Below are 69,604 nucleotides of genomic sequence, written 5' to 3' on the forward strand. Positions count from 1 at the left end.
GCTAAACAACTTAGAACAACAACACAGTCACATACCACCAACGTTCACGCTTCAATCTCTTGACAGACCTGAACATCTAAACACATGGCTCTCAAGCCTCACGCATTCAGAGTGTGACACATGCATTTTAACCTTTTCACACTCTCACCTGCCACACCTGGGATTTCTCACACATGAAAATTTTTTGTGTGACATCCACCAACTTACACCACTATATATGCAGTGGAATGTCTCAACATCATCGGGGCCTCCCTTTAAGCGTTTGTTTTCTTCTCTCTCTCTCTGCACATCAGTCCAATGTTTGTATGATAAATACGATCGAGGTAATGTATAGACAATGTTGCCCAAACAAGAACTTTACATGGCCAGGGGGGATGAGGGGGGCAAGATCACTGGTATATGCTAGTTTAATTCTGAGGTAAGAACCCTAATAAAACAGAGCTAAAAAAAATGTGGGATTAATGTTATGATGAAAATAACTCTTAAAATGTCAGATAGACATTAAAAGTATTATCTTTATTATTGCAACAAGGAATATGATCACTGAAAGCAATGATCATTTTTGTGACTTTTTTCAGTAGAAAGTTATTTTTGCTGAAAGACACAGGCCTGTGGTAGTTTTTGGTTGCTATCCTTGATGATGACTCAGTTACAACTAGGAATGGCCCCTTTTATATTCAACTAACTCAGGCTAAATTGCAATTTCCACAGACCGAGATGGTGGGTTTGTGCGTGGGTTGGGGTATTTGGGGGCCTCATATCAGGGTCTGCTTAGGGCCTCACATTGGCCAGGGGCGGCCCTGCATACGTGGCTTACACTGGACTCAACAGTTGAACAGAGGCCTAAAGGCCATTGAAATTCATTGTATAGCCTAGTCAATTTCGTCCCTATAGCAGCCTGTAGACCATATTTTTTAATGAAAATGTTTGGGCCTGTATTAATTTTGTACCCCGGGCATGCCCACAATGGGAGGAAAAAGAGTGAAAAAAAGCTGTTCAATTCAAAACAATTTAAATGGATACAACAAATCTGACAATAAAAAGAAAAACAATAATTGTGTTGGATGTACACATTTAAATTGTTAAATTTAATCAAAATAATTATTTAGTTAGATTTAGTTAATTGTAAATTAGCCTCCGGCGCTGCCATAACCTAGTGTGAGTACACACACACACACACACCCACACACACACACCCCAGCCAGCACAAATCTCACTCTGACCAGAGATCAAAACTTGAGAGCCCTGTCTTAATAAAGTTGTTAAAAGACATCTAAAATTCTGTTTTCCCTTTGCCATTATGAGGTACTGATGATGACAATATTATTGTTTTATTGTGACATCTCGCTGCCGCTTAACAAAATTGAAAAAGCAAAGGGGGGGTCTGAATACTTTCTGGATGCACTGTAGATTTGGAAATTATTTCCAGACCAGAAGGTGGCGACTGCGTGCCTTATCGTATGACAATCAGTCACAAAAACCTTACACAAAGAAGAAAACGAAGCGCCTGTCTAACGTAATTGCAGGTTGATTTTAGCGTAATATGGCTACTTTGCTACCTATTAGACCGCACTGCGATAGCAATCCAGCAACTCCCGGAGCACAATCTATAAAGGTAATATTCACCATCATATAAATTCACAAACACCATTTTACTGTGCACGGGTAGCTCCGATTCTCTGTGAGCACGGCTAACGGCTAGTTAGCTACCAAACGGCTATCTCCGTCTATGAAAGACATCAAGCAGCGACCCGAGCAGTCTTTGTTTTTGACGTGCGCTCAACGGTAGATGTGACTGGCCTTTTCTGATGTGTGCTCATTAACACTTAGCTTTTATTATTACGAACAAGGGAACGAACGTAAATTCAACTACCAATGTGCTGACATTGAAAAGTTAGCTTTACCTTTCCCTGCCACAAGTTTGCCAACCAACTCTGAATGCAAACCGCTGAGCTTGTGTTATTTATTTGTACGACCCTAACGTCATTTCGGACATTCCTCCTCACATTTGGTTAAAGCTTAAACCTATTTTTGTTTTTGTTTTTTTTTGTAGTTAGCCGAGTAGACTGATGTAAAGTGTTAAACTATTTCAGTCTCCTTTTAGATGTCATACAGTGCAACTTTTGTTTATTATTTCTGGCTATATGTGTTCACTTTAGTTTGTGGTTGTTGGGATTCTTGTTCTTGTGGCTCTAGGGGACTGTTGTTAGCGAGGAAATATTGACTTAAATCACACATTAAGATTATGCTGGGGCATTAAATAATGCCTTTGAATTTGTCCTCTTGGTGGGATAAATATTGGACCAGGTGTTGGATATTACAGAGCCCACTAAACAACAGCACAGTAGCTTATCCAGTTATAAGGAGGGCCTGATTAAATGAAAGGGGTTACTAGTATAATAGTCAGTTTTTGGTATCAGTCATCTTAAAGCCAACTTTTTAAATGCTATGTGGAATTTGCTAGAAAAGTTCAGTCAGACCCATACTCATCACTAAATGGATGCTGGATCCAAAGAAAATACCGTAGAGAGAGGAAAGACGGTCTGCACACCAGTAAGATCTCATTTCAAATATGTATTTTTTATGACCAACAAGAAAATTTTTTGAGCAAATATGCACTTCAGACTTGAAAAGACGTTTCAAATCAACATGCTTTACCTCAGAGTAGAAGTTAAGTTTCGAGTCAACATGTTCTTCCTCAGACTTAAAGTGACGTATTGAGTGAACATGCTCTTCATCAGACTTGAAGTGACGTATTGAGTGAACACGCTCTTCATCAGACTTGAAGTGACGTATCGAGTTAACATGCTCTTTATCAGACTTGAAGTTACATATCGAGTTAACATGCTCTTTATCAGACTTGAAGTGACGTATCGAGTCAACATGCTCTTCCTCAGACTTGAAGTGACGTATCGAGTCCTCAGACTTGTCAAATTTGAAATGGGAGCTTCCTATTCTGCAGACCTTCTTTCCTCTTCTGGTGGAATTTGCTGACATAAAATTCATCATCATGGAAAATAAAGTAAAATTGTATTTTTCTTTTGCTTTGCAGGAAGATGTTATTGAAGAAGTCTCCAACGATGGCAGCCAGCCTCCCAAGAGAAGGCGAATGGGTTCAGGGGACAGTTCTCGAAGCTGTGACACCTTCAGTCAAGAGCTTGGGTATCTTTGCTTTCTTTTTTCTAAAAAGCAGTTTTGATAACCCCTAAAGGCTAGAAAAGCCACAGAGGACACGTCTTTTATGTGTTTTTTTCCTTCCTCCTTCCAGCCCAACATATTTCCCGGCAGAGAACCTGACGGAGTACAAGTGGCCTCCAGATGACACAGGAGAGTACTACATGCTGCAGGAGCAAGTCAGCGAGTATCTTGGTGTCACGTCCTTCAAGAGGAAATACCCTGGTAAGACTGCAATACTATTATTACAGTAGATCATTAAAAGATTTAGAAGTGCTCTTTTTTCTGAGTAATCTGATGTGACAAATGAAGCTTTTCTTTGGCCAATATCATTGTTTCTTTTATTACTCTGTAGATATGGAGAGAAGAGACTTGTCCCATAAAGAGAAGCTTTACTTGCGTGAACAGAATGTCATAACTGAGACGCAGTGTACTCTGGGTAAGAGTCAAACATACAATAATGAATCTGTTTTAAAAATGCTGCACTACATCAAATTTTTTATTGGTCCTTACTTTGTTTTGAGTGTGTTTTTTTTTTGTTGAATGTACCCAGGTCTGACAGCTCTGCGGAGTGACGAGGTGATAGATCTGATGATAAAGGAGTATCCTGTCAAACACTCTGAATATTCAGTCATACTGCAGGAGAGAGAGCGACAGAGAATAGCCAAAGAGTATTCTGTAAGTGTACTTACAGAAGTAATATCCTTTAACTTGTGGTTATTTTTTATTTGTTTTTTAAACTCATGTATTTAATGGAAATCCATGACTTACTTAAGTGTTTTTCTGTTGTTTCATAGCAAATGAATCAGCAGAATCCTCAGAAGGTGGAGGCCAGTAAGGTTCCTGAGTACATAAAGAAAGCAGCTAAAAAAGCTGCGGAGTTCAACAGTAACTTCAACAGAGAACGTATGGAAGAAAGGAGAGCGTACTTTGACCTCCAGACACATGTAAGTCAAACCTGAGGAAACAGATGGCCTAATTAACTTTAGGAGTGTTATGATTCAGGTTAGAATGGAAAGTTAATCTAAATGAGCAGCAGTAAGAACAGGCCATTTATTTTGTTTCAGATTATCCAGGTACCTCAGGGCAGGTTCAAAGTGCTGGCTCCAGAGTTAACAAGGACAGGGCCCTACCCTGTGGCCCTCATACCTGGACAATTCCAAGACTACTACAAAAAGTACTTAATCTTTCTCTTACAATATGTTTTTCTTGTATTCATTAAATTACATGAAAATAATACATCTATAACAAAATATAATTGGGCTTTTTACCATCTGTTTTGTCATGCTGAGTTTTACTCCTGATGCATAATTGTGCCCTTCATGCCAGGTACTCCCCAAATGAGCTACGATACTTGCCATTGAACACCGCTCTGTTTGAGCCTCCACTGGATCCAGAGCTCCCAGCTCTGGACTCAGAGCCTGATTCTGATGATGCAGAGGATGGGAAGGAGGACAAAAAGAACAAAAACTCATCTGTAAGACAATGTCAAATCATTCAAGCATCCCAAAATAATTGTAGACCTTGACATTAAAATATGTTAAACTATTGTTTCTCTCCAGGACAGTTCTTCTGGCAACACATCAGACGTGGAGAGTCAGGAGGGAGGAAGTGGACCAGGTAGCAAGTCCAAGGCCAAAGACAGGACACCGGGAAAAGACAGCAGCCGCCATTCTGCCTCCCACAAATCCACTCCAGGGTACAAGGTAGAGGACAAAACCAACTGAACTCTTCTCCAACAACAGCAGCAGCACTTTTCTACCCCTCCTCCTCTTTCTACTACTACCACTCCCTTACTCCATCCATCCCGCCACCCCTCCCTAGCTTTCTTCACTTTGTTCTCCGGCTTCTACAGTTTGTCAGCTTTTTTAAGCTGGGACAAAACACGCTTAGAAATTTACACAGCGGGACTGTCTTCAGTTTTTGTTTTTATGATTTCCACGTGGCTTTTTCCCCCCTCTTCATACCAGACTGTGAGCAATAAGAACTTTTTAAAGGAACAGATCGGTTATTTCTTTTTCACAGCACTTTCACTTTTTGTGTTGTCAGTGAAGACAAATTTGAACTTGAAAAGATTTTTTGAAATTAATTTTGAATGTCTTCAATATACCTCTTGTCTGTCCTCACTTGTCAACAAAATGTATACCTGAGACAAGTAAGTGGATGTTTTTTGCTGCTAGTTTTCATTTTTGAAAGAGAAGTCTTCTTGTTATATTGATATAGAAAATATAAACCACAAAGAGTCTGTGGTTGCTTTAAAAAGTAGTAAACACTAAAGAGGTTTAACATTTATATCTGGAGTGTGGGTGCATTTAACCCTTATGTTTGAAGTCTGTTCTATCAAGATATTCTTTGTTTATACACCATGTTGATGTACTGTTAATCTGTTAAGAAGTATCAGACAGCTGTTTGACATGAGGCTGTAGTTTATGAGCAGAGGACTTGTTGACCTTGGTCACACTGTTGCTGAGCTGAGCTGAGAAGTGGTCTCAGTATGCGTATGCCTGAGTTTTGAGCTTCATAACATCTTCCTGTCTTAAGGACACAGCCATTGGCTTGTCTCTTGGAGCGATTTTAATGAGATGCCATCAATTTTTTGAACAAGTGTTGATGGAAGAAATTAAACCATATCTTCCCTTGTTTTCTCTTTGATTTCACCAACACTCAACATTTAAGCAAATATATCCCAACATGTTAAAATGTTGGTATATGAAAGCATGATGCTCCTGGATTAGTCCAGTTGAGTTCAGCTCAGCTTTGTGGTGTGGGCATGGTCCTTTTGAGAGTCTGTTAAAAATAGCTAACAGTTAAGTGTGGCTAAGTTTAACTCAATTAAGATACAAACCTTTTAAACATGTTTTTTTAATCAGACTATTCTGCAGAGATTGCATGCTGGTACAGTACTTTATATTAAGTATGTACCATAATACCTCTTTATAGCAACATTTTGCAATGAGAACAAAAGTACACAGAGAATTAAAAGCTTTTTAGCTTGTCTCCAAGTGTAATCCATCATTTTGTATCTGTTGTGCCACTCCCCCATTTAAGTTGACATATTTGTCCCTTTTATAGAAATTCCCAGTAGAGAAAAGTTTACTGATTTGTACCATGTCTCTCCATTAGTCACCACATGTGACAGCTGATTAACGTTACTCTGCTCTGGCCACCATGGAGAGTGTGTGCAGTGGTTCATGTTGACCTCATGATGAGTGATGTGCGATTTTATAAACAGCTCATGAATAAAAGATAATTATGAACAACAACATTGAAATTACATTGACTAATTGCGTATACTGAGGTACATTTTCATACTGTGATTCATGTTTCATGCTCCATACATGTTAAACCTGTGATCTACCATTAATCTACATGAGACTGTGTAGTGTTTTGTCCTCAGAAAGTTTCTTTCTTTTTCTTTTTTGTAAATTTCTCAAATGTATTTCCTTTGTTGGCTCTGATTACTGGTACACACCGCAAGTCAGGGACCGCTTCAGTTTCACCAAATAATATGCATTCGGACCAGGCAAGTAGGGAAATTTTAATGCTAACAGTCTAACATTTTTAGCAGACACATGAAAAACAAATCAGTTAATAGATAAGAAAAATTTTGATTCACTGGTTTTTAATCTGTGGAATCAGTGTATTGATAAGAGTGTGTCTGTGTTTAGCTCTGTGTGTTAACTTTACAACATGCTGGGAGCTTTATACTGAAGCTATCTGCTCATATGAAAGCAAACACGCCTGAAATGCCTATTCTGTGTAAATTTTTGCCTCATTTCCCATAATTAAGTATTTATCAGAAACATTTAAATGAAACTGATTCAAAATTAGTTTTATCAGGAGATGTTTGAACTGTGCACTGCAGACATTAAGCAGTGACTGGGAACATTTCATGTGGCATGCATTTTAAAAGTTGTATCTCTTCACAGTAGCTGCAAGGCTGCTACTTTAAAGATTTTCACATTGCCTTTATAATTAAAAATACTGATGAAATACATTTTGTTTCTTTAAGTCCAGTATAGTTGCATCCAACTCCTCTTTTTTTCCTTATTTCCATCTTCTGCTGCTGTGTTATTAGATTAGTCCCCTTCTCTGTCTCTAGTCTGCAGTTTTCACTGTCACCAAACCATGTCCTGACTTTGTAACCATAGTTTTGTACCCATGGCTGTTAAGCTTAGCCTGACCTGCTTTCATCTCTTCAGGGGGCATTTTAATGAAGGATGTCACAAAGTTTATGCTTTTAAGTAACTGGATGGTTTATGAATTCAACAGCAATCGGTGACAATCCCACCAACATACAAGAAAAACTGCATTTTCTTGCAAAGTAAAGATTTTAATGCCAGGGATTCTTTAAAGGGATACTTTAACATTTTTGGCAAATCTGCCCATTGCCATAATCCCTATAGTCTTAGTAATAGGTTCGTTACCGTTAGTTGTCCGTGCAAGCTGTTTTTAGATCGACGCTGTTGAGTTCGGAGCTGCTGTACCAACTCAATGGAGACAGACGGTATTTTTGGCTTTTCCCCATCAAACTCATCAAATACACAATCCAACAACTCCAAAATGCTCTTGTGGACAAGTCATGACCTGTACATTCACCACACTATGAAATAACCATGGAACATTACGAGACGGAGATGTTTTAAAGTTAAATGCAAAGCCGGAACTACACTCCATACATGACTGCTGCACCGTATCACTCCGCCCAGTGGTTCACTCAAGAAATAGTTCTGAGTATTTGCTTCATGTGTCGTAATGTAACATAATTATACATTATTATTTCATAGTGTGGTGAATGTGCAGGTCACAACTTGTCCATGAGAGCATTTTGGAGTTGTTGGATTGTGTATTTGATGAGTTTGATGAGGGAAAGCCAAAAATACCGTCTGTCTCCATTGAGTTGGCACAGCAGCTCCGAACCCAGCAGCGCCAATCTAAAAACAGGTTGCACGGACAACTTAAGGTAACGAACCTATTACTAAGACTATAGGGATTATGGCAATGGGCAAATTTGCCAAAATGTTAAAGTATCCCTTTAAGGACTGCTCTAAGCCATCTCTTCTTATGTGCATCTTTTCTATGCTCAATACCTCTGTTTTATTTCTTAAGTGTTTAAAGGCCTCTGCAGTTCAAATTTAAGTCGGCACAGTCTTCTCTGTTTTAAAATTTGCCTTGCTTTATAGATGTTTGTGTTTAATGTCTGGTGACATCCTGATTTAAATGTCCCTAACCCTTCTGATCCTTCTGCTCTTGTTCTGTACTCTCTGTGTTCAACTTCAAGATGTCTGAAATGGAACAACTCTTTAGATGTCCTTATCCAGATAAAATAGCATTTACCTCTTGTATGATAAGCGCCACAAGGTTCCTATGATTTTTTTACAAGATCCTTCTATCATTGAATTAAGTGTGCCACCCATAAACACAGTAAACATCAACAGATTCATTTACTTGTTTGTAATTTGTGTACTGCTGTAGTTTAAAGTGAAGACTTCTTCAAGACTTCCAAGTACTCGGAAGCCCAGTAGTCTGGGTGTCTCCATGCCATACAAGCCCCTGATCAGCCCATAGGAACACACAAGCTAGTAGGTTCAGCATCATAAAGAATTAAACTTAGTTGCACATCATCTTTGTCTAAAGTGTGTTAATCAAACAAACTGGCCTTTTTCCAAGCATATTTTGTTTTTGTTCTCCAGTCATTAAACTTGTGTTGACCTACTTGATTGTCCATGACTACAGGAAAATTGTGGTTTTATAGCATTATTCTGCCCTTGCAGCCTAAGGTCATTCCCAATGCTATATGTGGCATTTGCCAGAAGGGTAAAGAGGCCAACAAGAAGGGCAAGCCGGAGGCTCTCATTCACTGCTCCCAGTGCGATAACAGCGGTAAGTTTATACTGTTTACATTTAAAGGACTCTTCGCTGTTTTTGGTTAAGCGCACAATTAAACAGATCTTTACTTCAGGTTGATTAAAAAAGCCTTCTCAGAATAGATTTTTACTAATGTGAACAGTGACCAAAGATCTCTTTCAAGATAAACATCATAATGCATTATATTAAGATCTGATTGAGTTTTTAATTGTAATTAATGAGTCATTGTTAAAGTAAATAAATACATGTTCAGTTTTCCGTTGTATCAACTGTAGCCCATTCTGTGAAAATCAGTTTATACTTAAAACAGTTTGTACTGTAGGTTTAAAAGCCGTGTTTTAACATTGGTGAACCACGTTTTTTCTCAAGAGATTTTAGAAGCTCTTTTAAGAATAAGTTATAAATTGTTTGTGCAGTTCTTTCTGAGAAGGTTGTATAATGTTTATAAACCACACAGTTATAGCAATATGGGGAAAAAAGTAAAAAAAAAAAAAAAAGTCCCGTAATCGTAAATTCATGTTAAAAAAAAAAAAAAAACGATATTTCTCAGATAGTCTGCTAAGTGTCTCATTCACTTGTATGGTTCTGAAAATGTGTCTTTCTGTCTAAAAACATCAGGCCACCCATCCTGCCTGGACATGAGCGAGGAGCTGGTCCGTGTGATCCAGACATATCGCTGGCAGTGTATGGAGTGCAAGACGTGCACCGTGTGCCAACAGCCCCACCATGAGGACGAGATGATGTTCTGCGACAAATGTGACCGAGGGTACCACACATTCTGCGTGGGCATGGACTCCATACCTACTGGTGAGTAGAAGGAAACAATTGAAGAGCACACTGGATAGTTATCACAAATACAAAAGCAAACATGGCTGTTTTGAACAGCATCTCACTCTGTGAATAGACAGCAACATTATACAAAACGAAGCAAGACTTTTACACCCAACTATTTTGTTTTCAGTCATTCAGTTATATTGAATATGTGGTTGTTCTTTTTAAAATCTTAAATCCTCATTTACTGTCTATGAAAAGTAGACAGACAAATCCACTCCCTTGGATGTTTTACCATTTTACTGATTTAAAAAAAAATCAATCATGGTCAATATGATTTAGCTTTTGTGGAAAAACAAAATACTGAAAAACTCTTTAATGTCAGTGAAAACAGATTTCTCCAAAGTAATGACAATTGAATAAAATATGTAATGTAAAACAAGTGATAACATAAATGTTAACCCCTTTTAAGTGGCTGACCTAATTCAATAGAGGTCCACCTAGTTGGTGCTAGTAGTGTCACAGTTAGTGAAATGGGGATCACTTTAGTGCAGTGAATGTGTCTCAAGCGATTGTAGTATAAAGACACAGACAGATAAAGACAGTATTCCTGGCTACCATTACACCATGAAGACAAAAGAACACTCCAAGCAACTCAGAGAAAAGGTTATTGAAATGTATAAGTCAGGGAATGGATAAGAAAAAACAAATCCAAGGCCCTGAACATCCCGTAGGGTTCAGTTAAATTTGGAAATTGAAGGAATATGGCACATGTGTAAATCTGCCTAGGTCAGGCCGTCCTCATAAACTGAGTGACCGAGCAAGAAGGAGACTAGTGAGAGAGTCCACCAAGACACCTATGACTACTCTGAAGGAGTTACAAGCTTCAGCAGCTGATTGAACAGCAGCTAATTGACTTTACTTTGTAGAAATATCTTTTAACTTTGACACTAAAGAGGGTTTTTTTTTTGTCATTTTTTCGTTAAAAAAAAATAATTTAATTGACCGTAACTGAGGTATATATTTAAAGGTAAAACATCCAAGGATGTGAGTGGATATGAATATTTTTCATAGGCACTGTTTATTCCTAGACAAAAGCTAATGCAGGGGAAAGAGAGAACAATTTTTACATCACACAAATACGTAGGCAATGTTTGGTAAAGAAATTTTGCGATTTTTGGTTGATAGAAATAACAGTTCGGTATTGGCTGCCCAGGATTTCGTTCAAATGAGGCAGTAAATTTTTTTGATTTTTATCTGTGTTTATAATTTTGCATATCTAAAATGGTTATTGACAGTATTTTGGAACTATTGTCCTCACAGATATCTGTGCTGTATCTGTGATTGCTCTGTTGCTCAGAGAGCAATCAATAAGAAGTATGTCTGGTATTAATTCAGTCTTTCTGTTTCCTTAGGCCTGTGGGTGTGTGAAGTTTGTGATACTGATTTTAACACACCCAAGAAGAAGGGAGGAGCCAAAACACCCAAGAAACCTAAATCAGCTAAAAAATAACCAGCTTTGTCATATACCACTGTGCCCTGACCAAATTGCATACCAATGCACTGCCCTCTGTCCAGTTATTTTCAGAAGTTTCATTTTTAAGTGATCCAAAAATAAGTGTGTAGTCCTTCAAATACAAAGATTTCAAACATAAGATCTTTACTTGTTAATTGTGAAAACAAACTTTAAAAAACTTGAATCGAAGTCCATGGAGATGCACTGAATTCTTTTGTGAAATCTTTAAGAAAGATTTTATGTCATCCATCCAAATGAGACATCATATTAAGCATAGCAACTACTGACAATAGACTGACTTTACAACAGCGTACATACGTAATGTTGACAGCTATGCTGTAAATGAAAATGTGTCTAAATGAACTTCCTCTGGTGACCACTAACAGCTCTGGTGCATCCCTCTTTCTTTAAACTGAGTCTTGTTTCTGTTTCATATCTGCAGTGATAAGCTGTTTGTCTGAGAATGGATCTATTTAGACTAATGGTGCTTTTGATCCACAACTACTGAAACAATCAATGTTACCAAGAGCGTACTGTATTCAAGTAAGAACCTTTTAAACATTTTTGAATGTTTTTTGAATCTCGTAAGTAAAGTTGTTGTTTTTAATTCAAATGTATTTAATGAGCCAGCGAAGAGCAGTCTTAAATGACGACATGGTGCTAGTGATCCTTTGTAATGAATAGAAACTGACTGTGGTAGACAGCAGTCATCAGGTATTTATGTTCACAGAAGTGGAAAAGATATTTCACTGTTTAATGTTATAAATTTGTTGTCCACCCTTTAATATTAATGATAATTAAAGGTTACCACTCTGTGATACATTACAATTTAAAATCAGTCAGCTCTTATTAGTCAGGCGGTGCTTTTGCTGTCAGTTTGAAAGTTTTTCATCATTTTTGTAACTTAAGTTTGTCGATTTTGTATTTTCTTTCAGTATGCAGGTTATTTGAATAATATTTGTTTAAGGAATGTTGTTTCAATTATTTTTTTATGAAAGCTACTGGAATAAAACTCATCTATTCATGATTTGATGTGTTCAATGTATGAAATCCCAAGGCAGATGAAATAAATGCATAGTCCTTATGTGTCAGTAGTAATAATATTAAAACCTATATTTTAAACCTGATCTTACTGGTTAGAGTTAGCTTTATCATGAGTTTCACAAAACATCTACCAAAAATAAACAATGTAGGGTATTGTACCATTTCTATTATGATTATTTTTTAAGCCATTGGTGATTTTAATGCTTTTTGATTTGAGGGCCATAGATTTGAGCAAATTTCTCTGAACTTGCAACAGAGCACTACTGCTTCTAAACAAAAATCAAGTACCCTGTGTAACTAATTACATTTTCCAACAAAGCTCCAAACCAGAAAAGGCAGTGCAAGATGAATGGATGGAAACAACAGAGTACATTTGTTCATGGCGAACAATCTGTTTAGTGTAGTTACAGTGACTTTATTTGTACACGTAGGTAGATAAACTTTACATTGAGTACACAACACGGATCAAATCTTGAAAGGCAAAATGACAGGTGCACTCAAGAATGAAAAGGAAACCCTTAATTGAACATGACTTTAAAAAGCAGTAAAAAAGGTGAATAAAAAACAAGATAGCAATACAAATTTGTCACACTTGGTAAAATCTACACCTTTAAAGCATTAGTAAAGCATAAGTAAAGCATTGGTAATGACAGTACTTGTCACCTATAAAAGCTTAAAAAATTATGTTATTGGCCATGAAAGCTTTACTGAGGCATTAGTAAAATATTAGACACTGAAGTTATCTTCTACAAAACATTTTTGATTTATTCATGTCATTAATAAACACAACTATAAATGCTGTACTGTTCCAACACAATCAATAAATCAATTGTAAATGAAAAGAAACTAAAATGTACTGAACAAGATAAATAAAAGTATAATTTAAAGATCCAGAATAAATGAGTGAGACTAAATTCTGTCCTATAACTGCTTTACTTTTTATTTGTTTATTAGACTCTGTTTTTCCCTGTTAAAGTAGTGATCTCTACATTAGTGGGAAAAATTACCAGATAACCACAGTTGTATTAGTTTGGGATGTTTCATGATTTTTTTGTTTGTTTGTTTGTTTTGTTTTTTTGCCTTTTTGTTTTCACTTTCAGTGTGGTTTTGATTTTATTTTAAATGCTAGTTTTTCAGTTTAATCAAGTATATATTTGGGAAAAAAATGCTTTTTTTTTCTTTTTTCATTTTTGAAAATTAGTTTGTGTTATTTTTCCTGCATCATGTGGTGCTTATCATGATTGAGACCCCAAAGGGCCAAATAAAGTAAACATCAAGGTTATAATAGTTTTTGATTTTTCATTAGTTTTCGATTTTTATTTAGTTTGTACTTTTGTTTAAAATTTAAGTTTAGTTTTTGTTTTTTTCTGCTGATTTTGTATAATCACACAGTTTAAAATAACACATTCAAAGAGGCTACTCTTTTGATTTCATTATTCAAATTTGATGTTTAAATTTAACCCAAAACCTAAAATTAACGATTGTGTGAGGTCTTCAAGCAAATCAGGCCATTTTACACTTGGGTGTACATGTTTGTCAGTAGGCTGCAGTTAAACACTAAAACAAAGGAAATTTTGTCGCTAATTTTATTTAATTGAATTTTGATTTTCTTAGCGCTGATTTATTTTTTTTAAAGCTTAGTTTTAGTTAACTACAATAACCTTGGTTTACATCATTTGATTTTAAAACTATTTCCAAAAAGACTACTCTTCAATTTTTAATGTATTTATTTAATTTTTACTACAATGCAAGACCTACAAGTAACCATTGTGTGAAATCTTGACCAAATCAGGCAATATTACACTCATCAGACTTGGATGACAGGAGAAAGATATGATGGCTCAATTTACTTTTATACTAGAAACGAAAGTAGATATTATTATTGGAGATTTGTTGAAGAACATGTAAATACATGCTATTGACTCGTGCACATAAACTTAATGCCTCTCCTGCAGAAGTCTACATGTCAGTGTTCCAGGGGCCCCAAGTTTGGGGATAAAAAGTTAGATTATTTAAAGAAAGAGCCTTATGTTCTGTAATGAACAAGCTCATCTTAAATGTAAAACATCTTGAGAGACGAATCACAAACCACGGTATGCTGGTGTCAAATACAACTAAGGATATTTTATATCTAACTTTATTTAATTTTAGTAAGTTATGTTTTCTTTTTTTGTGTGTTTTCTTTTTTTTTTGTAGACCTGGTGTTCATTTCAGTTTCAGTTCACTAAAAAGATTTTGGCATGTTAGTTTTAGTTATTCAGTTAATTTAGGTTAACAAAGATAATCTTCAACATAATTTATGTTAGCTTTAGTAATCAGGTTGTTTTAGTTATTTTGTTAGTTTTTAATTATTTTGCTAGTTTAAGTTATTTTGTTGATTTTAGTTTTTTTGTTACTAGTAATTTTTTGTTTGATTTAGTATTTGTACCTTACTATAATGACCGTGCAGATAGCTTACCGGTATGTTTGTTCTTTTATACATCAAACAACCAGCGGGGGCGCCCTTGTGCAGACTACAGCTGGAAGCGCGGCTCTAATGAGTAAAAGAAGAGGCTGCCATATTGCAGTGATACAGCGACTTTACCGAATTGCAGCTTGAACTCCGTTTTCTTTTTAGGTAAAATGCTTTCCGCTCATACTGTTGGAGATCCCGGAAAGATGAAAGAGTATCATTATACCGGTCCGGTAGAGCACCGATTCTCTCCATACGCTTTCAACGGAGGGTGAGTGTGATTACGGTGCCAACTGCTGCCTAGTTAGCATGCTAGCTAACGCGTACGGGTAATTGGACTGGGTTAGCTAACCAGTTTAGCAAACATCACAAAGATAAAGTTAAGAACGGGTATGCGATACGACTAGAGTTTCAAAAACTATGAAGGAGAACGACCATAGTGAATTATAAATTGCTAATTTCCACCAACAAACATATTTTAATGAAAATTAATCTGTTAAGAAAGTTTCATTTTCGGATCAGTAGCATAGCTTCCGTTTGCAAGTGTCGGGGCCACAGCACATTTGACTCTCTAGTAAGCTGTTTAAAGGACAATTTAATACTTCTGCTGTATTTTGTTTTAGGACAGTACTAGCTGTTGCCGGAGAAGACTTTGCCATCGTAGCTTCTGACACCAGGCTGAGTGAAGGATACTCAATCCACAGCCGAGACTCACCCAAATGCTACAAGCTGTAAGTGTGCACTGTCACTGCCACGATGTAAAGGAGGTAAACAGCAGGTTTCATTGTTTGGATGCTGATTTTTTTTTGCCGTGGCGAGCAGTTAAACGTCTAAGCAAGAGCACTGATGCTTCCTTTGGCAGATATTACTTGTCTTTTTTCAAAAGACACTCTTTTTTCAAAAGACAATATCCAAATGAAGGAACTTTAAATTCCTTTTTAAGAAATGGTACTTAACTATTTTAAAAGTTTGGGTGTATGGATATATAATTTTTTTTGTAACAGAATTGTGCGATAATGTCGATTTGATTGGTGTTGAAGGTGAGTTAAGGAAAGATGCCAAAAGAAAATGAAAATTGTATTTCAATATGATGCCAAATATCTGTAGCAATTGTGTGAAAAGACCCAGTGTGGGGACATGTCCAAAATAAGGGATCTCAAGTCTTCTGAAAATAGTTGATTGAATAAGTCGTCCACATCAGTATCTTTTTTGAATCTCTGTAGGAATATTTTTTATGGAGAAACACCACAAAACAGTTTTAAAATAGTCTTCCATGTGCTTCTCTTTCCCATAACAGGACAGACACAACTGTCATCGGCTGCAGTGGTTTCCACGGGGACTGCCTGACTCTGACAAAGATCATCGATGCCAGGCTAAAGGTGGGGCAGTGCAGCAGTTTATAAAGTTTCACTCTCTATTTTCTCTAGCCCTCAGAATAACACTGCTGACTCTGCTCATAGACCTGCCCTTGCTTGTACTTAGCTGATTATACTGGTCTACAACAGCTGACTCGAAGCTGTAGTGTGACTCCTCTAGATGCATTTACTATGTATTTTTAATCATCTCTTACAGATTTAAATAAAAAAAAAGCATTGTTGCATATTCTTATAATAGTTTTTGTGTAATGACAGCCTCTTTGTTTTACGGGTTGTTATTTATTACTGATCCTACGAACTAATGTTTCTGTTCATCTTTCAGATGTACAAACACTCAAACAACAAGACAATGACGAGCGGAGCCATCGCAGCTATGTTGTCAACTATCCTGTATGGAAGGCGGTTCTTCCCCTACTACGTCTACAACATCATCGGTGGACTTGATGAAGAGGGTCAGTACTATTGTGTCAAGATGCCCTGATGTTATGTACAATAGTATTGTATGTAAACAGTCACTGACGTAGTTTTGTCCATGTGTCATGGATTTGGTGATTGCAATTTGGATGTAATGTTTTTTGAGTTGTTCCTTATATTGGTTTCATTGTACCATTGTTTCTTTGCCATGACTGGATTCTGTAACTCCTGTTTGTATGTTTCATTTGTTTGATTGTAGGCAAGGGAGCAGTGTACAGCTTTGACCCTGTTGGATCCTACCAGAGAGACACCTATAAGGCTGGAGGATCAGCAAGTGCCATGCTACAGCCACTACTAGACAACCAGGTAAATGAAACACTGCATACTGACTTATTTCTTCCATGTGTATATTTCTAGATTGTCAGGCAACATGATGCCCTGGTTGGGTTTTTGATGCTTCATTTATGTGCTTCTCATCTTCCTCATAGATTGGTTTCAAAAACATGGAGGGTGTGCAGCAGGTTCCTCTGACTAAGGACAAGGCGGTTCAGCTGGTCAAAGACGTCTTTATCTCTGCCGCAGAGAGAGACGTTTACACTGGGGATGCACTTCGGATCTGCGTCATCACAAAGGAAGGCATCGACGAGCAGACAATACCTCTGAGGAAGGACTGAGGAGGGAAATCTTCCCCTTTCTCTGCTGTCCTCTTTTCTCATTGCTTTCCACTTTCACCCTGTTTATGTTGCCCTTTAACATCAAGTTTGTTATAGTAAGAGTGTTGATGCAGCAGTTGTTTCTAGTGGACTCTTAAACAGCAAAGCTGATAGTCAATTTTTGAAATCCACTCACTGTTAACATCAGTCAGATTTTACACCTTTTCAAAGTGTATGCTCTTACATTTCTTCTTTAATTACAACCTGGTTGTGATTAAAAATTTGATTTAGATCAGCAGTTCTGTTTAAAGGGCCAAGAAACTCTTCACAGCACTTTGACTATACTCTTCCTCTGTTGGGATTTCCATTATTTTTTTGGAGAATACATGCTCTGCTGTTCTTTTTACATTCTTAATAAATGTAAGGAATTAAAAATAACTGTCTCCTTGTTTTTGAATCCTTTCCTCATAAGCTCACGTTGTTTATTGTGTTGCCAACAGTGCTGTAGTCTGTGAGGTTTTTAAAGCATTTTTGTGCAAAAAAGCAAGATTGTCCCTGTCATGCTTTTTTGGTTAATCAAAGTTTCACTAAATGTAAGAAACCTTTAAAGTATGATTCTCCCCAGAAATACAAGGAAATTCAGATATGACAGAAATATTTATTAAAAACGTATGACTTTTCCCTTTAAACTGTTAATTATATCCTAGACAACTGTTTATATTCAATGCAAGATGCATGTTACGGTGAAAAGCATTGTGTCAATCAGAATGACTGCTTTGTTTTAATACATAGGTCTTAAAACTCAGCTTTGAGACAAGCTAAATAATCCTGCTGTGTTTATTTTTTGTGTTAATTTATATGTTCTCATATACAGTATATTTCAGGCTCAATGTGGAAAAGCAATCAGTTGAAAGTTTCTTTTTCCTTTTCTCAGGGTTTACTTTTTTGACAGATTAAAGAAACACCACTCAGATGTTTAGAGTGAACATAATAATTTCAGTCAGCATTGAAAGTTTCTCTCTTGCAAGAAATGAAAGCATACAGAAAAAACCTAGGGCAATATAGAAATGATCAATTAATACATTTAAGGATTAAATTGACCAAGATGGTTGAAACCAGAGCATCGCCTTATTATGCCTACACTTTTTGCATTAAATTAGTTGTAAAGCAACCCTTTATCAACTGAGTTTAGTCACACCTTAATGAAACAGACAAGTGTCAAGTGTTTTGAATTTAAAAAATATATTTATATTTGCAAAACAAGTAAAAAAATAAACCTAAGGAAAGTCACAACCATAAGTCTCATTATTTTCAGATGTTTTTCTTTCAAAGTGCTGATTTAATTTAAGGACAAAAGAGCACTATTTATTTTCACTATCAAGTCATCTTACAATCTTTCTTACATTTCAGTACTGATTGTATATTACAGTAAAATAATGCTGATCTATCGAGTACATTTTGCACTGGAATGCAACAACCATAATCTGGTCAGCTGTGATGCTTTACTACGTGTTAATGATAAGAGTAATGTGAACAGTCAATTAAAGCTCAAACCTATTAAGTTCATATTGGCACTGATTGGAATATATTTGCTGATAATGAAATGTTTGATCTGAGGACAGTAGCTGTGGTTGAAATAAGCAAAGGTAGGCACATCATTTGTGAGTTTCATTACAACATAAAAACTCAGGGGTTAAGTCTTGTGAATAAGCTCAATGGTTAAATGACCTATACCTGCTAAGTTACTGGAAAAAACAAAGCTGTGTATCACATCCATAGTGCAATGTATTGATTGTGTTGGTAATAGCTGAAGGAAAACAATGTATGTCTCACAGCAAATTAAAGGAATGTTGAGGGCAAAAAGTAAAGAATTTCTGTTTTATTTTAAAATGTAAAAATCTGACCTTGAATTTCTCTCAGGATTAATAAAGTATCCATTTAGCTATCTATCTAAATGAAAGAAAATAAGCATCTACCTTGATATTTTTCCCCTTCTTCTGAAGTTTTCTATCATGTTTTAGCTTCATGGTGAATCTATGATGTACACTGATTCCTGCTTTGATGGATTATAGACATTTATCAATCAGTCATTTCATCTTAAGTTGAGCAGCATTATCAAAGATATCTTAAATCACTTTACAAAGGGGGTAGGTATAGACTACATCTATTTTCTCCTTTTTCCCTCGCCTTTTCAGGATGACATGTAATAACTATATAAAGTTAATGATTTCTCTTCGTTCTCCACAGTAGATCCAATACTATCACTCTTTTTAAATGAGAATTCCCCTCTGCATATTAAATCAATTAAAAATGATCAAAAAAATAGACAAGTTCTTGTATTTATGAGTTAAAGCTGGCGAATTCAGCCCATTTCAATGCAAACCTTATTATCTGTCAAGTCAAAACGTGCAGTGAAGGAGGATTATCATGTCTAAAATGAATCACTTTAATAACCTGCTAGGCTCCGTGCCTTCTGTTGGTAACTAGTTTTAAAAAGGCTTCCATAAGAAACTGACATTTTACTAAATCTACACTGGACTGGTCCAACAGAGGCGTACGCATACTTTAATCCACTACTGCTCTGCCAATAATTATGCTTTTGCAAATCATTTAAATTTTCAGCTTCATTGACATGCTTAGAGGCGATAAATCTACTTGATATTTATTAATGAATTCATAGTTGGTGGTGTACTGGAGTGCATTATATTGCAAGATATTCTCATTATTTTGCTCTCATTTATGTTAATAGTGTTAAATTGATACCATTATGTATTCTGCGTAACAGTGACAACAGAAGAGGGAAAACAACATTTATGACATTTGATTTTATTACCCCAAATCAACAAATAACTGTTACAAGTGTTAACATTTTTGTTTGAATAATCAAAGAATCTCTCACACACAAACACAGACACATGCAGTGTCCTCAGGCGTAGTACTGCAGGTTTGCCTTCTTCTTGGCTTGGACCTCCAGGATTCCCTCCATGTAATCTTCATGGTTCAGCTCTGTGGCCCCTCTGCGCAGCGCGATCATGCCAGCCTCAACACACACAGCCTTACACTGGGCTCCATTGAAGTCATCAGTGCAGCGAGCGAGCTCCTCGTAGTTAACATCAGGACTGACGTTCATCTTACGAGAGTGGATCTGCATGATGCGGGCTCTGGCCTCTTCATTTGGCATGGGGAACTCGATCTTTCTGTCCAGACGGCCAGAACGTAGCAGGGCAGGATCCAGGATGTCCACTCTGTTTGTAGCAGCAATTACCTAGAAAGTAAAAACATGTTTAGTTTTAAATACAGATGTAAAATTATGGTAAAACACACAGAGAACTTTTAAAAACTTTTGTAATGTGATTGATCATAGTCTGAATGTAAATCTGTCAACTTTTAAAACTTTACAAGATTGTTTTTAGCTGTCCTGTGTGACCATATTTCTTATTTTAAGTTTCCATGCTTATTTTTCTTCATGTCACAGAGAAAATAACTTAATCTGAACAATGAATGTAGTTGCAAAAGGCTATCATACCCTGATTTAAGTTTTAAAAAAGATTTAAATAAAAGGTTGACAAGAATGTGAAGAATGTGTTCTCTTTGTTCTTAACAAATTTTAAAGTTTGCTCTGGTAAATGCATGTTTTTTAAGTCTAGGTGCTTAAAATATCAACCTTTTTGTATTATTTCTTCATTTTTAATCGATGTAAGCATTTGGTTGCACCCATTAGTTTATGAATTCTCTTTGACTTGTCTTAATTACCACATTTGAATAAGAAGATAAGCATTTTGTATACATTGTAAATAAACAAATCAGACACAGCATGGTTATGAACACTTCACGTGATCAGTTAAGGCCTCGGTGGCAGCATCCTTACCTTAACCTGCATGTTGGGTTGAAATCCATCCAGCTGGTTGAGCAGCTCCAGCATGGTCCTCTGTACCTCTCTGTCTCCTGCCTTCTCACTGTCAAACCTCTTGGTTCCAATGGCGTCCAGCTCATCGATGAAGATGATGGATGGGGCTTTTTCTTTGGCCAGGGCAAAGGCATCTCTCACCAGCTTGGCTCCATCACCAATGAACATCTGGACCAGCTGTGGACCGGCCAGCTTCAAGAAGGTGGCTTTGGTCTGAGCAGCGCAGGCCCTGGCCAGAAGGGTCTTCCCTGTGCCAGGTGGTCCATACATCAAGACTCCTTTGGGTGGCTGGATACCCAGGTTCTCAAACTTCTCCTTGTGGTTCATGGGCAGGACAATGGCCTCCACCAGCTCCTGGATCTGCTTGTCCAGTCCTCCTATGTCGCTGTACTGCTCTGTGGGGCGCTCATCCACCTCCATGGCCTTGACTCTGGAGTCGTACTCGGTGGGTAAGGTCTCCAGGATCAGGTAGGAGTCTTTGTTGACACCTACCAGGTCCCCGGGCTTCAGCTTCTCTGCGTCTACCAGACCGATAACAGGGAGGAAGTATGTCTGTCGAGTGGAGGTCTTAATGACGGCGCACTTTCCTTTCCTCTGGGAGTCCAGATCCACATTGGCTCCGTCTTCCTCCTGGTCATTGGGGTCCACATCCAACAGCTCGATCACATTCGAGACCAGGTACGGCAGGGTTTTGTTCACTTTTATCTTCTCCGTGTTTTCTTTGATTTTATCTTTCATCGCCTGGAGCTCGTGGGTCACTCTCAACACTTCGCTTTTCATAATCTTAATCTCGCTGTCGAGGAGACGAGTTCGCTGAACTATCTCCTCTGTGGACATTTTTAACACTTCTTCGCCGATTCCATCCTCCACTTCATCCCAAACTGATTTGTCACTCAGCGACGCCATCTTTGCTCTGTCTGCGGTGAACTGTGACACAGCGGAAAAGAAAGCTTCAACTCCCGGAAGTTGCCGACGACGAAGTCGCTAATGAGCGCCGAAGAAGAGCTAAGAGCGAAGATGAAGCGAACCTGAGGTTGAATTTACTCTGTTCGTGCTCGAATTTCAACTGTGAGAGTGTGAAGGTAGGTTGCCCGACCCTGTACTACATTGCCCTGGCTTAAGTTCAAGTTATTGGTTCATTATTCAGAATGTAAAGGCTACTGTTTTGACTGTGGCTTCAGCACGTTTGACATACGGCTACATGTTAGCTCTGTTTGCTAATGTTAGCTCTACTGCTAACTTCTGCCATTCACTCTGTAGACATGTTTTATTAAAGAGGCTGTCATTAGGTCCTGCTCATAGACCACTTTGAAAAGATAAAACGTACGTCCCGCTTTCATATAACCTCATAACCTTACTAGGGGCTGTTAACGCAGAGTGAAAACAGTGCATAGACTGGTGTATTAAAGTTACACTGAGTGAAGCTAAAGCTAAATGCGGTTAGCAGGCAACTATTCGCGCCACTGCTAAAGCTGCATAAATGTCTACTCCATAACATTTATGTGCCACTATATTTTAAATATATTACGTGATATTTTTAACGTACAACATACGGTTTGTCTGGTATTGTCCATTTTTTTCAGGAAAGGAAGTCCTGCCAGCGAAAAGAAGCAAGAACAAGGTGTTTTTGCTGGGCTAAGTCAACTGTGTTGTTGAGTTTTTGCTGCAACGTTATAAACTTTAGGACAGAAAAAGACAGAGGAGAGACACCTGCTGTGTAAAGTTGTCCAGTCTGCGCGGCTTCCTGCTCTTTGGAGGCGGAGAACAAACGTGAGACTCCACAGAGATGGACCAGAACAACAGTATACCAGCCTTCCAGGGGCTGGCCTCCCCACAGGTAATGCTGTATTTAGGTATTAATCATGACTATATATCAACAGGGATGGCACATCTTGATTATGTTCCATTTAGAAAACTGAAGCCAAAACACCCCCTCAGTGGGTGCTGACATATTAAGCCTGTAGTGTAGTTTTGAGCCAATACCTCTGCAAAAGGGAGCTGTCTGGTCTCTAATTGAATCGTATATTTCTCCTAGCTATAATTTCCACATATGACAGCTGCGCTGTGATCCTCTGGCTTAACGCACTGCGGAGCAAATCTCTCCCTCTAGTCAGTTGGAGCATTTCCACTGCCTGCTTTCCATTCTGGCTTCAGCATGTCCCGGAAGTAGCCCTCTGCTTGAGATTTGCTGCACATCTGTGTTTGGTGCCGACCACCGCCACTGTCAGTTCACGATCTAAGCAGCCGGAAAAACGTGCAGAGCATTTCGTTAATTTCAAAATAAAATACAATGCACAGACTGCTGATCATAAATAATCTCTATATCAACATTACATCTCATGCTGCAGCACATGCAAAAGGTCACTGGGAGGTCAGTAGGTTACAGAACTACAATGGTGCCATTGATGAGGAAAAGTTACCTTTTGAGCTGGAAAACCCCAACTATTTGAAATCATACATTCTTTCTAGCAAACACTGACCTTTTAACTTCCTGATGTACTCACACATGGTAGAAGCAATACAATCATAGAATCATGTTAAAATTAATGGCAGATCAACCCAAAAAGGCATCATAAGCCACTGCTGACTTGTTATTCCTACATGAACTCAGAGCACTCTAGACTCGCTTGCCTTCGGTAAGAGCAAAACCACAGGGCAGCCAGTATATGTGGAAACTATGGCATGCCAGTAAAACTTTCATAGATCCCTAAGGCCAGTACAGTCCACAGTGGAACACAATCTTGTTCTGGTTTGAACCAGACACTAAGAAATTTCAGTGGCTTTATTGTTAGTTTTCATTACAACTGTCTCGCCTGTCCCTTTTCCTGCCTCTTTTGTGAGCTGTGAGAGATTTTCATTTGCATGTTTCTCCATGCATCTTTGTGCAGTTTGTGTATATGATGATTAATACATTTTAAAATTGACTTGCCTTCTCACTAGCACAAGCTTTCAGGCTCCTGCAACACCCTCAAATGTAATTATTGCCCACAAATGTAATAAACCACAAACATAATACAGATCTGCAGCTTTAAATGTAATAATCCCACAACTTTTATACATTTTCTCCAAACCTAATAGCTGTTTTCTACTGCAAACATAGTAACTATTACATTTGTAGGGACTTAAAACTTGTAGGGTTTATGGGAAGGTAAAAATCTCTCAAAATTGTATTAAATTCCTACAAATGTAATGTGAACATGAAAAATGAGGTCACTGTATGTTGTAGCCTTTTTACAATTGCAAGTGGGTTCAAGTCAACTTAAGCTCAACAAGTCACATCAAGAAATGTTGTTATGGAGATTCTTTTATTTGCCATGAAACAGGAAGTTTGTTCCAGAGTCTTAAAACATTTGTAGAGCCATTAATCTTAGCAGAGAGGGATTTAAATGTGTCAAAACAGGCTCTGAAAAAAATACTGCCTGTTTCATAGTAAACAAAAAAAAAAAAGACTGTTTTTTTATCTGACTTGAGCCTAAGCTGACTTGAATAACAAACCACAAACAAAAATAGCTTTCATTTCATAGTTTTTATTTTCATATTACATTTGTGGAAAATAATTTAATTTTTTAAAAGCTGGAGATTTTTACCTTCCCATAAACATAATAAAACCCTGCACGTGTAGTAGATTATAGGTTTGCAAGGAATTTTCTTAAAATGTTTGCATCAGGCAACTGCTATTACATTTGTAGGAAATTATTACATTTGTGTGTGGGATTGTTGCATTTAAAATCACTGATTTGTATTACATCTGTGGTTCATTACATTCATGGGCGCTTATTAAGTTTTCAGCTTTAACACACAGTCACATTTGCCAAGCCATGCTTCCAGCTGGATATAGCTGAAAGCACACAGCATATTTTGTAGAGGATTCAAGGTAACAGCTTGATCCTGCTTCATACCTTTAACTATTCCACAGATTAAGCCAAATGGCTTATTCACTTTGTTTGTGACTATTTACTTCTAGCACTATAGGTAATTTAACACTCACTAAGCTATGAAATGAGTCCTGTGACTTTTGATTCACATTATGCCAGATACTAGAAGAGACTGTTGCAAAAACTAAGAAATTACCAAACACATATGGTATTGCAGTTTTATTTGATCAAATACATCCAAGTAGTTAGCCACTTTAAAAGTGCACCTTCAATGATTTGAAACAAATTTTATGTCTGTTCTTTCAGAGCCCCAGCTAGTACTGCTGTCATTCACATTTTTATAGCTGTGCAGCTAACAATTTGATAAATATTGTGAAAATTGATGTGTGAAGCACAGATATTAAGATCTTCATTACTAAAGAACTTTGGGATGCTTTCATTGTTCCTTGATTATTTGTCAACACATTTTACTTCTGATGAAACTTTTCCACTCAATGATAACTGAATTTTATGGCATGTCTTTGTGCAGGGTGCCATGACCCCTGGCATGCCAATCTTCAGTCCAATGATGCCTTATGGCTCAGGCCTGACACCCCAGCCTGTCCAGAACACCAATAGCTTGTCCATACTTGAAGAACAGCAGAGGCAACAACAACAGCAACAACAGGCTCAGCAGGCAAATGCAGGTACAACATGAACTACCTCTCCATTATATCTCAGCATTACGTAGTGAAAAAAGATTCTCACATTCCTGGATTGGATATCTCAGTTTAGTTTTAAATCTGAATGTTTTTAAATTCTATTTATTCATCATGCAGAGGTGCCATCGCTTAATAATGTTGAAAAAATCTCTATCCTCCAGGCCTTCCTGGAACATCAGGGCAGACTCCTCAGCTTTACCATTCCCAGACTGTAGCAGGCACAACTACAACGGCGCTGCCAGGAACCACCCCGCTCTACAACACACCTCTGACCCCCATGACCCCTATCACACCAGCCACACCAGCCTCAGAGAGCTCAGGAATAGTACCACAGCTACAGTATGTCTCTTTTCCAGTGTAGAATATATTAAAAGTACCTGTTTAGGCCATGTGTAGCCATCCCTTTTAGAGTTGTCTTGTTTCACTTTGTGCTTGCATTACATAAGACCATGGTGAATGTTGAGGTTAAGCTTACTATTAGATAGCCCTTTATGAAATGCCAGCCTGGACCATAAGTGTGCTTCAGGTGAATTAAAATGAGAAGAAACTTGAGTAACTAACTCATGCTGTCCTGGTGTCGGATGTGTTTAGTCTTTTTGATGTTTTTTTGATACCAAACTGAACTGTCACACATTTAAACCTGCTATTTTCTTGCAGAATTTTCAAAAGTCTCTTACTGTTACTTTTCTTATTTTCTTACCATAAGAAACATTGTTTCTACTGTAAACCTGGGCTGTAAACTGGAATTGAAAACCATCGCCCTCAGAGCCAGGAATGCAGAGTACAACCCAAAGGTGAGTGTGGTCCCCTCAGTCTTATTACATTCAACAATCCAAAGCTGATCCCTGATCTGTAAATTAAAGCCCATTGTTTGTAACTCATGTGATCCCCTGATCAATAATGAAATGTATCTCCATGGTGTAAAATGAATGTCCTGTTCCTGTATTCTGAATATGGTAAGAGCTTTTGTGCAGAAAAAAAGGCTCAAAGTGTACCAAACAGTGCTCTGACTTAACTTTCACTGTGTCTGCAGTTGTGAAAGTTTCAGCTAAAGTTTATGTGGAACAACAATCAGTAGCCTAACATTAGTAATATTATTTCACAGCCTGCTTTTTAGCCCGTGGCTGTAAATTTAGTCACAATTCCTCCTTAAACAGTGTTAACCCCCCAAAGTACGGAAGATATAGTTCTTCAATGCAAAGTAATTTACTTAATATATCCTGCAGGAGCAAGACAAAACATGCTGCTGGAGCAGCCATTGCAAAGATAAACATTGAACAGCTGTTTGAGTGGTGTGTGTTTATGTGGCTTTCTATGCAAACTCAAGTCATGGCAGTATGAAGGCCTTTTTAATGAAGGATGTGACATGATATTGAGATATAGTTGATGTATGCTAAAATGTACTCTTCTGTCATGGCTGAAGAGTAGGCAAGTTTTATTATATCATATTTTTTCTGATCCAATATACCTTCCCATCTGAAACTTGAAATTTATGATCGTATTTATGATTCATCGGAGCCCAGAGTTTTGTCAGTGAGATCATCTAATATTTTTGTTAATTTGATATTTTATATTAAATAAGCTGTAAAGCTAAATTAATGGAGATGATCTGCTAACAGTATTCCCATTCTATCATGTCTTGTAGCGTTTTGCTGCGGTCATCATGAGAATACGAGAGCCCAGGACCACGGCTCTAATCTTCAGCTCGGGGAAGATGGTCTGCACTGGAGCCAAGAGGTCAGATAATGTTATTTGCTCACTCTTTGAAGTGTTCATAATGAAACCTAAATTAAGCTTCATCTATCAGAAAATCAATTTTCAGCCCTGCACTGACTTTGATTGAAACCCTTTACACATGCTTGTCTTTTCCAATTTTTTTGTCTCCTACTCCTCCTGCTGTGACTACTCCATCCCTCTAGTGAAGAGCAGTCGAGGTTAGCTGCCAGGAAATATGCCCGTGTGGTACAAAAGCTCGGCTTTCCTGCAAAGTTCCTGGACTTCAAGATTCAGAACATGGTGGGGAGCTGCGATGTAAAGTTTCCAATTCGGCTGGAGGGATTAGTCCTTACACATCAACAGTTCAGCAGGTAAAGAAAAACTACTGTTTTGTGAATATTGAGCTGATAATCACTTATTTCTGTTTTTTCAAAGCTCCAGTATTATTGTTTTGTGCTGTGAGCATTAGAAGTTTGCAGCAAAGAGTAATGCCACCACCGGAGGAAAGGAGAAATTTGCCTTTCTCTTCTTAACTAGACGTGTAGTTTCACTTCAGCTAGAGCTGTAAAAGGAAAAAAAAAAAGGTCATACAAAAAGGTCTCATACAAACAGAGAATCTTCTAAAAGAATACAAGATGAATAGTTTAACATTTGTATCTGGGTCTCAGGCAGTAAAGATAACTGTAATTAACATGATTTTTTTTTGTGATTTAACTTGATCCTGAATTAAATTATTTATGTTTCAGCTACGAGCCGGAGCTGTTTCCTGGATTGATTTACAGAATGATCAAACCCAGGATTGTCCTGCTCATCTTTGTTTCAGGGAAAGTTGTACTCACAGGTGAGAGCTGCTCTTCTTTTTATGTTGCTTCACTTTAATCAAGAAAATTAAGATCAGTACAGTGCCTATAAAAAGTATTTGCCCCTCTTGGATGTTTTACCCTTTCATTTATTGTATAAGTCAGTCATTGTCACTGTAATTTATAATTTTGACTTTTTGCCACAAAAAAGCTATTTAATGTCAAAGTAAAAAAAAAAAATCTACAACATAATGTTGATTTAAATAAAATATGTAATGTAAAATAAGCACAAGTATTCTCACAATTAATAAAACTAGAAATAATATCCAGAAAAGCTTGTACATAGCTAAATCTTAATTTTCATACTTTACAAGTTTATGAATTTTTGTATCTAATGTTTAATTCCTGTACATTGAGAGGAAAGCTAACTAGAGTCAAAGTCTTTGCTGTGTAAGCGTACTTGGCCACCAAAGTGGATTCTGATTTCAAGCCTGCTCTGGCCCCAGGACTACACCTCACCATGGCCACTGACTTCTCTAGTCTCAGGAAGACATCTCGCTCATCTCAAATGCACATTTGCACAAATTAGTCTACCACCTGTAACTGAAATTACTGTAGTAAAATACATCATGTCATATGCACATGTGCACCAATTAACCTATTACTGTACTAATTCGTAATGCCTTCTATTTACTGTATTCAGATGTAGAAGTAATGAACATGTGCACTGTAACTCAGATACTGTAAGAAAGCCCCCTTACCTCCTATGCACATTTTGTATTCAGCTGTGTGAAATGATCTTATGTCATGTGAAGCTGCCCACACTCTTGCATATGTTATACTTCTAATCATGTCTAGTCAGCATTCTTGCACCCTTTATACATCTTGCAACCATACTATCAATACACACAGACCTGTATATACTAAAAACAGTAACAACAATATTAAATCATATTTCTTCTCTTTTAAACAGTGCTATGTAGCTGTAACTTTTAGCATAGGTTTTCTTGTTGTATAGGCCAAAAAGTATTTCTGCTTTAAATTGTATAAAGGCTAATTTGTGTTCATCTGCAAAGATTTGTAATTTTTTATCTTAAATTTTCTCTAAGTGCATGTGGGAGACTCCATGGTCAATGCATTAATATAGTTGAGGAGTAGATTTATTTTCCAGCAAGACAGTGACCCGAAGCATAAAGCAAAATCTGTCTAAAAAGCCAAATTTAAAAAAATAAAATCAACGAAAGGGTAAAACATCCAAGGGGTAGAATACACTTGATAAGCAATGTAATTATGCATCCAATCACCACTTACTGTTAATTAACCATGCTGATGTATCAGCCAAGCTCCTTAAAATGCAATGTTTATAACTAACATTGGTTTGATCTGATTTGATCATCCTCATCAAAGTGTAACTGTGTAGTTTGTCTTTTTCATTATTTGCCTTTCCAATGAAACTCACTTTAATTATATCTTTGATTTTTGTTTTCCAGGAGCCAAGGTGAGAGCAGAGATCTACGAAGCTTTTGAAAACATCTACCCCATTCTGAAAGGTTTTCGCAAGACAACGTAGAACCTGCAGCATTTTCTTTTTCACCTCAATAACCCCGTCTCTTTTTACTGTTTTAACATTCACATGAAGCATCTTCATGTAGACCTCTTCCAGTAGACCGCTGTAAGGGTTTATTTTTTCTCTAACAGGGATGTCAAGTGTTTTCAGGTTAAAAAATAGTTTTTTGGGTGTTTTTTTTTTTGCTGTTTCAACACAAGTGATGGAATAGTTTCTCCAAGGCACCTCGGATTATTTTAAATCCTTTAATTTTCTTCTCGTTATTTTTTTCTGTTCCCCTGCTCGCATCCCTGATTGTACATAAGACTGTAAAGAAATGTAAAAATGGTTGAGAAGCAGTCTGAGAAGGACTGCTCTTTGCTTTTATTTTCAGCTGTTTTAAATAGTTTTATATATTGCATTTTTATCACTTGTCAGGGCTGCCTGCACGTTTTATCTTCGCGTGTTGGGGTCTACTAGCCATGCATTCATTTTAACAGTATTTATCGAGATTTTAGATGAACAGACTGTGTGCAAAACTGAACCAGTCTACACTCTCATCCTCATGTTCACATTAATCACAACTGGATCTTGGCTAATTTCAATTCTTATTGTATGGGTATTGGTTGTGGAATTTCCCTCCAAATTAACAAACAAGCATCCACTGTGAATTAGTGTCTAAAGTTTGGTTTGCCAAAGTTTTGGATAGACTGGAGCTAATCTGAGCACTATTGCTGATGTTTTGATGATATGTTTGGGCTCAAAATACATTAAAATCCAAGCTGTTTATTTTTTATTTTTTTACACTCCCATGACTCCAGGATCAAAGGGAATGGACAATTTATTTTTTGGCAAACTGTGCCTTGTCTGGAGCACAGTGCAGATTAGAAAGTTTGAATCTAGAAGTCCAAGACACAGATGGGACTGGCACTCTTTAGTTAAAACCCCTTGTGTTGTATTTATTTTGAATTTACATTGTTTCATACTCCCACAAGCACTAAAAGATGTCCTGTTGAAAGATAAACTGCATCATGGCTTGACATGTTTATTATGTGGCTACAAGTTTCCTTAAGTTGGCCATTCAGATGTATATTTGTTTTAATCATTGCTGAGCACTGGTTGATGTGAATCAGTCCTGACTTTCAAAACTTTGTTCTTAGCCAAATACGAGTTGATGTTGTGGGCACATGTTGAGTTACAGATCCAGTGTCTGTGTGTCAGCTCCATAAGGGCTGTTTGGACAGCAGAAGCTGGGGAAATTAGAGATTTATGTTCAGCTACTACATCATTAAGTTCGTCTTTTACCAGCAGCTTAGTAGCAGCCAACTGGGAGTTCAGAAATCTAAATGCAACTCTTGAAATTGTAATGTGCTGCACTGTCCAATAATAAACATGTACATACTGACTCTGCTTTAAGCTGCTTCTTTCATCTCATTTAAATGAAATCAAAGCTGCGTGGGATTTTTGGTGGTATTTGTCAACAGCAGTATGGTATACATACCAGTTGGCACTATTTTTTTTATTAAGTAATTAATGGTGTTGAAAATCAGTTTCACTTCAACTGCAAGGAAAAGCCTATTATAAAAAGTAGATATTTTAGATAGGTAGATAGATGTCAAAACAATGTAAACCTGCTATAATGAAAACTTACAGGTAGTTAGTCAGCTGCCATTAAAAATTTACACTTTATAATTTAACCAGTGAAAAGGTTTGATTCATACACAATATACCCTTTTTGAATTCAATCCAATATTGTGTAACAACTGTTTGGCCATTTGTGCAACTCTGTGTGTGTTACAGCAAATTATCATTGGTATCAGTAGAGACTACCTGATGGTTTTACATGAGCAATACTAAATATATTTTTTGGATGCGGCAGCAGTGTTAGATTTCTGCAAAACAACCTTGAATTAGGCCATTGACCAGTCAGTCAGGATGATATGGTAATATCCTAAGCTGGATCTGTTAAATAATGAAAACTCTTATCAGCATTTTATCTGGACTTTTAAATGTGTGTTTTGTCTTTAAACGGGAAGAAAATCAGGACATTGTGGATAACTTTTCAGAACAGTTTTATATGGCAATTGTATGTGTGAGGCATGAAATGAAATTAGGCAATGACCCACATAGTTCAAAAATATCCCTGATGCTTTAATTTTAACAGAAGAGATGTTTAAAAACAGCAGCACCGGGAAGGCAACATCAAGAACTTCACTTTGACTCTGAACTGAAACCAGATACTTTTTAAGGGACAAATTATAAAACATTCATCAACTTCTATGGTGGTTTAGTCTGTTTGTGCTGATCTGGAATGAAGTCCTGTTTCCAAATGAACTCTGGGTAGTACTGGTTGTCATGGTTACAGCTGGCGGAGCATGTGTAGACAGCTAGTGTCCCCCAGTCAATACTGGCTCCTGTAGAGTCCACACACAGACTGTTCAACAGCTGGGGCATCACCTAAAACAGACAGGCAAACTAAATTACTGCATGAGTTGGACACATTGTTGAATATATTATAAATAATGATATCATGTACAGCATACTTGCATTTTAATAATTTACATTTTTAAACCATTAAAAGAGACATTTTCCAGTATTAAAACCTAAATATAAAGATGTATTGGCTTCTATTATTTTAATTATCATGATCATCAGTTCATAATATTTTTTTCTGGTATTTTTTTCTAATGGAAGAAATATAATTTGAATTAAGGAAAAATATGAAAGTTAAGAAAAAAGTTAACACCTTGTCTTCCATTGAGATTTTAAGTAATTATAGTATTATTATTATTATTATTATTATTATTAATTCCTTTTCATTTTAAAATTATGTTGGAAGAGAAGAAAAAATTTCTTCAGACAAAGTTACACTGATAGTTTGAGGAGAAACCAAAAATGGACAGTGTCTGCTGCTGGTCAAAAACAGGCTCCCTTCACAGTAAATATACACCACGTTCCACATTATTATGCAAATTGGATTTTAATGTCATAAACATTCAGTTTTTTGTTTTTCAATTAAACTCATGGATGGTTTTGTATCTCAGAGCTCTTTGGATCACTGAAATCAATCTCTGACACCTGTGATAATTATTTTGCCAGGTGAGCCCAATTAAAGGAAAACTGCTTAAGAAGGAAGTTCCACATTATCAAGCAGGCCACAGGTTTCAGCAATATGGGAAAGAAAATGAGCTCTCTGTTGCCAAAAAGAGTCAAATAGTGTAATGCTTTGGACAAGGAATGAAAACATTAGATATTTCATGAAAACTTAAGCATGGTCATCGTACTATGAAGAAATTTGTGTCTGATTCAGAGCACAGATGGCTTCATGCAGATAAAGGCATAATGAGGAAGGTTTCTGCTGGACAAATTCATCAGACTAAGAGAGCAGCTGCTAAAATGCCACTACAAAGCAGCAAACAGGTATTTGAAGCTGCTGGTGCCTCTGGAGTCCCACCAACCTCAAGGTGTAGGATCCTCCAGAGACTTGCAGGCGTGCATAAACCTACTATTCGGCCCCTTAATCAATGCTCACAAGCAGAAACGGTTGCAGTGGGCCCAGAAATACATGAAGACTCATTTTCAAACAGTCTTGTTTACTGATGAGTGCTGTGCAACCCTGGATGGTCCAGATGGAGGAGTAGTGGATGGTTGGTGGATGGCCACCATGTCCCAACAAGGCTGCGACGTCAGCAAGGAGGGGGCGGAGTCATGTTTTGGGCCAGAATCATGGGGAGAGAGCTGGTAGGCTCCTTTAAGCTTCCTGAAGGTGTTTGAACAACCTCGGGCAAAGTATGGTAAAATACCAAATAATAGCCGGGGCAATTATTTGTCTCAATTCCTGAGCAGACCAGGCGTTTATTTGGGACCAGGCGGCTATTTGGAACAGGCGTTTAATTCCTTTCTCACAAAAATCTTGTTTAGCAAAAATTGGAAAAATATGGTAAATTTAATCAAAGTATTTATTTACACCAGTATGAATATCACCTTTACATTTTTAAGATAGGACAGTTATACTTTTGTCTCCTTCTGTCAACTCAACACTCTCTAAACATTTTAAATACTGGTAAGAAACTAAACAAACACAAAGTTGACGACAAACAGTTATAGTTAATGTCGTACTTTTTATTTTTTCGCTGCACCGGGGCCATGGCACTGCTATCTCACTTGAGAAAACCAGCAAGGGACGGGGTGCCCCAGCTAATGAGGAGGCTAGTACTCGCTGCCAATCAGGCTCAGGTCAGAGGGAGCGTTCCTATTGGCTGCTGTAGCTTCCGTATCTCAGCTCAGTGAGAAGTTGATTCAATGGTGGAATTACGGCGGTGTTCGGCCCTGTGTAGAATTTGTTCATGATGAGATGAAGTGTTTTCTTGCCTGTGATTCAGCCATTGATTTCAGTGGAAAAGCAGAGCAAAATCAGCACTTTGCCACCGTCAGTATTCAATTCAGCGGACATTCTCATATGCGAGGAGGTACGTAAAGAGAGGGGCGGAGCTACAGAGCTCAAACAGGGAGAAGAACAGGAAGGGAGGGGGAGTTGGGAGTTGATTCTATACGGTTCTCATCTCATCTCAGTCACATATCGGAGCTTGAAATAAATTACACCCGCCATTTATTTGTCAAATGTACTGCCATACCTGGCGGTTAATTGGGACCCGGTGGTTAATTGGGACCTGGCGGTTATTTGGTATTTTATGGTATATAGAGTTTCTGACTGACCACTTTCTTCCATGGTACAAAAAGAAGAACGGTGCCCTCCAGATCAAAATGAGCGCCTTGTATAACTCTGTGTCACTGGCTGATGTCACAGAAGGAGTCCTATGTTTACATGTAACTTGGCCTGTTAAGATGTTTTTGATTGAAATAGCTTTTGATTTCAGTAAATATGACCTCCTAATGCTGCATATTCAACAAATTCCCATTTTCAGCTCTTTACAACCTATAAAATCTTCTGAAACTCGGTTGTGCATAATAATTTGGAACAGTGCATTTTGAGCTTTTTATTTTTTTTTTTTTAAGTTATCATTGGGAGGTTTATTTAATAAGATTTGAGTTGTGCTCTAATGGTTGATGACTTAAAAAATATACTGAATCATTTGCATTGACTATTAAGGACACTCAGAGAAAAACATCATTTACATAATAATTGGAATGTAGTGTATATACTTTTTTTTATCTCATTGATGTATTTAATCCCTATTTGTATCAGGTTTAAATTTGATCACAAGCTATCTTTACACCACTACTTACGTCTTCTCTTCTTCCCCACTATGAGGTTTGTTTTGATATTTCAAGCATCGCCCCTTTGCATAACATTCTTTGGTCTTTGGAGGGATGTTATGAACCATTATAGATTTAATGATTGTCCAGCAAATAGAAAACATTTCAGACCAAAGTCACAGCAGAGAAACAAGCTTGCAGCAGCCTTTTTTTTCATCAAATACTTTGATGCAGTTGAAGTGGACCTATTTATTTTTATCATAAATAAGAAAAATAGCATATACTTTATTCTATTATTAAGAGATTTATTTGTGCTTTTTGCCTTAATTTGATAAAACAGCTGAAGAGAGGAAAAAAAAATAGAAGGGAGAATTGGGAAAGGCATGCACCAAACAGCACCAGGCTAAAGGACTTAGTATATGGGCGCCTGCTCTTCAAGCTGAGCTAAACCACCGCCCTCTAATTTGTTATTAAAGCTGATGTGTTAGTTTAGTTTTAATTTTCACCTAATGTTTGCTCTATGTTAATTTGCCGTACAGTGAGTATTAGTTTTAAGTTGTTATGTTTTTTCTATATGGGATAGCTGTCAGGGGAAAGAAGGGCCAAAATAGCCTGAAAAAGTACCATGCAATAATAATTCAAAACAATAAGGGCATCATCTGCCTGGGTCTTAGTTTGTTTTTCCCCTGCTGTGGTCCTTGAGCAGGCAGTCCTGGTTCCATCTAAAAAATAATACCAAAAAGCATTTAAAAGAAACTCAAAAGCTCACCTGGAACTCAAAAGTCCTCTTAGCACCACAGGTGCATGATGGGATATCCTGATCCGAAGGGATGTGCTGAGAAGACACCCACAATGGGGAGCCACCTCGACTGTAACGAACCACCTGAGCACAAAAGAACATAGTGAGATGGACTGTGAAAATACAGTGTAGATTTCTATAACTTCACATCATGGTCATATTTGTTTGTTTGTTTGTTTTTTAACCTGGTGTGGCTCTGGTGCGATCTTCTTTTTAAACCGCTGGAAAACTTTGTTGTCCTCAGTCTCATGCATGGCCATCTCCTCCAGGTCTGTCTCTGCCAAAGCTGAATAGAAAACAAAATGACAGGAGAAACTAAATTAACCCTCTGAATCAACTTTTCAATTTGTTGTTTTTGCAGTCAGTACTCAAAGTAGCACATTCTGTTTTTATCCTACATTTAATGGATTAACTCATGTAACTACAAGCTTACCTTCTGCCAAAGACTGACTGTCTGTTGTCCTTTCCTCTTCTTCTGCAGCCTCCTTTGTTTCTTTCTCCTCCTCTTCTTCAGGCTCAGTGACCAGCTCAGACTCAGGGAACACAAACGGAGAGGTTGTAACGAAGGCTGCTTCTGAAGAAATGTAAAAATAAACAGCACATTGTTGGATTTAGTCTCCTGTGTAACTGCCTGTTGTATGCAAAGATAAAACAAGTCTGTTATCCATTTACAACATAAAATGAAGCACACCTTGGCTGCAGCACTCCTTCTTGTGACTGTGTTTCCAATGGAGGGTCTGGTGGTGTTTCCCACAGTATGTCACATTGTGACAGCGGGAGCAGGCCTTGCTGCCAGGGCAACCACAAACCCAACACAGTTTAACTCCAGATGGGGACAATACACTCTGGTTCTGTACATGATCACTAGGTGGTTCATCCTCTGAGAAATACAAGAACAAAATCAGCAAGTGCAAAGTCTGAAACATTTGATCTGTAAATGTATTTTACCAAAACTTCATGGTCCGTTTATGGAGTTAAATACTGGAAATTCATAGTAAACTACCAAAACCTGTCATTGGATGTTTTAGGTATTATGACTTCCAAAACATTATTCAACAACATGAGGCCTTCTGCAGTTCAAAAACAGATGAATATACTACACTTAAACTACTGACGAAATACACACAAAAACACAGATATGCTGTATATACTAGAGCATCTCAAAAAATTAGAATATCATGAAAAGTTCAATATTTTTTGTCGCTCTTTTCTGAAAATGAAAACCATAAATTATATAGACTCATTACACATAGAGTTAAATATTTCAAGCATTTATTTCTGGAAATGTTGATGATTATGGCTTACAGATAAGAAAACCCAAAATTAGTGTCTCAAAATATTAGATTATTGTGAAAAAGTTCAATATTGGAAAGTCATGGTGTCGCTCCCTAATCAGCTAATGAACCCAAAACACCTGCAAAGGTTTCCTGAGCCTTTAAATGGTCTCTCAGTCTGGGTAAATAGGTTACACAATTATGGGGAAGACTGCAGACTTGACAGATTTTCAGAAGACAGTCACTGACACCCTCCACAAGGAGAGTACACCCCAAAAGGTCATTGCTAAAGAAGCTGGTTGTTCACAGAGTGCTGTATCCAAGCATATTCATAGAAAGTTGAGTGGAAGGAAAAAATGTGGTAGGAAAAGGTGCACCAGCATAAGTGATAACCGCAGCCTTGAGAGGATTGTCAAGCAAAATCCATTCAAGAATTTGGGGGAGCTTCACAAGGAGTGCACTGAGGCTGGACTGGGGCACAGACCAATAGACATGGGCTACAAATGTGGTATTCCTCGTGTCAAGCCACTCCTGAATCAGAGACAACGTCAGAAGCATCTTACCTGGGATGTGGAGAAAAAGAACTGGACTGTAGCTCAGTGGTCCAAAGTCCTCTTTTCAGATGAAAGTAAATTTTGTATGTCATTTGGAAATCAAGGTCCCAGAGTCTGGAGGAAAAGTGGAGAGGCACAGAATCCACATTGCTTGAAGTCCAGTATGAAGTTTCCACAGACAGTGATGATTTGGGCTGCCATGGCATCTGCTGGTGTTGGTCCACTGTGTTTTCTAAAGTCCACAGTCAACGCAGCCATCTACCAGGACATTTTAGAGACCTTCATGCTTCCTTCTGCTGACAAGGACCACGGAGATGCTGATTTCATTTTCCAGCAGGACTTGGCACCTGCCCACACTGGCAAAGGTACCAAAAGCTGGTTCAATGATCATGGTGTTACTGTGCTTGATTGGCCAGCAAACTGGCCTGACCTGAACCCTACAGAGAATCTATGGGATATTGTCAAGAGGAAGATGAGAGACACCAGACCCAATAATGCAGATGACCTGAAGGCCGCTATCAAAGCAACCTGGGCCTCCATTACACCTGAGCAGTGCCACAGGCTGATCGCCTCCATGCCACGCTGCAATGATGCAGTAATTCATGCAGAAGGAGGCCCAACCAAGTATTGAGTGCATAGAAATAAACATACTTTTCAGAAGACTGACATTTCTGTTTAAAATATCCTTTTCTTATTGATCTTATATAATATTCTAATTTTTTGAGACACTGAATTTTGGGTTTTCTTATCTGTAAGCCATTATCATCAAAATTCCAAGAAATACAGGCTTGAAATACTTCACTCTTTGTATAAAAAGTCTATATAACATATGGGTTTCACTTTCAGAAAAGAGTGACAAAAAATATTGAACTTTTTCACAATATTCTAATTTTTTGAGATGCACTAGTATAACCAAAGACTACAGTCATGGACTAAAGTATTGGCACCTCTGAAATTTTTCCAGAAAAATGCACCATTTCTCCCAGAAATTGTTGCAATTACAAATGTTTTTGGTATACACATATTTATTTCATTTATATGCATTGGTACAACACAAAAAGCAGAAGAAAAAAAGACAAAATTGACATAATTCTACACAAAACTAAAAAAATGGGCTGTACAAAATTGTTGGCACCCTCAACTTAATATTTGGTTGCACACCCCTTGGAAAAAAATAACTGAAACCAATCACTTCCTATATTGATCAACAAGCTTCTTACACCTCTCAACTGGAATTTCGGACCACTCTTCTTTGGCAAACTGCTCCAGGTCTCTCAGATTTGAAGGGTGCCTTCTTGCAACAGCAGTTTTGAGATCTCTCCATAGGTGTTCAATGGGATTTAGATCCGGACTAATTGCTGGCCACTTCAGACCTCTCCGGGGCTTTGTCTCCAACCATTTCTTGGTGCTTTTTGAGGTATGTTTGGGGTCATTGTCCTGCTGGAACAACCATGACCTCTGATGCAGACCCAGCTTTCTGACACTAGGCCCTACATTGCGGCCTAAAATCTTTTGAGTCTCCAGATTTCATGATTCCTTGCACAGAGTCAAGGCACCCAGAGCCAGAGGCAGCAAAACAACCCCAAAACATCTTTGAACCTCCACCATCTCTGACTGTAGGTACTGTGTTCTTTTCTTTGTAGGATTCATTCTGTTTTCTGTAAACTTTAAAATGACATGCTTTTCAAGAAAGCTCTTGAAAGCTCCCAGAAGGATTGAGGCTTACTCAGGTACATTTTTGCGAACTCCAGTCTGGCTTTTTTGTGTCTCTTTGTCGGCAGTGGGGTTCTCCTTGGTCTCCTGCCATAGCGCTTCATCTCATTCAGATGATGACATATGGTCCGAACTGACACGTTTGCACCCTGAGTCTGCAGGACAGCCTGAATTTGTGTAGAAGTTGATTGAAGTTTATCCACCATTCCAACTATCCTGCATTGCATTCTTTTGTCAATTTTCTCTTCCGTCCACGTCGAGTGAGGTTAGCTGCAGTTCCATGGTATAAAAACATCTTGATTATATTACGCACAGTGGACAAAAGAATTTCAAGATCTCTGTAACCTTGAGATTGTTCATATTTTTCTACAATTTTGCTTCTTGAGTCCCCAGACAATTCTGGGCTCTTCTTTCACTTCTCCATGCTTGGTGTGACACACACAGGCACACAACACAAATGTTGAGTCAACTTTTAGACATTCTAACTGGTTTCAGGTGTGATTTCCAGATTGCCAGCACCTGTTACTGCCATGGGTGAGTTTAAATGTGCATCACATGCTTGAAATAAAATGAGTTACCCACAGTTTTAAAAGAGCGCCAATAATTTTGTCTGGCCCATTTTTTGTATTTTGTGTAAAATTATGTCAATTTTGGCTTTTTTCTTGTTTTTTTTTGTGTTTTTCCAATGCACATAAATTAAATAGAAATGTGCATACCAAAAACATTTGTAATCGCAACAATTTCTGGGAGAAATGGTGTATTTTCTGGAAAAATTCCAGGGGTGCCAATACTTTCGTCCATGACTGCTCTTTTTTATTTATTCTCTGGCCCAATGACAGCTGGGACCCCAAACAGGACACCCAGATGGATGGAGCTCACAGCTCTTTAAATATGATGTCGTTCCTTCCATCTTAGGTTTAAATATCAGCACTTAAAAGGTACAAGTGTTAATAAATGGCATCCTTAAGTCAACTACACTGTATGTACTGTATGAACTTCTTGATAATAAGTGATGCAGAACTGCACTTAAACTGTCCCTTGCAATATCAACAAACCTGATGGAGGGTCGTAAGGGTAAAACTCATTGCTCCTGGGTAGCTGACTTCTGAAAACTAGAGGAAAAATGGAGAGAACACAAATCTGTAGGAAAAATGACTGATGGAAATTCACCACATTCAATATTTCTGACACACACACACACAAAACTACAGGAACAAGCTAGACTGTTGCTACACCTTACTGCTTATTATTGTCAAATGACTTTTATGCAAGAATTGTGCAAAGTGATTAAAAGAATAAGGTTACGTGTACCTTTTATACAGCGGCTGTCGTTGCATGTGTAGCAATCCTGAGTTTTGCAGCAGAACACAAAGAGAGTCCTGTGAAAACATCTGTCATTGCCTGAAATCGGTGCATACACCTGCATGAACCATAAGACAGAGCTGGAATTAGTTTTGTTAAATCCAGACTGGTAAAAACAAACAAAACAAAACAAAAAAAGTTTATTTACTGACACCATATTGCAACATTAAGTGGGAATACAACTGAGACCTGACTTATAAGCAGATAGTTACCTTGGAATAATCTATTTTAGAATAATACTTCTTTTATTGTAACAGACTAGAGTTTTTGGATCTGATACCTTTCAAAGAGTCAAACAATATAGAAAGCACTTTCAAAAAGACCAGGAAATTTGGGGTTGCATTCATGAATGCACACTTATTTATAAAATATTTTGCAAGTGTTATAAGATTATTTAACAGAAATTCAAGCTTTGAGTCCCCCAAAATTAAGTTCCTTTGACGTTTATCCCCCCCCCCCCCCCCAGGGAGAGGGAGACATTACAAGAACAGGTGTTCCTGAGTTTCAGTTCCATTACTGCAGAATTTAAAGTTATTCAAATCACTATTAAACTTAAGATGCACAAATTCTCTGCATGGACAAATGTCATTCATTTTGTAAAGGGCACTTCTCCAGCTTTAGGTGGAAAAGAAATTTTCATTTAGTTATATCTTATTCTCTTGGAGGTAGAAGCAATAGTTGAATATCTTTCTAACATACATCTCGTTTAAGGGCGAAGGGAAATATTATTTGGAGAGTAAAGATCTTAGCAATTTGTTTTCGCCACATTTATCGGCTGGAAAAAGACAGTCTTGAATATGCAAAGGGTACAGTCGAGGTACTGTTGATTCATAAAATAAATATCCTTTGATTGTAGCTATAAAAGCCTGTGGTAATGCATTAACCTCATCATTATATTACTTTTGGGTGCCGTATATGTGTTTTGTATTTCTGAATTCTGTGAAATCAGATTGACTCTGTAATCCAATAAATGTTGAATAAACCTAAACACATGCCGTCTACTTGCCCACCTGTAATAGAAAAGCCATGGGAAGTCTGCATATCTCACACTCCAGACCAGGTAGGGAGGGTAGGCAACTCTGGCTGAGCCACGCCGGTTTCCCCCCGACTTTACTGGGGAACTGTGGGGACAGCAGCCGCCACGGCTCCGCTTCCTCCAGGAAACCCAGAACCACCTCCGCTTTGTTCGAGCTGTTATCGCTGGACATGTTAGCGGAGGTTAAATGTTTGTCATGTAGACACCAACAGGTAAGCGGAAAGCTTTGTCAAGCTTCCAAAATCATAACACATGCAACGTGACTTAAGTCCTAAAAGCGTCCGTCTGGAAACATTGACCAGCTGGTGTTTCGTTCCGCTCTTCAGTTATTCTAACTCTAAAAAATAAGATTTTAAAGACTGGTGTGGTCCTAAAAGCAGGCCTTACCACTGAATCATGTGGGCCAGAATGGGCCCTCTCCAGTTTATGATATCACCACATGTGTTGGATCAGTAGCATTAAAGCTAGCATCCTGGCTAGCAGTTCTTTCATTTTAGAGCTGAAAAGTGTCAGTCTGTTACTGGATCCGGATTTTCAAATTATTTATTCGTGCCAAGTTTAACCCTTTTTCATCACAGTTTCTGTAAATTTTTTTTCTCCACATTTTCCCCTTTCCACTCATTGTTGAAAATTTCTTTTAAAATTTTTGGCCACTTGTCACCTATTTTTGCCACTTTTTAACTGCTTTTCACCACTTTCCATCTATTTTTGACCCTTTCTTTGCCTTTTTAACTAGTAGGCTATAGCTGCTTGTATCTAATTTTTGCCTCTCTGTAACCACTTTTCACCACTTTCTCCACTTTTTTTGGGCCCATTTTACGTTAAAAAAATTGCCTTTTGTCACAATTATTAAATTATTTTCCCCTTTAAATTGTCTCACTTTATTCTACTGTATTCTCTGGTATCATGAGGTTTGTGCACATCAAGGCTTAGCTGTGAATTCTGACATTACTTTCCAAGTGGTTCATTAGGTAATAAAAAGTAATTCTGTTTAACATCCTGAGACCTGAGCTTTATTTTAGAAAGCATTTTAGTGTTTTCTAATAATGTGGGATAAGTAGGGTAAATACATTATTCAAAAATCTGCCACGTCTTGTAGGACTAGTTGCTGGAAATTTTCCTTTCCAAGATCCAAAAAAGTCACTCGAAGTTCAATGACATTACCCCAGATTTCTAAGACATAATTTTAAAGTATCCTTCATATTTCTTCAGCTGGTCCTCAAATTTTACAGTGAAACTTTATCATAAATCCTTGCAAATTTCTTTCTTTTTTTTTTTTTTTACTGAATTTCCCTAAATATCACAGCAAATTCCCCCTAAAATGTTTTTGCATCTTCTAAAAAAATACAGAAACATTCTCTAGAATACCATGAAATGATTGAAACATCCAAACTACCAAAAAAATTCGCTGAAATTTTAATGAAAATTCCTGGAAATATCAATTGGAATTTTTGGATTGGGAAAAAATCAACTTTTGATGCGGTTTAATTGGTCAAAATGCTGTGTTTTTCACTTTGGCATCTAGGGGGCGCAAACGTCCAATTAACAGTGTGTCTTTGTCCCTGAATTTGGTTCAATATTGATTTACACATCTATGACTTTACTTAATTCTGCATATCAAAAGACTAAAGGTTTTTCTACTGTTTAAGTATCATCCGACTGCTTTATCCTTACACTGGAGTTAAAGGCACACTATATGCAGATCTAGATTACTCTTATAAAGTAAATTTACACATGACGAATATCAACATAGAGCAAAATTAACTTAAAAGTTAAACAGTGGGGAGAAGAGGAACGAGAAAGTTGGGAAAAAAGTATAGGCAATGATGTAATTGATGGTGCTGAGTAACACAATTATTGCTATGCGCCTATTCTCTCTCTCTCTCTCTCTCTCTCTGTCTCACTCACACACACACACACACAGTCCGTGATGTCACTTGAAGGGGAGTTTTGACGCTCTGTGCATCCGACTAGTGGACAGACACAGATTGTAACAAACTATAATTGAATCCGCACCCTTTCATTCGGACTTTAATTCATTATTAAATCAACCATGGAACTAAAAATGGACACACAGTCAGTGTGTGGTGTGACTGGGTGAACAGAAGTTCACATTTATAGTGAGTGAACCATGGAAACTAAAAGGAAGCGGGCAGCAGAAACATTGCAAAAGTCCGCTGTAAATCGTGGTAGCCCGGCAGATAACGGAAGAATGGACTCTGGGAAAACTGGACCAAACCGGAACTAAACCACCTGTCCGGGTCTCCCCGACCTACATGTCACCCTCCTCTCCGTGCCAGATGCCTCCGCGGGGCGATGGGGGCTACAAGCCAGCACCGGTGTCCCCTGCCCCGCCTGTCCCGCCTCGGAGGGTCCGGGGCCGGGAGAAGGGCTCTGGCAGGACGCGGCGGTCCGGGGCAGGAGGGTCAGGGGCCGGAGCAGGAGCACCGGAGAGGCGGGTGAAGTGTGTGCTGGTTGGGGATGGAGCTGTGGGGAAAACCAGCCTGGTGGTCAGCTATACTACCAACGGGTACCCCACCGAATACGTCCCCACCGCGTTTGACAACTTCTCAGGTAATAAGGTTTATTCAGAACAGCTGTGGACCGGTGCAGTTTGTCCAGATAGCATTAATGCTGAACCACAGCTTCCTCTAAAAGTATATCTGTCACAGTTTTTATGGCAGTAAAGACATCAGAGTAACTCTCTCTTTTTCTATAACAAAAGTAAAAGTTGAGCATATATGAAAACTTAAACATTATACAGGGATGGTCTAATAATTAGCATACTGAATAAGTTTAGACTATACCATCTGTTGTGTTCAGATTGGGTGATTATTAAAAAGTAAGCTATTTCTTATCATTGTTGTCTACATAACATAACTACATAACTACAATATGTTTCATTGTGTGTGTTTGTGTCTAAAGCTGTAGTATTGGTGGATGGCCAGCCAGTGAAACTACAACTTTGTGACACAGCTGGACAGGTCAGTAATCCCAAAATACACAAAACACACACTCAGACACACAAACCAAGAGAGAGAGAGGCGGCAGCATTTCCTGTTGTTTCATTTGTGTTTGGAACAATCTCTTTGAAGAGCTCTCTTCTCCATGTCTGCTCTGATTTGTACACAGATTTGTTCTTTTTTTAATTTGATAATAATAGTGTTAGCCTCACTGGAAGAGGCAGTAGACAAAAACAATGCATGCCCCTGGGGTCCTGTGGTATCTGCCTCAATAGCAAGAGCTCTAAGAAATCATTTTTATTGGAAAGTCAAAATAGTCATTCTGCAGACATAAAATCATGTTTTGTAACAGCAGCTCATATTGTTACACAAAAACAGATTGATAATCTAGTTTTACCCAAACAGGTTTAATTCATTGATTATTGGCAAATGGATCAGGATATCTCAGGGATGTCAGTCTAAGGTTGTATTCACAGTGGAAGCCTTCATGCTCAAGAAAGATTTTTTCCTGGATTCTATTTTTTGTTCTTTTTTTTTTTTTTTTTTTTTTTGTCTTTTCACATTTATCTTTAAGATATGGTCTCTTATCAGCCACCTCCATTCACTTCAGTGGATTCACACACAAAGGGCCCAAATTTGATTTGAAAAGATCAAATTTCATTGTGATCTGTGCTGTTCACATTCACTGTCATCCAATCTGAGTAAAAAAAAAAAAAAAACAAAAAAACAAATTCACTCTGTGTCCAGGAAACTGCATGGTGGGTCACTCATACTAGTGTCTCACACAGGAAGTGATGCATTTTATGCCCCTGTTAGCAGCATCTGGAGCTGTGTGTGTTGGAAAAATACTACACTAACTACAATTATCTCCTCTGAGTAAATACAGATCAAGATGAAATTATTAGCCCCTCAGTAAAAACGTCTTTTTTTAAGTATTTACCAAATGCTGTTAAACAGAGCAAGGAATTTTTTGACATGGTTTTTAAATTTTTATTTTGAATGCTTGCGTTATTTTACTTTGCACGCAGAAACAAAGTTATTTCACAACATTATTAGGCCCCATGATGCTTAAAGTCAGTTTTGTCTCCTTTTTGTAGCCTGCAGTCGTTTTGTTGTAGTTTTTAACAAGTCTCAGACTCGTCTCCTGAGGAATCCCAGCCCCTTCTTCTTTGGCCAATCTCTTAAGCCCCTCCAGATTTGATGGCCTTCTGGCATGAACCATGGTCTTCAGTTTATCATACAGATTTTCAATGGGATTCAAGTCAGGGATTTGTGCAGGCCAGTCAGTAATGTTCACTTTTGTCTTCTGGAGGTAGCTCTTCCCCAGAACCATGTTTTGGGTCGTTGTCGTGTTGGAAGACAAAGTGATCAGTTAGACCCAGTTTAACTGCTGACTGCTTGAGGTTTTCTTTTAAAATCTTCACATATCCTTCTTTCTTATTGATTCCTTCCATCATCAGCATTTCTTTTTCTCGGGTCTAAACAGAGTATTTTGTTTGACGTGCGTTAAAGGGCCACAGGCCGGATTCGAACTCGGGCTGCCCGCGTACATGGGTAGCGCCTTAAACCACTCAACCATCTGCGCTCCCCGTGTTCAAGATTTCTTGCTCTGTTTAACAGCACATAAGAAATACTCAAAAAATGACATTTTCATCAGGGGGCTGATAATTTCATCCTCATCTGTATAGAGCTAAAGAAATCAAGAAATCGTAGTTCCACAGTAAAGCTTTTTTAATTGGGATACCGGTTTGCTCAGTTAGTTGAACAGGGTCCCATATTCTGTAAAGATACAACAGCCCTGACTGTTTCTTCAGCTGTCCTATCAACTAAAGTCCAAAGTCTCCAACATAATCTTAAAAGCTTGTTATATTCACTGTTAACATGAAGAATGAACTGCTCCTACACACTGAGGATTGCAGGCAGAGTGAGAGGTCAGTGGAAGATCATATGCCATTATAAACACCTCACTCAGTTTACCAGTAACTTGTGTTTGGATAGACAGAATGCTCTACATTAGTTATTTCTCTATTCTCAGAAGGGTTCTTGTGCTGGATGTTAAATTCCTGCATTTGCCTCATGTTTCTCTGTCTGCTGATCTTTTCAGGATGAGTTTGACAAGCTGCGCCCTCTGTGCTACACCAGTGCCGACGTGTTCCTGCTTTGCTTCAGTGTCGTCAGTCCCGCGTCCTTCCAGAACGTTCCTGAGAAGTGGGTCCCGGAGATACGGAGACACGCCCCATTTGCTCCGCTTGTCCTCGTTGGGACTCAGTGTGACCTTCGAGAAGATGTCAAGGTGCAGTAAATTTAGTCTGTGCAGCATTTTATATACAGTAATCTCCAAATATCCAAATCTAAAGCTTTCAGCTTTGATACAGGTATCACACAAAATAATAATACCAGTGGCTCTTTACTAAGACCGTACAGTTAAAAGAAAATAATCTGTTTCTCTCAGTGATTGATGTTTGAGATAATTAATAGCACAAATGGAAAACAATAAAGAAATGAGAAACAATACAGCCTAAAAATATTTCAAACCCTTGGCATTAGCACCTTCTCACATTGGAAACAAAAGGCTGTAATGTTGATTATGATTGCAGCAAAACTAGACTGTTGGCATCAGTTAAAGTTTTCATGGTATTTTAGCAGTCAACCTTTTCACAGAAGACCTCAAAACCAAAAACAGGCACTTGTGCCATCAATGATTGTGCTTATTTGTTATTATAGAGTGACAGTTCAACCTTGTGGTTGTAGCCCTTTTACACAGAATTTATATAACTTTATATGTTTTTATGGATATAGTTTCCCCAAATACATCAATGTTTACCAGTTTCATACCAAGTTTCATTGTTTATTTGACTTCTATTTTAGATATTTATTTGCCTTTGTTATAGACAGCGGTGCATAGAGTTGGAAATAGGGATGAGAGAGTGAGGAATGACTTGAGGTAAAGAAGCCACAGGTCAAATACATGGAGCATGATCTAACAACTAGGCCATCTGTGCCCCTTAATTTTTGTTAGACAGATTTATGGGGTTGGGGTGAGACAGCAGAGGTGAGACATTCAGGAAGGGAGCCACAGGCCTTACTTGGACCCGGGCCGTCTATGTACATGGGGTGCAATCTCCCCACTAGACCAGGGGTCACCAACTGGCAGACCACACTCTGGGTCCGGACCCAGACATCATCCAATACGGAGATGGACCTGGACCTGGACCTACAATCATTAGAGTAAATGGGAACTTTTAATTTGACGGGGCGCTCCTATTTTAACCGGCGCAGCTATTCTAGGATTTACAGTACTGGTTTTGCAGATCAGGAAATGCACAAACCAGTTAAGCCATCTCACGTGGCGCTACTCGGCCAGTAAACTGTCTGTTTCCAGGCGGTAAACATTGAACTGCTGCATTCATACGAGGGACAGTTAAAGCCCTTTATTTAATAAATTATTTTAAGACTTTGTGGAGTAATATAAATTTTGTAAATTAGCTTTAAAATGACGGTAAAATTATATTTTCCACTTTTACTTCCGTTATGTGTTGCTTTGTTTTAATAAAAAATTTCGTTTCAAATAAAATTAACAGCATTAAAGGAAAACTAATTTTCATATTTTATCAGCGCAACAAGTCCCTGAAATCACACCCAGATCCACATATCATACTAACTCAAGTTAGACATTATGATGTTCCGGACCTTTGGTTTTCTCTGACTGGATCTTTTTGAATTTTAGTTGATTACCCCTGCCTTAGACCATCTGAGCACCCCAAACTTAGATTTTAGAAGGATCGAAACATTTGATAGGATTTTTTTTTAATATCTTAAATTATTAAATTGTCATTGATAAAACCCTTCCTAACCATTATTATCTATCTGTACAAAATTGAAACCAAAGAACACCTGCAGGTGCTGACTTATCATGCTGGTGATATAATTAGGAGTAAAGACATATGCAGAAGGGAGCTTTCTGTTAGAGCCTTGGATCTCATGCCATGCCCTTCTGCAATGTCAAAGATCCTTTAGGTTGCTACAGTTTACAGCAGAACAGACACTTGTGCAGATTTTTGCATGCTTAAATGTTAACTGAAAATTGAAGAAGTGTGTTGTTAGTTTACATATTATACAACCTTTCCTCTTCTCTGAGGTTGAGAACACAGCAAGGAGCAGACTTGCTAACCGTGATGATACATTCAGTCTTTTTTCATTTAATAACTTATTAAAACAGAAAAATGATCAGCATGACAATATCTGTCACCACAGATTCAGACACAAAAATTACCTTTTTTCAAACTCATTTGTTCATTCTACATACACTCTGTTTAAGTGGAGGAGACAGAGTTTATGATATTGCGGAGCAGGAGAGCTCTAAATATTTTAGCTTTTTTCCCAGGTTACTGTAACTAAGTCGATCAATTACATTCTGTGTTCTTTACTATTGTATATGAATTCCAGTTAAAAAGCTCTTCACAGGTGCACTGACCCTGTGTCCCATTCTCTCTTTAGGTCCTCATTGACCTGGCTAAGTACCGGGAGCGACCTGTGGACCCAGCAGATGCTCGGGACTGTGCCCTGGAGATTGGAGCTGTCACCTATATGGAATGCTCCTCTCTGACTCAGAAAAACCTAAAAGAAGTGTTTGATACAGCTATACTGGCTAGCCTGCAGAACTCCCATAAGCACCCAAGAGGGAAACCAAAACGACGAAAAAAGCAAAGACAGACGCCAGACAAGAAGAAGAATCTGTCCAAGCCATGGTGGAAAAGGTACTGCTGCGTGGCCTAGAGGAGACCTTTAAGATTTTTACATTGAACTCCGATCCTTGTTTGACATTTGCCTGGTCTGGATTGAGCTGGATTGCCTAAATTCATTTTCAGTGTGGATTTTTATCTAACGGAGCCTCATGTTGAGCAAGACCGTTGTACTGCTGCTGAGCACCAAAGAAAGACTGTTGGGATCTAAAATAATGACTGTTCTTTTATTGTGGAGGGATTCTTGTCTTATCATGGATTTGATGAACTTCACATACAGGCCTGGTCATAGCATGTCTTGAAAATACTGCAGCGATGTTAACCAGGTTTGAATCTTACAGTGTTGTAACACAAAAATCCTGAAATTTTCACTGTATTCTGTGAACTGCTTGTGTGAATGCAAATGACCAACATTTTATTGCCAACCCCCTTCTAAGTTTTCCAAGTGAAGTCAGGGTGAGTTGATATAAGAATAGAGGAGGAAATATAACATTTATATGTTATAAACTGCCATTGGCGTGACCTCCATGCACACAATGAAACTGCCTCGCTATTATTTTCTGTTTACTTGTATGTTCTTTTCCACTCTTTTAATGACGTCATATCCTGCTTCATGAGACCCCCCTCTCTAGTTTGACAAGGATTTAGACTGTGTCCAAACTGTACACAACACATACAACTACTTCTAGATAGTCAGACATACTGTGTATGGTAGCTGCTGGTAAGCGAATGGTTAGTACGCTGTTCCAGCACCATATCACATGAATTGCCATTGCAAGCTTGCTTGATTGTTGGTCCATAGGTATAATTCAATAAACACTTGTGTTTAATTAAAGCAGCCATGTTGTTCAGTTGGTTGGTAACTTTTATTTTAACACAGATTATTGACTGGCCAGATGCCTGAGAGTGGCAATGCATTGTGGGGCAGTTATGAACAGTGTGCCCCTGATTTACAGTGTCTTAAAAGTGTTCACCCCCTTGGATGTTTTACCCTTTATAAATAAATCATGGTTAATGTAATTTTGCTTTTTTGACTAAAAAATTACAAAAAAACCCCTCTTTAATATCAAAATGAAAACAGAATTCTACAAAGTAATGCCAATAAAATAAAAATATGTGATATAGAATAAATGACTGCATAAATATTCACTCCTTTCAAGTCAGTACTGGGTTTGTGTGGTTAGGTCTCAATCAGGCTTGCACATCTGGGCACTGCAATTTTACTCCATTCTTCTCTGCAAAACTGTCCAAGCTCTATCAGGTTGCATGGGGGACAGGCTTGAATGGCCCTTTTCAAGCCCAGCCACAAATTCTCTGCTGGACTAAGGTCTGGGCTTTGGCTCTTCCACTTTAGAGCATTCACTTTGTTGTCTTTACACAATTTCTGTGTAGCTTTTGCTGTATGCTTTGGGTGATTGTCTTGCTAGAGATCAAATCTCCCAAGCTGTAGTTCTTTTGCAGACTGGGTAAGATTGTCCTCCCGGATTTTTCCTATATTTTCCCACATTCATTTTACCCTCTACCTTTACAAGCCTTCCAGGGCCAGCTGCCAAGAAGCATCCCCACAACATGATGCTGCCACCACTGTGCTTCATCGAAGGGATGGTGTGTTTATGGTGGTGAGCAGTGTTTGGTGTCCAATGAACAAAGTGTCTTGTCCGATGGCCAAAAAGCACCATTTTGGTCTCATCAGACCAAAGAACTTTCTTTTGGTGAACTCTAGTCAAGATGTAATGCATTTTCTTCAGCAGTGGCTTTCTCTTTGCCACTCTCCCATAAATCTTTGACTGAAGAGGAACCCGGCAACAGTTGAATGCAGAGTCTCTCCCATCTCGGCTGGCGAAGCTTGTAACTCCTTCAGAGTAGTCATAGGTGTCTTGGTGTCCTCTCTCACTAGTCTCCTTCTTGCACGATCACTCAGTTGGTGAGTATGGCCTGACCTAGGCACATGTACCATATTCCTTCCATTTATTGATGATGGATATAACTGAACTTTTTTACTTACTAACTTTTCAACAACCTTTACTCTGAGTTGCTTGGAGTGTTTTTTTGTCTTCATTGTGTAATGGTAGCCAGGAATACTGATTAACCAGTGACGGACCAGTGTCTTTATACTACAATCACTTGAGACACATTAATTGCATTCATGTGATCCCAATTTCACTAACACCAATTGGCTGGACATCTGTTGAATTAGGTCAGTCACTTTAAAGGGGGTGAATATTTATGCAGTCACTTGTTTTACCTTTTTGATTGACATTACTTCGTAGAAATCTGTTTTACTTTGATACTGAAGAGTTTTTAGTGAAGAGCCAAATTATATTGACCATGACGGATTTATGAAAGCAGTAAAAGGAGGTGAATACTTTCTAGGCACTGCATACTTAAGGATTTTGGCTAATCTACTATATGTCCAAGGATTTCTCATGTTCAAGAATGCATACTAGGAATTCAGTCTGTACTGGAGTGCATGCGTGAGTGAAGTAGAACTAGAACCTCTGGGGCCATTTCATGTACCGTTCAGATTTAAACAAGAACAGAATTATTGATTTCCTCACCTCAGTTTGACACATAAATGGAAAAGTGTTTGGCCTGGTGTTCTGGTTAAACCTTGTTCCAACCTCTTATGGATTTATGTGGTCCTTGTTATGTAACTGGGAGGGAGCCTGACTCTGTCTGACTGACTCTGCGTGACCTGCAGCACTGCCCTGATTTCCTACACTCCTGATCAGACCAATCTGCTGGCTGAAATACGGCATCTCAGATCAAACCCTGTCCTCACACAAAGAAGAAGTTGTTTGGATTTTCTGATCCACAGGCGATCACTGATCATAATTACAGCAACAAAACTTGCCCATGGTTAATTTTAGAAACTCCGTAACTGAGATCATTGTTGCTCTAATGGAAAGACTGACTTTATCAAGCTGCTCATAATTGCATTGCCGCTATATTCAGTGTTTGGCTCAAAATGATGTGAGACAGTGAATGAGTCATGTAGATTCAGACTTAAGGCCATGATCTTATCTTTTTATGGAAAGCACTCGTTCAAACCAGAGTTAAAAACAAAGATTTTTTTTGTAAGAAGTGGACATAACCAGCAGGATGTAGCCTACTGGTTTATATCACCATTATGGAGCTTTTCATATTTTACATTCCCTCCACTGAACATTATCAGTGCTATCTTGCTATTTTGTAGAGAGAAGTGGGCAAAAGGGTGAAGCCAAAGTGGAGCAAGGTGTCAGCAAATGCTTAGTAACAGCTAATGCTAGCTTTGTTGGCAAGAGGCTATCAGTAATTGAAGTCAGTGTTTTCAGTTTTAATTTAAATTTTAGCTTTAAACCACGGCGCATCTTCAGGTTCATGGGCAGGAACAACAAAAAAAAGGTTCAGGTGTGCAGAAAACTATCCCACGAGCAAAAGACAGTTTCCAGTGCTCATGTGAAGGTACTGAACACGCATGTTCCTGTGACCATGTAACCTTCTCTGTGAGCACAAGGCAGTGTCTGGTGCACACCTGAAAACGTACTTTTAACTATTTTTTCTGCCCATTTTACCCTAGGGACTCCATATGAAACAAATCAGGCTTTGACCAAAATATACCTACAAGAAAAATTTATGGTATTTTTGTGCAACTGAATGCCCAAGAGAGCACCTAGATTGATTATTGATTTGACCAAAAAAAGGACCAGAATTTACTAAATGAACATGATGCTGTGTGAAAGGAGAACTTAAACTTGCAGTGAGACTATAAACTCACTACGATATAAATTACTACAGTAATAAAACCAGTCAGAAGCAAGATGACTTTCCCATAGGCATCCATAAAGGGGTTTTCCTTTTATAACCAGCAAAGTTGACCTCTTCAGGTCATGAGAAGGACTGGAGATTTTTTTTAAAAATCCACAGAGGCTTCACTTTTTAAATTTGGAGCATACAGTACAATAACTAAAACAGACCTTTCAAAATGACACCATCTTTAAAAAAATGGTACCAAACATATCTAAATCTAGAAACTGATTCTGAACAATGAAACATGCAGACTATGTAGCAATATCATCTGAGAGTTTGTCCATTGTATGTTCAAATCAGATTCATTGTCCACGACAGATGCATCTAAAAAAATTGGAATATCATGAAAACGTTTTTTTCCCCCTGTGATTAATTTAAAGAAGTGAAACTTCCGTATGTATTAACTAGAATTATCATTACATAGTGAAATAATTCAATACTTTTTTGTTTTAATGTTAATCATTATGGCTTACAGCTCACAAAATAAAAAAAAAATACACTATGTCAAAATATTTGAATATCACAAAACATCAGCTCAATTTATAGTACAGAAATGTTGACCTTCAGGAAAATGTTGCTCATTTATGCTCAGGAATTGTTTCGTACTTCTTTTGCACAAATTTGCATCTGCGCAGTGTGTCATGAAGTCTATTAGGCCCTGTCCACACAGATGAATTCAGGAGTACAGCGAAAGTTTTTTGTCGTATTGACATTTCATCCACACAGAAACAGCGTTTTAGGAGGGCGTAAACGCTACGCTCTGAAACCGGGTCCCAGAGTGAACAAATCTGTAAATGCTTACCGTTTCGTCTCCATGTGGACAGCCAACCACATATTTCTTGAAATGATTACATCATACATAGGGTAGCCCACTTATGTTGCATGCGCTGTCAAACCAAAACAATAATGCCGGATAATAGGGGTGTGTTTGTGCTGCAGAAGCTATTGAGCTTATTAAGGCTTTTACAGCAAAATCTGAGAATCGGAGAAAAGCCAGAAGGGCAACTAGGAGAAAGTTTGTGGCAGTTTTCTGTAATGTTCTCTCTTTTGGTGCATTTCCGTGGCAGTGACACAGCGCCACTTACAGGCTTGGCATATATACTACAGCTTTTCCAGTCGTTTTCAGTGGTTCCTAGCTTATGCGGACATTTCCTGAAACGATCCTGTATTTACAGAAAACTTTTTCAAAACGAAACGGAAATATATCGTTTTCGTCTCCGTGTGGATGGGGCCTCAGTCTGTGGCACTGCTGGTTGTTATGAAGCCCAGGTTTCAGCTTGTCTGTATTATTGAGTCTGGTGTCTCTCATTTTCCTCTTGACATTTCCCCAGCGATCCTCTATGGGGTTCAGACAGGTCAGACCAGTGTGCTGGCCAATCAAGCACAATAATACCAGGTCAGCAAACCAGTTTCTGGTAGTTTTGGCTTCAGCGTGGGCAAGTGCCAAGTCCTGCTGGAAAAGGAAATCAGAATCTCCATAAATCTTTTTAGCAGATGGAGGCATGAAGTGCTCTTAACTATCATGGTAAACAGCTGACAGCATTGACTCTGGACTTGATAAAGCACAGTGGACCAACACCAGCAAATGAACCATGGAAATGAAAACACTGGACTTCAAGCACTTCAAGCACCTCACAGACCCTGGGACCTTGATTTTCAAATGAAATTCCAGATTTACATTCATCTGAAAACACTAAGAGCATGACACTTGTAGTCCATGTCCTTGACATGTCTGTGTGTATTGGCTCTTGATCTACTGACTCCAGCCTCCCTCAGTCAGGTCTTTCTGAAGCGCACACATGTTCTTGAATCTGTTTTGTTTGATGATCCTCTGAAGGCTTAGCTCATCCCTGTTGCTTGTGCTCCGTTTCTTACCACTCTTTACCCTCAGAGTCAACTTTCCATGAATAAGCATTGATTCAGCCTCTGAGAACAGCCTGGCCTTTCAGCAATGACCTTCTGTGGCTTACACTCCTTGTGGAGGTGGACAATGATTGTTTGCTGGCCAAGAGTAAAGTCAGCAGTTCTCCATGATTGTGGTCGTGTGAACTGACCCAGAGTGAGAGAATAAAGGCTTACAAAACTTTTGCAAGTAGGTCATTTTTAAAATATTGTAATATTTCGAGATAGTGGAGGTTTGATCTTCATGAGTTGTAAGTCATAATCGTCAAGATTAAAACAAAGTTTTGAAATACTTAACTTTCTATAAGATGACTTCAGCATACATGGAGGTTTATCTTTTTGAAGTAAAACAGGAAAAATGAACTTTTACTAACCTTGCAAAGCAGATGGATACGACTGTTTCCTTGTTTTTCACTGGCGAATCCATCTTGCAAAGCTCCCATCTGAACCGTTTGGGCCCGGTTAGAAAGTGACAGGACCAATCAGCGAAGAGGGGCAGTACTTTCAGGCGTGACTGAGTCGTGACGTAAGCAAGCAGCAGCAAGAGGCCGGTGCAATTATGGCGGAAGAGCTTAGCGTGGATGCTGCTAAAGTGCCAGTTTTATCAGAACTTCACAATATTTCTTTGTTAAAAAAAGAACAAAGAACAGCAGTGAGTTGTTTTCTTTTCAAAAACGACAAAAGTCAAGTACTGACATGTCTATAGTCACCATGTTTTGCGTTATTGAAGCTTTCCCAGATGCATGTGTGAAACAAATCCATCTGGCGTGTCAGGTTTAACTTTTACATGATATTCTAATGATTTTAGATGCATCTATCATACATTATTAGCATAATTAGAGTTTTTTTTCAAGCATTTCCATGCAGTTGTGTATAATACTACTGAGTTTGAATTGTGTGAATAGTCAGTGATATCCCGCCTTTGCATTCATAATGAAATACTATACTGATTGCTCGGGTTTTCTTCTGCATCCCTTTACACAGGGTCTGATCTATTTCTTTATTTCAACAACAACCATTGATCATGTGAACAAACATAGATCTGCAGACAAGTCCCTCATCAAGAGATAATGTTTTTTATGTTGTCAAGCTGAAATAAAGAGCAAACTAAAACACTGGGAAGCCCTCAGCTGCCACACCTTCCTTTGTACATTGTTAAACTTAAACAAGAGCAAACCCTGATAATTTACAGCCATCTATCAACTGTCCCTCGGTCTGGATGGCTCTTTGTATCTCTGAGGTGGAAATGAAAATGTTGCAAAGAGTTATGTATGAATTTAACACATCTGCCATTACATCATGTGTATGCATTACAGCTATTCATATCAATGAGAAATTAACAGATATGTATTGTTATTCATGCATGTTTGAGCCCTGGGACAATCTCAACTTTCACCTAAACCACTGTCAGGAAAACAGGGCCGAGTTCAACTCTTGTCAAAAGATTAACTCACAGGTTAAGGTCAAAATGTCATGTCTCAGGGTGACAGTTACAAACTATCACTGTTTTACCCACTGCAACCATCTCACTGTAATTTTTTTTTTACAATTTATGTAAAAATATCTATATTTGACCCCCTTTTCTCTTCTCTCACAGTTGTCTTTAAAAGACAGTAATCATTAATGTTGCTCTGAGGGAGGGTTAGTAAAATCTTATACTGATTTTTAATTTTATGAGGTGGAAGTTCTTTGGAGAGACAAAAGCTGTTAACTCCAAGCAAAAACACATTAAGGCAATATATTTAGATGTATTTAGTGTACATTTAAAACCTCTGCAATTTCTTTGTCATTGTGCAGATTACTTGAGTTGTGCACCTTCAAACCCATTCGATTCAAAATCAGTCTAATCAAGTGTACTTTAGTGAAACAGTACATGCTTCATTTAAATTAACATAAAAAAATCGACATCATGTGAAAACCAATATTTGTTTTATACTATTTTTTTTTGTTCAGAAAATATCCTCATTTAACCAAAACAAACCTGCTTGTTTTCCACAAGTTTGGCTGAATGATGCACTCTATATAATCAGGGAAGATTGTTGACCTCTGAGCACTCATATGAAATATTCAATCTTGGCTTTAGTCCTGGGTGTGAAATTTAGACTCCTAATTCAGAGACTCATGGAGCTGTTTGGTAGTTTTGTGCTAAGGATGTTACCACTGGGTGTGAATGGGTTCACTGTGTCCATGGTTTGCATTGTTTCTTGCTGAGGAAAAGGCATAATAAGTTGCTTGTCTTGTATGTGAGCAGTCTGGACTCATGGTAGATTTAAGTAGGGTAAAGGTCATGTAGACCTTTATGACAGCTGGCATTTCCTCTGCACATTTTACTCTCCTTGTCCGTTTACATGTTACATGTACATGATGTATGAAAAGCACAACATGCCACTTACTACAGTGTTTGAGTGGCTTAATAGAAAGCCTCTTTTTTTAAAAGTGTCTCTGTAAAAACACTTCTTGCTGGCAGTGTGCACAAATGGGAGGGACTCTTACTTTCATAAAGCAGTGATCTTGTACATAGGAAATATAGTTTTAAGGGAATTCAGCAATTTGACCTCTATTTCTAAAGAAATCAAAATATATTAGCCAATACAGCCATTGTTCACTTAAGAACAAAATAAAATGTAAAAATGCAGTGGAGCACTTACAATAATCAGGGTTCCCGTGGATCCTTGAAAAGTCATAAAAAGTCTTAAATTGGGCTTTTGAAATTTAAGCCCATAGAAAGAGCCTTTTTTTTTTTTTTTTTTAACAAGAAAGTGCTTTCAGACTGGCACTTAAAGGCTCTGTAACAAAGATAGTGGGTCCCAAACTTTTTCGGACAACACCCACCCCCAGAGAAAATTCAAAATTTCGTTAGAATATACCACAACCTAAAACCTCAAAATTTAGTAGGAACGACTTCAACCATCACCTAAAATCTGAAGATGAAATGCCCTGAAATTAAAAACTAAATGAACATCTTTAACATCTATACTCCCAGTTCAGCTAAAATTTCAGTGTCTGCTGTGGCCTTATTTGGTGCCACAGGTCTTCTTCAGTCTTGAGTGCTGTTGTGAGTCTGCTGCTCTTCCTTTTTTAGTGTCCAGCTTAGATTTTTTTGTCTTGATTGAGGCTGTAGCAGAAAAACCTCTCACACAGGGAGGATGTTGCGAAAGGGAAGAGTGTTGCAGGGCTCTCCTCCATAGCAGGGTGTTCTCCTTTTCCACTCCAATCCAAAATGTAGACAATGTTGTGGATTTGAATTGGAACCTCATCGTTGAACCTGAGGTGATATTAATGAACTGCCCTTCCTCTGCAGTCCTAAAGTCATCAGCTGATACTGCTCTGCCTTTGGTTAGAATTTAGGCTGGACTGACAGACCTATGTCAACTGAAGTCTTTTTCTGTATTTATCATCATTCCTAACCTGACACGCCAGATCTGGAAAATCTTTGATAGACAACGTTTGGGAAAGGGCAGAGCCTTCGAAAAAAAAAACTCTGAGGGTGATTGGATGAACGTTCTGTCACATCTTTACGGGCCAATCAGAGCAACAAAACATGTGACGTCATCACCACTACCGAGGTGCGCATGCACAGCTACTGAGGAATAAACTCCATATAGACCTTCATAACCTGAACCATGGCAACTATAGACATGTCAGTACACAACTTTTGGCGTTTTTTGAAAAGAAACAACTCACTGCTGTTCATTGTTCTTCTTTTAATGAAGAAATGTCATCAAGTTCTGATAAAACTGGTGCTTTAGCAGCATCCACGCTAAGCTCTTCCTCCATATTTGCACCGGCCTCTTGTTGCTCCTTGGTTACCTCACGACTCCGTCGCGCCTGAAAGTACTGCCCCTCGACGCTGATTGGTCCTGTCACTTTCTAACCGGGCCCAAACGGTTTAGATGGGAGCTTTGCAAGATGGACTCGCCAGGAAGAAACAAGGTAACAGGCATTTCCATCTGCTTTTCAAGGTTAGTCATCACCTTCTTCAGTCTACTTTCACTCATCATCATCTCTGTTCTCAGTCTTAGGCAAGAGTCTTCAGCCTCAAGCTTAGTCTCTGCTCATGGCTGTCTCTCTGGATCAGAGTCTCTGACTCATTTTGGTCTTCCACAGATAGTCTCCTCCATCTGCTCCTGGTTTCATCTGTTTGGTCTGTCATTAATGAAGTTGGGAAGACTGAGGGTTCACTTCATCATCTTCTCTCTTCACAGGGTGAAAGGGAGCTCCAGTCATTCAAACTGCTCTCCCTTCTGACTGCTCCTCAGGTCCTCCTGTTCCTCTTTAATTTATGGAGGCTCAGTGCTTCCTGGTCCATGCTGGGGCTCCACTAATGCAGCTCAGGGGGAACCTCTTCTTTATTTACTGATAGCTGCTGAGCATCTGGGGGAAAGAAAAATTTACAGATGTCGAGGGAAACCACCGGTAAATGTTAAAGCACACTGAAAACTTTTGGATCACTAATATACTGGTCAATGGGTTGTACTCATACAGCACTCTTCTTCCCTTCTGACCCCTCAAAGAACTTAACACTACATGTCATGATTCACCTATTCATACATACAGAGGATGCTCCGTAAAGCTCCCCCAGTTTCTAAATAATCCCATCCTTACACATTCACACACTGCTGGCTATGCCACTGAGAAAACATCAACATTTAGCCTGGCGAGAGGATGCTGTTTGGAATCAAACCAGGAATCTTATAGCAGTGAGGCAGCAAAGCTAACCGCCTCTCCACCATGCAGCTTCCCCTGCTTTATTCCAGTCAATGTGAATTTTTCTTGTGGAAAATGTAAGTAAGGGCGCTTTCTGCCTGGCATTCACTGTGGCAGTGGGTCCAGGTATCTAAAAACTTCTATAAAGAAATAGAAGTGCTGTCATGATGGTGTGAATGATTTTTGTAGCTCAAATTGAATTATCAGGATTGATTTCAGCCTGCTTCATCGCTGGATGGAAACTCCTCACAGGAGCTTCTAACTATAGTGACTTTGGCAGGGGTGGAAAGTAACTAATTACATTACTCAGATTACTGCAATCGAGTCATTTTTTCATGTACTTGTACTTTTTTGAGTACATTTTGAAGTCATTAATTTTATTTCTACCTAAGTAGGTTTTAACCAGAGTAACTATATTTTACTTGAGCACAAATACACAGCAGCACATAGCAAAAGATGAAGATGACTCCACATCACATCACAAAATAAAACTGGAGTGTTGATACTTCAGGGTCACGACTTTGACTCCCAAAGTGTAATTTTAACTCCATTCTGAGTGAAATGGTCTTCAGTGTTGGAGTTTGTATACAGTGCTAATCTACCAGTGTTAGTTCAATTCTGTAAAGAGTCGACTGATCCAAGCTCTGCCTACTGCATTTTAAAATCCGAGAGGATGTGTGGACAAAGTTTTCCTTTCACGCCTTTGAGCAGAGTGTTAAGGTGTGCTTTATATGTGTTTAGTTGTGTTTGGATGCTGCCTGTTAAACATTGATGCTTGTTGGCGTTCTTTTGATCATGTTTCTTGTGAGCTGTTTTTTTTTGTATGTTTGTTTGTTATTAGACATATATACACCATTATTTCAGTTATCCACTGAGTTAGAGTTCCCGCCTGTGACTTTTGGTGCTCTTTAAGATTGCATAGTGCAGGAGTATGCATTGCCTTGCGAGGAGGTTTACTCTGCTTTATTCTTGCCAGAGGAGACCTGGCTTGCAACAGATTTTCAAGAGCAAGTGAAGCTCTGTAATATTGTAAAATATTTAAGACTTTTAAAAGTGTAGTTAAACTACAAGTAGTGTGGACCAACATATACTGTTTTAAAGTGTTGATTTGAACTCTATATGGGTTTAATGAACACTGTCAAATTTGCTGTGTGTATTTTACTTTATTATAGAGTCGTAGCTTTTCCCGTCAACCTGGTTGAAGATCTATTCTTTTATTGTTATGCCAATAAGAAAAGAAAGATAATATTTTACTGTATAACTCCTACTTTTTCTTTTAATTAAGTAGATCCATAGACTAGTACCTTTACTTTAACTTAAGTAAAATTTAAACAGAGTAACTGCACTTTGACTTCAGCACAACACTTGTGTACTGTGGACATTTTCACACAAAGGCACCGACTTTATATCAGCACAAATTTCGTCAAAAAACATTTTCTCCATCAGTCACCGTGACGTCACTGTTACGCTCCAGCTAGCTTGAAAACTTTTGTAGTCCACCGGTCAGATGAGTCTGACGAAAAGCACCGAAAAATGTGAGCGGAACAGCTTTATTTAGGCATACGGGGCTCCAGATTATCACTACCATCGTTACTTACGCTGCTGTCATTCTTTCTAGAGACAAACTACTCGTATTGGGGCTAAATACACAGCCGTAATATGAGCTAACGCTAACGATGACCCGGATGTGATTGGTGGTACCCGGATGTTATTTCCCAAAGATGTTTTTATTTTGCAGTGTCTACAGTGTGGATGCAGGAGCATGTTCGTTAAGACTCGCGTTATTGAGGCTGTTTTAAACCCCAAATCAAAGCTTTAAACAGCAGGCATGTTTTCTTTCTCCGCTATATTAATGTAACTGTAATTCAATGCTAAGATGAAACATCCGCAGCAGTCTATTTATTCATGCTTATTGATGTGTTCACCTCTCTTGACTCTCACTAACGTCAATTACCAGTCCCTGTCTAATTATGTCGGATTCTTATAATCCTGAGTGTATCTCTAAGAGCATGGAGACCAGGAGGAAATTTGACTTTAAATTCAAAGAGACAGTCCTGCAGTATGCAGAGAAGACATCAGGAGAACAAGCTGCCAGGTTCTTTAACATCGACCCTAAAAGGATAAGGGACTGGAGGAAACAGAGGGCCAAACTGCTGCTGGCTGACCAGAGGAGAGCACGGCTGACCGGAGGAGGGAGGAAGAAGGTCAGCCTGGAGCTGGAGAAAAGGCTCTCTCAATGGATTTATTCAATGAGGGAAAAACAGAAGAGGGTGTCAAGAAAAATAATAAGAGCTAAAGCACTGGAGATCTACCCGTTAGTAAGTGATGGAGGCAAGACGTTTGTGGCTAGCAGAGGCTGGCTTCAAGGATTTTTACAGCGCAATGGCTTAATACGTCAAAGCTCCTCCACCACTGACCAGAGAGACCCAAATCAATCCATCAGGACACCTGCGGAGCAGTCAGACATAGGTGAACTAAAGACAATTTATTCTTATGGTCTTTTAATAAGCCACTCAACTCTTGCTTTAAAATGTATGACTATTCAAATATTTCAAAGTCATCATAACCCATTCATATTAAAGAGAAATAAAAGAAATACACAGGGTTCCTGCAGATCAAAGTGTTGAAGTCTTAAATTGCACCTTTAAAATTTATGGTCATCAAGTTTCTTTAAAAGCCTGATTTTTTATTAGTGAGAGGTCTTACATTTTAGAAGGCACTCTAACTAAGACATGTATTAGGACATATCCAATCCTGTTTGCTGAGCCAACCTTATATGATATTCATAATATTCCTCCACAAACTGTTGCTTAAATATTCTCCATAATTCAGGTCATTCTTAGTTACATTTGCTGGGCTAGCACTGTAGATCCCACATATGTTGTTGATTCACCGTGATTTGATGAACTACTGTTGTGAAATACTATTCAAGTTTTCTATTTTCTGGGCTACCTGGTTGCACATTTCAAAATCCTTTCAGTTTACAGTGCAAAATTGGTATTCGTTTTTCATAGATCAGGTCTAAAGAAAGGTCTTAAATAGTCTTAAATTTGATTTTTAAAAGCCTGTAGGAACCCTGAATTCAATAGTACAATAAACTAAAAGAAATGCAAGTTGTAAGATGAAGTAAAAGAAGTAAAATCATTAAGAAATAAGAAAATAAAAGAAGTAAGAACCAGAAAGAGGAAATACGAAACAATTAAAGTTATTACAGGAATTAAAAGACATGAAGGAAGAGAAGAACAAAGACAAATAATGGAAATAGGTTTAAGTAAAAGAAAGGAAATACAGGTAAGAAAATAAAAGGATTGTTAACAGATTAAAAATAAAAAGAAATATGATATTAAAGAGAAATTATAGTGATAAAAGAGAATTAAAGCAAAAAAGATTATGAGAAATTCAACACATTAAGCATTAAGAAGAAAAAAAAAAATCTGAAGGAATAAGAATTTAAAAGTCAAAAAGAAATCAAAGCAGTAAGAGGAAATAAAAGAAATAAATACTATAAAAGCAAAAAGAGGAAACAAAGGACATTTGAAGAAAAAGGGAATAAATAAGAGAATAAACCAAACAATGAAATAAACAAAAAGCAATAATAAGTAAACCACATATAATAGAAAAAATATCAAAAGAGAAAACAAACAAGTAGAAATAAAAGCACGAACAATTAGAAGGAAACTTTAAAGTCTGAGGTTGGAAAAATACTGAAATGAAAAATAGACAACAGATGATTAAAAGATAGCTGCTCATCACAGAAAAGCAAGTCAATACAAGTGAGTTTGAAGAGGTTATAGACCATTGGTTCTCAACTGCTGGGCCGGGACCCAAAAGTGGGTGGTAAGGCCATCTGTTGTGGGTTGTGTATGCAAAAAGGCTAAATTATGCTTTATTTCATCTCTTTGTTCTTTCACATCCTTTGTTTCTTTTCAAGTCCAAACTACCACATTTTCCATTAAAAACATCTGGATATGGTTAAAAAAATCTGATATGTGGGCCATGATTGGTCAACAGGCCGGTTGAGAGAACCGCTGATTTAGATGACAGGGATTTTGCAGTCTTATATCCTTTAGGCAGTTGCTCCAAGGCAGAGGAGCCTTGATAGTAAGAGCTGGATCTGATTGTAGATTTCAATCTGGACTTTGGAGTAAACAGAAGAACCCCAACATGGAGGTCTTAGGCTTTGGGCAAGCTCACAAGTGGTCAACAGTTCTGCTTTTAAGAGAAGATCTCCATTTCAATTGATAATTTTTTCAACTTTTGAGTATGGCGTGTTTATAAATTTGTTACAGTTTTTCATTTTGCAAGTAAGAATTAACAAGTGTCTACCTTTGTTTCAGCTTCAACCCCCAACGACTTAAAAAACATTATAATTAAAGAGGAGCAGCAGGAGTGGAGCCCAGCTCTGGAGCTGGAGAGCACTGAGCCTCAACGTATCAAAGAGGAGCAGCAGGAACTGTGGAGCAGACAGGAGGGAGAGCAGCTTCAAGGACTGGAGGAAGCTGAAACCATCAAGTTCCCTTTCACTCCTGTTCATGTAAGGATTGGGGATGGAGTGAATCATCAGTCCTCACAGTTTCCCCAAAGACCTACTGAGCAGACGGAAACAGGAGCTGATGATGGAGAGGACTGTGGAGGACTAGAATCAGCCAGAGACTCAGACTCAGAGATAAACTCACAATCAGAAACAGAGGTCAAGACTGAGGACACCTTTGATTCAGATACTGACAACAGTGAGGATGATTGGAAGGAGACAGTGGCTCATCAGTCAGGTTTGTATTGAGTAAACATAAACCCCTCTGTGTGTATGGTGAATCAGCAGCTAACTGTGTGGTGGATTTAAGTGGGAGAGGTCCACAGTTATAAAATGACAGCTGAGTTCTAAATAAGTTATGAGCTGTGCTAAGTGCTGGCCATTTCATGTGAATGACTTAAGTCAGCTCCTATTTAGGATAGAATAAAGAGCGAGTCAAACCTCAGACCTTATTTCTGAGCTGAGCCAAATGGTCCACATCTCTAAAAACAGCCATTGCCAGCAGTTCCTTTGACATCATGGCTTGTTTTTTTCTCTGATATGCATTGTCAGCTGTGAAGGTTTGTATTGAGAGGTGTTTCACTTTCCAAATTATGTTCAGTTTATTTTACCAGAGGTGGACTCCAATCAAAGAGTAGAAAATCTCAGCAAGATCAAGAGAAATGGGAGGAACCTGAGCTAAGTTTCAAGTGTTTTTGCATAGTCTGAATACTTCCTGAGTGCACTGCACATCCGAACTGTAGTTTAGATCTTTCCCTTTCATTTATAATCCACTTCTGTGGCCATTTTAATTGCTTGGAAAAGTTCAGATGTAATTCAGATTCACGTTCCTATGGCACGTGCGGTGAAAGCATTCATACAGAAGAGAAATACTAAACTGTTGTGTTGTACACAACACCCTACTGATAGACAGGGAAAGAAACAGAAGTCGCATACAGATGGTGGCTCTGCAGTCATACTGTAAACAAAGTTCTGCCATCTTTATGCCTTTTTACTTACACATTACATATGTAGTGGTGTCCCAGTGTATGAATTCCCACTGTATTATGGCACTGCAGAATGCCAAGAGGAGCGTGGGAGGCACAGTGCATGAGCCCACAATGGAGCTCCACATACAGACCCAACCAGACATGCCCACAGACAGCACTGCCATTCACCCACCACAGTGATTGGCATTTGACACTGTGCTCCTTAACCTGGTAAAGGGCTGATACAGGAAGGCCCATGGTTTTGGCCTCCATACCTCTTTCAAGAGATGAGCTGGATGGGACTGAATAAATGTAAAGCAGTCATCTGCATGTGCCAGGAAATAAAATGGAAAAACAAATCTTCTTGTGATGAGAAAAGAGGTATATTTGCCATCAATTGCTCCCAAGCAATTTGTTTAGTTCCAGTCGGAGCAGGATTTAAACAATGGCTTTCCACATCTCTTTGTCCTGTCAAAGGAAGTGAGTTGCCATCCTGTATCCCTCTTTGCCCTGTAGGTCAGCTCCAGAAACAGAGATCACCCCAAGGCGCTACTGAAGGGCAAGGAGAAGAAGCTTTTTCCAGTTCCTGTCTGAATAGACAAGAGTGAAATGTTGTATCATATTAATATGAAACATATTTTTCCGCCCCAACAGTTGATGAATGCAAGAGGGAATGGAAGACTTGTTCAGATGCTTTTGTTAAAAACAAGAAGCAGAAAAATCTGTTGAGTAACACCACTGGTGGCACCAAGAAGGAGTGGGAATATGACACTGAAATAAATTCCCATCCACCTCACGAGCAAAGCAGAAGGTAAGGGGGTTTTCTTTTTCATTTATAAGATATACATATTGTATCTGCAGAGCTGTGACAACAACCAATTCATTATGAATGTCATATTCACTGTGTTTTTCACAGACACTTGTGGTTTTCTCAAGTCTTTAACATGATTTTGTTATGAATTGCTTTCTGTAAATTTTAGCTCAAGAAACACCCTGCAGCTGCAGAAAGGAGGATCCCTTTTACCACCTACAGTGGAGAAACAGCTTCTAGACATAATCAGACAACCTCTGACTACTCCTGCCCCACATGTCCCCTCCCAAGATGAGGAGATGTTTTATTTTGCTCTTAGCTTGGTGCCCCAGCTGAACAGGCTGTCCCGTGCAACACAGACACAGGCCAAAATTCATATCCTCGCATATCTAGCTGGGTTAGAAGCACAAGAGCAGGGGCAGCTTCCACCACAACGCCCACTGACTGTCCAATCATCGAACCAGCAGCCGCTAAATCCTCCACCCGCAACATTTCACACCTTCCAGCACACATCTGTCTACCAGCAAGGCCAACCAACAGAGCCTCCCCTGAGAGCAGACCAACAAGGATCACAAAGATCTTACATGGACTACTGGCAAGACCACTGAAATACAACTTATCAGTTCAGTTAACTGCTACAGCCTCAGCTTGTCTTCAGTGGCTGTGCTTGACACATTTGATTGATATTAGAAGACTCAGTTTATGACAAATGTGAATAATTTGTTTAGTCAACAAGTTATTCTAACAGTTGCTCCGTAGACTTCCCTACCACTAGTTTAAGTTTGTAGTTTTTCTTTCAATTTATATCATATTTTCATGGTTTCCATTTTTGTGATACAAGTGATACATTAAAAATATGTTGTCTTTTGAAAAAAAAAAAAAAAATGAGCCAATATCATCATAAGGTGCCTTTGAGACTTCCTCATTTCCAAAAGAAAAAGCTGAGATTTTCCATTGAACTTCATATTCATTGTATGAAGTAGATGTTATACTGTTAGAAATGCATGTTGGTCAAGCTCAAAGACTTTTTATTAATTAACTGCAAGCACAGCTGCAAACAGCAAAATATGTCCACCCTGTCATGGACAAATTCAAAGTAGAATAACTACATTGTAATTAAATAGTGATTATAAAATGTACATTTTCAGAAAGCTGTTTGGTCTCTTTGTCAACAGTATATTTTAGTTAATGGGAAAAGTATTTGGATAATAATTAAATTATGGCAAACTTTGTTTCTCTATAAAATCTGTGAGAATTGCACTTTCTTTTCTAAATGTGAAGAAATAGCAAAAAATTGGTTCAGAGGCAACACATGCTGGAAAGTGTAAAAAATGGGCAGAACAAGCGGTGGGAAGGATTTATAAGTGTCAAAAACGGCTATGAGGTTTCAGAAACAGGCTAGAAGGTGGTGAAAGGGATTAAAAAGGCCATAATGGGGTTAAAGGGTTAAAAAATGAGTGGAAAAGATGGTAAAATTTTATTTTTAAAATAGCAAAAAATGGGTTCAAAGTGGCAAAAATGGGTAGAAAAAAAGATGAAAAGGGCTTAAAATGTGAGGGGAAAATGATAAAAAAGCAGTTAGAGGCAAAAATTGTGCACAATTGGTGAAAGTGGCAATTAACAGTGGCAAAAATGGTCAGGAAAAAAGTGGTTTAGAAGTGGCACCAATAAATGAGTGTATTGACTGTCAGTGGTTGAGAGACATCTGAGAGGAGTGTCATATAAGCATTTCCTGGTGGTCTGATGTTAAAGAGCTGTGCACAAGAAGATCAGAACCATTAAACAAATAGAAAGCTAAGGTGAGAAAACTGCTATGCAAGTTCATGATCAGTCAGATCTGTAAAAAATACATTTATAACAGTTGGGTAAAATTATACTTTTCAACCATTTGAACAAAGAGTAGACAGAGGGGTTCATTTTTCAGATTTGTATTTTTGACCCCCTAAAGCACACCTGGGCTCACTTACATGGGGCACCAGCTGAGGATGCAGCCTGTGTGAAACATGATGGTGTTTTCATTTTTCTATCTTTTAAAAACAGCAACGAGAGAGCAGCTGCTGCATTTTGTCCTCAGTTCTCTGTTTTAACCGAGGAAGTCATTCAGAGCAAATGTGCCTTCTATCTGAGGTTTTAACCCTGACAAAAACAGAATAGTTGTCATTATACACGCCTTGTTTTGCTTTAGCTCTGAGAACAGTTATGAGGGAAAGCGTGTATAAACATAACCTTATACGGGACCTTTGCCAACTTGAGAAGTTGAGGTTGTAAATAAATGTTAATGCTTAAGTGAACACATGAGGATGAGGTGTTTAGTCTGCATCATATTTGAATCCATGAGTAAAAATTTAAACAAGTTTGCTCATGTTGCTGTTATCAGTTTGATAAAGTGCTAAAACCATGTTGGGCTCAGCTGATGCACACAGGAGACTGCAGATAAGATGCAAGCACTGTTTGGGGGCATGGAGACACACAAACCCAAACACAAACATCAGAGAAGTCCCGTACACAGACAGCCTCAGAAAGTCACCCAGCTTCAGACTGGATCATTGTAAACAGACTCTCTGCTTCCAGGCTCTCATGGTTATGCAACAGCTTTATTTTGAAGGCTGTCATGTGACATTTGGTTAGTGGCATGTCTCTGTTGTTTGAGGCAGTGTAAGGGAGCATGCCCTGACTTATCTCCATGTGGGAAACAAGCAGCTTGACTATACCTGACATCACAGTGAGTGTATTAGGAGAATAGACCTACTTTGATCTGGTTTGATCAGCTGCTCTGTGACTAAAGCAGTGCCAGTTACTTTACTGAGGAGCTGTCCTCTGACTGATATGGATTATAGCTTATTTTACTAAATTTGACTGGCAAGAAATAGAAAACTACTGGGAAGGAATACGAGGTGCCACAAGCATTAAAATGTTTCGATATGAAGCCAATGCGGAAGTACAAAAAGAAGTGATGTCATAGGTCTGTCCCAATTCAGGAGTAGCAACCTTCAACAGACCCAGTCTCTTTAGTCTATGTACACTGCTCAGACTAAGATGAACAGAGATGGTACCTTCAACCTTACCCATCTGAATACTAGCTGTGTCCGTCAGCTTGCTATAGAACCAGCTAACATAACTAGCATCAGGTAACCTTTATGATCAAGACAATTTGAAGTTATACAGCCTTTTGGTAGTAGCTATTCAACTTAAGTTTGAGTTTAAACTAGCTGCTTATTTCTAAAAAAAAAATCTGCTCAGCTTGAGAGTCCACTAGCTCATTTGAGTAGGCTGCCATTGAATCTTGAGATTTATTGAGCTATGATGGGTGCACTGGATAAATCATATGTTGGCCAAGGAAAGAAGGATCCATTTGTCAACTGCAGTTGAAGGAGGCTTCTATATGGACAGCTTTCCACATTCGGCTGTAGCATGATCTGTCCT

The 69,604-nt window shown here is 38.3% G+C and overlaps 7 protein-coding genes across 8 annotated transcripts; 5 read left to right on the top strand and 2 right to left on the bottom strand.

The window, feature by feature from the left end:
- Nucleotides 1-1,485: 1,485 nt before the first annotated feature.
- phf10 (PHD finger protein 10) lies at nucleotides 1,486-13,176 on the top strand. The gene is made up of 12 exons (XM_041792384.1): nucleotides 1,486-1,615; nucleotides 3,053-3,162; nucleotides 3,269-3,399; nucleotides 3,530-3,613; nucleotides 3,728-3,852; nucleotides 3,972-4,121; nucleotides 4,242-4,351; nucleotides 4,504-4,651; nucleotides 4,737-4,880; nucleotides 8,949-9,057; nucleotides 9,661-9,849; nucleotides 11,229-13,176. The coding sequence occupies exons 1-12, from the start codon at nucleotides 1,544-1,546 to the stop codon at nucleotides 11,324-11,326; spliced, it is 1,470 nt and encodes a 489-aa protein (XP_041648318.1). The 5' UTR covers nucleotides 1,486-1,543; the 3' UTR covers nucleotides 11,327-13,176.
- Nucleotides 13,177-14,900: 1,724 nt separating this feature from the next.
- On the top strand, nucleotides 14,901-17,706 carry psmb1 (proteasome 20S subunit beta 1). The gene is made up of 6 exons (XM_041788178.1): nucleotides 14,901-15,096; nucleotides 15,449-15,556; nucleotides 16,123-16,204; nucleotides 16,524-16,653; nucleotides 16,875-16,981; nucleotides 17,104-17,706. The coding sequence occupies exons 1-6, from the start codon at nucleotides 14,996-14,998 to the stop codon at nucleotides 17,287-17,289; spliced, it is 714 nt and encodes a 237-aa protein (XP_041644112.1). The 5' UTR covers nucleotides 14,901-14,995; the 3' UTR covers nucleotides 17,290-17,706.
- A 2,372-nt stretch (nucleotides 17,707-20,078) lies between these two features.
- Nucleotides 20,079-22,115, bottom strand: psmc3 (proteasome 26S subunit, ATPase 3). Its single transcript, XM_041785887.1, has 2 exons — nucleotides 21,137-22,115; nucleotides 20,079-20,533 (listed from the first exon to the last, which is right to left on the bottom strand). Exons 1-2 carry the CDS (start codon nucleotides 22,079-22,081, stop codon nucleotides 20,195-20,197), a joined length of 1,284 nt encoding a protein of 427 aa, XP_041641821.1. The 5' UTR covers nucleotides 22,082-22,115; the 3' UTR covers nucleotides 20,079-20,194.
- Nucleotides 22,116-22,140: 25 nt separating this feature from the next.
- On the top strand, nucleotides 22,141-31,218 carry LOC121508806 (TATA box binding protein). Its single transcript, XM_041785900.1, has 9 exons — nucleotides 22,141-22,257; nucleotides 22,759-23,012; nucleotides 25,580-25,736; nucleotides 25,913-26,090; nucleotides 26,458-26,545; nucleotides 27,397-27,488; nucleotides 27,671-27,838; nucleotides 28,214-28,308; nucleotides 29,758-31,218. Exons 2-9 carry the CDS (start codon nucleotides 22,962-22,964, stop codon nucleotides 29,835-29,837), a joined length of 909 nt encoding a protein of 302 aa, XP_041641834.1. The 5' UTR covers nucleotides 22,141-22,257; nucleotides 22,759-22,961; the 3' UTR covers nucleotides 29,838-31,218.
- Nucleotides 31,219-31,868: 650 nt separating this feature from the next.
- Nucleotides 31,869-42,070, bottom strand: pdcd2 (programmed cell death 2). Of its 2 annotated transcripts, none has more exons than XM_041788766.1 (8): nucleotides 41,743-42,070; nucleotides 40,682-40,790; nucleotides 40,426-40,482; nucleotides 36,521-36,709; nucleotides 36,263-36,400; nucleotides 36,015-36,115; nucleotides 35,800-35,913; nucleotides 31,869-32,270 (listed from the first exon to the last, which is right to left on the bottom strand). In XM_041788766.1, exons 1-8 carry the CDS (start codon nucleotides 41,938-41,940, stop codon nucleotides 32,091-32,093), a joined length of 1,086 nt encoding a protein of 361 aa, XP_041644700.1. In that variant the 5' UTR covers nucleotides 41,941-42,070; the 3' UTR covers nucleotides 31,869-32,090. The 2 variants fall into 2 exon arrangements, with proteins under 2 accessions (XP_041644700.1, XP_041644692.1); XM_041788758.1 differs by having other exon boundaries at nucleotides 36,263-36,403; nucleotides 41,743-42,068.
- A 1,636-nt stretch (nucleotides 42,071-43,706) lies between these two features.
- rhoua (ras homolog family member Ua) lies at nucleotides 43,707-50,308 on the top strand. The gene is made up of 4 exons (XM_041786442.1): nucleotides 43,707-44,342; nucleotides 44,694-44,752; nucleotides 46,836-47,024; nucleotides 49,229-50,308. The coding sequence occupies exons 1-4, from the start codon at nucleotides 44,045-44,047 to the stop codon at nucleotides 49,505-49,507; spliced, it is 825 nt and encodes a 274-aa protein (XP_041642376.1). The 5' UTR covers nucleotides 43,707-44,044; the 3' UTR covers nucleotides 49,508-50,308.
- Nucleotides 50,309-61,619: 11,311 nt separating this feature from the next.
- LOC121510985 lies at nucleotides 61,620-67,357 on the top strand. The gene is made up of 4 exons (XM_041789440.1): nucleotides 61,620-62,340; nucleotides 64,209-64,640; nucleotides 66,025-66,181; nucleotides 66,351-67,357. Exons 1-4 carry the CDS (start codon nucleotides 61,842-61,844, stop codon nucleotides 66,787-66,789), a joined length of 1,527 nt encoding a protein of 508 aa, XP_041645374.1. The 5' UTR covers nucleotides 61,620-61,841; the 3' UTR covers nucleotides 66,790-67,357.
- The last annotated feature ends 2,247 nt before the right edge of the window (nucleotides 67,358-69,604 follow it).

Source organism: Cheilinus undulatus, linkage group 1 (assembly GCF_018320785.1).
Source record: "Cheilinus undulatus linkage group 1, ASM1832078v1, whole genome shotgun sequence".
NCBI lineage: Eukaryota > Metazoa > Chordata > Actinopteri > Labriformes > Labridae > Cheilinus > Cheilinus undulatus.

Excerpts from the sequence above, each read along its gene's own strand:
- LOC121508806 (XM_041785900.1), top strand. The coding sequence starts at position 22,962 with ATGGACCAGAACAACAGTATACCAGCCTTCCAGGGGCTGGCCTCCCCA. Across the intron at positions 26,546-27,396 it reads ATGCAGAGTACAACCCAAAG|CGTTTTGCTGCGGTCATCAT; the intron begins GTGAGTGTGGTC and ends CATGTCTTGTAG. Across the intron at positions 27,839-28,213 it reads ACACATCAACAGTTCAGCAG|CTACGAGCCGGAGCTGTTTC; the intron begins GTAAAGAAAAAC and ends TTTATGTTTCAG.
- phf10 (XM_041792384.1), top strand. The coding sequence starts at position 1,544 with ATGGCTACTTTGCTACCTATTAGACCGCACTGCGATAGCAATCCAGCA. Across the intron at positions 3,163-3,268 it reads ACCTTCAGTCAAGAGCTTGG|CCCAACATATTTCCCGGCAG; the intron begins GTATCTTTGCTT and ends TCCTCCTTCCAG. Across the intron at positions 3,614-3,727 it reads TGAGACGCAGTGTACTCTGG|GTCTGACAGCTCTGCGGAGT; the intron begins GTAAGAGTCAAA and ends GAATGTACCCAG.
- rhoua (XM_041786442.1), top strand. The coding sequence starts at position 44,045 with ATGTCACCCTCCTCTCCGTGCCAGATGCCTCCGCGGGGCGATGGGGGC. Across the intron at positions 44,343-44,693 it reads CGCGTTTGACAACTTCTCAG|CTGTAGTATTGGTGGATGGC; the intron begins GTAATAAGGTTT and ends TTGTGTCTAAAG. Across the intron at positions 47,025-49,228 it reads ACCTTCGAGAAGATGTCAAG|GTCCTCATTGACCTGGCTAA; the intron begins GTGCAGTAAATT and ends TTCTCTCTTTAG.
- LOC121510985 (XM_041789440.1), top strand. The coding sequence starts at position 61,842 with ATGTCGGATTCTTATAATCCTGAGTGTATCTCTAAGAGCATGGAGACC. Across the intron at positions 62,341-64,208 it reads TGCGGAGCAGTCAGACATAG|CTTCAACCCCCAACGACTTA; the intron begins GTGAACTAAAGA and ends CCTTTGTTTCAG. Across the intron at positions 66,182-66,350 it reads CCTCACGAGCAAAGCAGAAG|CTCAAGAAACACCCTGCAGC; the intron begins GTAAGGGGGTTT and ends TGTAAATTTTAG.
- psmc3 (XM_041785887.1), bottom strand. The coding sequence starts at position 22,081 with ATGGCGTCGCTGAGTGACAAATCAGTTTGGGATGAAGTGGAGGATGGA. Across the intron at positions 20,534-21,136 it reads AACCCAACATGCAGGTTAAG|GTAATTGCTGCTACAAACAG; the intron begins GTAAGGATGCTG and ends TTTACTTTCTAG.
- pdcd2 (XM_041788758.1), bottom strand. The coding sequence starts at position 41,940 with ATGTCCAGCGATAACAGCTCGAACAAAGCGGAGGTGGTTCTGGGTTTC. Across the intron at positions 40,791-41,742 it reads CCATGGCTTTTCTATTACAG|GTGTATGCACCGATTTCAGG; the intron begins GTGGGCAAGTAG and ends TGGTTCATGCAG. Across the intron at positions 35,914-36,014 it reads TCGCACCAGAGCCACACCAG|GTGGTTCGTTACAGTCGAGG; the intron begins GTTAAAAAACAA and ends TTTTGTGCTCAG.
- psmb1 (XM_041788178.1), top strand. The coding sequence starts at position 14,996 with ATGCTTTCCGCTCATACTGTTGGAGATCCCGGAAAGATGAAAGAGTAT. Across the intron at positions 16,654-16,874 it reads CGGTGGACTTGATGAAGAGG|GCAAGGGAGCAGTGTACAGC; the intron begins GTCAGTACTATT and ends GTTTGATTGTAG. Across the intron at positions 16,982-17,103 it reads AGCCACTACTAGACAACCAG|ATTGGTTTCAAAAACATGGA; the intron begins GTAAATGAAACA and ends TCTTCCTCATAG.